General features: G+C 39.7%; 1 protein-coding gene across 1 annotated transcript; it reads right to left on the bottom strand.

Annotated features, from left to right (window-relative positions):
* Positions 1-49,787: 49,787 nt before the first annotated feature.
* LOC129775568 (serine protease 53-like) lies at positions 49,788-52,014 on the bottom strand. The gene is made up of 7 exons (XM_055780450.1): positions 51,809-52,014; positions 51,645-51,739; positions 51,475-51,584; positions 50,995-51,409; positions 50,749-50,932; positions 50,115-50,692; positions 49,788-50,054 (listed from the first exon to the last, which is right to left on the bottom strand). Exons 1-7 carry the CDS (start codon positions 51,936-51,938, stop codon positions 49,866-49,868), a joined length of 1,701 nt encoding a protein of 566 aa, XP_055636425.1. The 5' UTR covers positions 51,939-52,014; the 3' UTR covers positions 49,788-49,865.
* Between the last annotated feature and the right edge of the window lie 20,075 nt (positions 52,015-72,089).

Raw genomic sequence — 72,089 nt, 5'->3', positions numbered from 1 at the left:
TCACCGGCCCATTTCATCTTCGTTCCATTTGCGTTGCCAGTTAGCGATGGTATTTTTACGGACTAAAGAGTAAAATTCATTGAAGGCGATTTGACGCTGATAAATATCGCCTTCAATCGCACCTACCTTTGCTAATGAGTCAGCCCTGTCATTACCCGGAATTGAGCAATGAGAAGGGACCCACACAAAGGTAATGACATAACAGCGTCTGGATAAAGCACTCAAAATTTCTCGTATTCTCTCAAGGAAGTACGGCGAGTGCTTTTCCGGCCTCACTGAACGGATAGCTTCGACGGAGCTAAGACTATCCGTTACAATGTAATAGTGTTGTATTCAACAGGTCGTGAGGCGACGCTGTCCAGCGCCCAGTATATCGCTGCCAATTCAGCAATATACACTGAGCAAGGAAACTGAAGACAATGGGAGGTGCTGAAAATTTTGTTGAACACTCCAAATCCTGTGAACTCGTTTATAGTGGACCCATCAGTAAAGTACATATTATCACAATTGATACCCCCATACTTTTCATCGAAGATCGTTGGAGTGATCCTCGATCGTTGGTAATCTGAATATCCATGGATATCTTGCTTCATGGACAGATCAAAATGCACAGAGGAATTGATGTAGTCAGGAAAACAAACACGGTTGGGAATATACGAAGAAGGATGAACCTGCATGGAGATGAATTCATGATATGGGCTCATGAATCCAGAATGAGAATTTAGCTCGGTCAGCTGCTCAAAGTTTCCGATCACCAATGGGTTAATAACCTTACACCGGATGAGGAACCGAAGAGATAATAAATTGAAGCGATCTTTTAGTGGGAGTACACCTGTCAAAACCTCGAGGCTTATGGTATGCGTTGAGGGCATACATCCCAACGCAATACGGAGACAAAGATACTAAATTCGCTCGAGTTTAATGAGGTGTGTTTTGGCAGCTGATTGAAAACAGAAACTGCCATACTCCATCACTGAGAGAATAGTTGTTCTATACAACATTATAAGATCTTCGGGATGGGCTCCCCACCAGGTGCCGGTAATTGTACGGAGAAAGTTTATTCTTTGTTGACATTTTTTACTCAGATACCTAATATGGACCCCCCAAGTACATTTGGAGTCGAACCAGACCCCAAGATACTTGAATGACATAGCATGAGTGATCGGTTTACCCAAAAGTTGAAGCTTTGGTTTTACTGGTTTATGCTTCCTAGAAAAAACCACCATCTCTGTTTTCTCCGTGGAGAATTCGATCCCTAGCCCAATGGCCCAGGTTGAAAAATTGTTCAATGTATCTTGTAAGGGTTCTTGCAGGTCGGATTCGTTTGATCCTACGACAGACACCACTCCATCATCTGCAAGTTGTCTTAGGCTGCAATTTTGTGTAAGGCAATTGTCAATGTCGCTTACATAGAAGTTGTACAAAAGGGGGCTTAAACATGAGCCCTGGGGGAGGCCCATGTAAGAGACCCGACTTACTGCCGAATCTCCGTGAGAAAAGTTCAAATGTTTCTCACAAAGCAAGTTATATAACATATTATTCAATAGAGGCGGCAGACCCCGAGAGTGTAATTTGTCTCTCAACACCTCTATTGAAACAGAATCAAAGGCCCCCTTTATGTCCAAGAATACTGAAGCCATTTGTTTTTTTCCGGCGTAAGCCATTTGAATTTCTGAAGAAAGCAACGCAAGACAATCATTCGTCCCCTTGCCCCTGCGGAACCCATATTGTGTATCTGAGAGTATGCCATTCGTTTCAACCCATCGATCAAGGCGAAACAAGATCATTTTCTCCAACAATTTCCGTATACAAGACAGCATTGCTATTGGGCGGTACGAATTGAAGTCGGACGCGGGTTTTCCGGGTTTTTGAATAGCTATAACTCGTACTTGTCTCCAATCATCTGGAACAATATTATGCTCCAGAAACCGATTGTATAAATTCAACAAGCGATGTTTCGCCACATCAGGGAGGTTTTTTAACAAGTTGAACTTAATTCTATCCGTTCCTGACGCAGAATTGTTACAAGAAAGGAGAGCAAGAGAGAATTCTACCATCGAAAACTCGGAATCAAGATCGCACCTATCTTGTGGTATATCTCGAACAATTTTTTGCATAGGAGCGGAATCGGGACAAACCTTCCGTGCAAAATTAAAAATCCATCCATGTGAATATTCTTCGCTTTCATTCGATGAAGAGCGATTTCTCATGTTTCGAGCCACTTTCCATAATTTCTTCATTGACGTTTCTCGTGACAAACCTCCCACGAAATTTCGCCAATAAGCACGCTTTTTCCCTTTGATCAAGTTTTTAAATTGATTTTCAAGGTCCAAATACGTTTGAAAATTCTCAATGGTTCCACGTTTCCGAAAAGCTTTGAATGCGTTCGATTTATCCTGATAAAGCTTGGAACATTGCCTATCCCACCATGGATTGGGAGGCCTTCGACGAATAAAGGGTGTGTCACATCAGATTGCATCACGGAAAAAACGCTGTAGAAATTTAATTTTTAGGAATTATATCTTCAGCTTTCGCTTATAAATAGATAAGAGTGTAGAGATCACGTTGGCCATGCTTCACTGTCATTTTTTTTGTAAATTTGGAAAAATGTCGTCGAACGAAAAAGAGCGTCGTGAATTAATCCTGTGCACTCATTTCGAGAATCCGGAGTTGTCACATCGGGACATCGGTAAGATGCTGGGAATCGTCCAATCCACGGTCAGCAGAGTACTAAAACGATACTTCGAGAACCTAACCATCGACCGGAAGGTGAAGAACGGCAAAAATGGATGCTCCGTCAGTGAAAAAGATCACAAGCGCGTAGTTAAGCAGTTTAGACGTGATCCGAGAAGTTCGGTCCGGGATGTCGCCAATAAGCTGAATTTGTCAAGTTCATTCGTCCAGCGGACCAAGCAGCGGGAACCTTGTTGCGTACATACAAGGTTCAGAAGGCTCCTAACCGCGACGAAAGGCAAAACATGGTGGGGAAGACGCGAGCCCGGAAGCTGTACACCGAAATGCTGACGAAGCCGCATTGCCTGGTAATGGACGACGAAACCTACGTCAAAGCGGACTTTCGTCAGCTGCCGGGCCTGTTGTTCTTCTCCGCAGAGGACAAATTCAGCGTTCCGGAGGAGATTCGCAAGCAGAAACTATCCAAGTTTGCCAAAAAGTACATGGTGTGGCAAGCGATCTGCTCTTGCGGAAAGCGGAGCGCCCCCTTCGTGATGACCGGCACGGTAAACGGGCAGGTTTACCTTAAGGAGTGCCTAAAGAAGCGCTTACTACCACTATTGAAGCAGCACGAGGGCCCGACCATCTTCTGGCCGGATCTCGCTTCGTGCTACTATTCAAAGGACGTGTTGGAGTGGTACGGAGCCAAAGGGGTTACCTTTGTGCCAAAGGAAATGAACCCGCCCAACGCGCCGGAGCTTCGCCCAATAGAGAAATATTGGGCGATTACGAAGCAGGCCCTCCGGAAGAACCCAAAAGTTGTCAAATCGGAGGACTTCAAGAGAAAATGGATTTCTGTTCAAAAAAACTTCAACCTGACGTTGTACAGAACCTTATGGACGGGGTAAAGAGGAAGGTGCGAGCATACGGGCTTGGGCTCGAAGTATGAATAAAAAGAAAATGCCAAAAGTTGTTTAACAGATTTTATTTTACTGTCTAAAATTTTCAACAGGATCGGTCTACTGGGCGAATTTCTACAGCGTTTTTTCCGTGATGCAATTTGATGTGACACACCCTTTAGTGGAGCCTGGGATGGGTTTCGTTTGAGCGTGAACCGCGCTGTCATAGATCAAACGAGAAAGGAAGTTATACTCCTCCAATGGAGGTAAACCATCTCTGGAATTGATGGCTAGAGCATTCGCGTCCGCATATTTTTTCCAGTCAATGTGTCTTGTGAGGTCATATGTCATGTTTATAGATTCAGAAGAATTCGACCCAATGGTGATGGAAATTTTGATTGGCAAGTGATCACTACCGTTGGGGTCCTGGATTACATTCCACTTGCAATCTAACGATAGTAAATTCGAGCAAAGCGAGAGGTCAAGAGCACTTGGGTTAGCAGAAGGTTTAGGTACACGTGTTGTTTCCCCAGTGTTCAAAAGTGTCATTTTGAAGCTATTACAAAGATCATATATCAACAGTGAACGATTGTCGTCGTACTGTTCCCCCCAGGCAGTTCCGTGAGAGTTGAAGTCTCCCAAGATCAATCGTGGCTCAGGAAGGAGTGAGCACATGTCAACAAGTTGCTTGCGGCTAACCGCAGCTCTCGGAGGCCAATACAAGCTGACAATACAGAGGTCTTTCTGTTCGGAATTTGAGTCTGTTCGGAATATAAGTCAAAACGGTACAGCGTTCCGAAATCACTTCAAAATGTCGACCCTTCACTCCTCAATCCTTTGTTAAATGTAGATCTATAGATATCAGTGCATGCTTCCTACTTTATCTTTTCTTTCCTTGAGATAATTTTTTATCAATAAAAAATAATTTATGTATGAATAATTGTTCTGTTCGTTCGTGTGCGCTCGAAAAGTTCGGTACTGATGGGGCTCATATTATGACAAAATATACAACACACTACAAGGATTGTTTTGTGCTACTGCCAGCACCTCTGGAAGCTTTATGATTTACAGATGAAATAAGCACACTTCTGAAATAAAGCTGTGAACGTAAATGTACTTTCTAGTATTGAATATGTATTCTATGTGATAGCAACATATTTTTTTGAAAGTGTTTAAAAAATCGTGAACTAAAATTGTATCTGATGATGATTTTAAATCCATTTATTTTTATTCGATTGGCGTTACTCTAAACCTTGTTCAACTGTATTTTGCACGTTTCTGTGTTTGGCAACAAGATAGGCTTTATATCTTCGCAGATAATACAAAAACAAAGTATTTCAAGTATCGAAAATTCAACTCATACGAAACATACGCTTTTGCTAATCGTTTCTCTGCCATAAAACCTCAATGTGCCACAGCAAAGCGGGACAGGGTATAGCTAGTAAAATTTGAAACAAATAAACTTGAATAGAACTAAAACATAATTTATGCGCATTTCAGTTATTTCATCAATTATTCTAGTAAAATAAGGAAAAATGTCCACGTGGACAACAGGGGGAGGGGTATGAAAGTGTCCACGCTTGTCCACGGAGGGGGAGGGGGAGTCTAAAATCGTACTTTTTCTGTCCACGTGGTATGTGGACAGCCCCTAAACATGCTAGCAACATTTAAAACACAATTTCAACTTGCACACCTGGTAGACAACCATCATACATAAGCTGCTTTCAAATCAAATAAAACATGAATTATAAAATTAAAATTATTGCATTTTCTCTATTTGTAGTCCACAATTCACAGGAAGCCAATATACACACCTTCTAGTTCTGCCTGTCGTGTTCCTTCCGACAACAAACTGCTGCGGAACAACCTGTCGCTTGCTCCCGACAAAGCTCTTGTTTGCCGTCGTCCCATAAATGTACGTTTGGCAACTTTTTGAACTTCCAGTTTTCTCCTCCTCCCCCTGAACAGACACATACTTTCTTTTGCCCCAGAAAGGTCTTTTTTCTTGTTTTCTGCTGTCATACAGTTGATATACCAAGGGGAGAACACGTCTCTTTGGCCTGGTTTCAAATCTTTCCGCCGTCGAAAGGCAGCCAGCAGAAATCTCTTTATTTTCCTTTATCTTATATGTAAATAGAAAAGTTAAATATTTTCTCTTTTCCCCGACGAACGGAACTTAAAATTGTTGAAGGGGGCGGCGGCTGCTGAAACTTCATGTTTCCTGTGAGAAAAAAACGGAAAAACTCCCGTCTTCGTACCTTCAGGAGACGAGCGGTAAGTAATAGCAATCAAATTTATATATGTATATATCTTTTTCAGAAAGTCTCCGTTTCGCGTACTTCCGGAGGGGGAGGGCCGGGAAAAGTTTGTTCATTTTACTCGGAAAGTCTGTTTCTGCTTTGTTTATTTATTTATTAAGTCCACGAATTTTGCTTCCACCCCCCAACTCTCGGGAGGAAAGGTAAACAGGTGTCAAATTCCATATCGCATTCATAGTCCCGGGCGCCCCGGAGACCGACGCGGCGGCGATGATCGTATTTTGATATCCCGTCGAGATTTTACTTTCCGTTTGGTCTCCCCCACTCATACGGGAAGAGAGCGAATATTGAGGTTAGGAATATCGATTATGCCGCATTACGGCTCGACAATAAAATCAATGGCCAGGGGGGAAATAAAATCATCATATGGGTTCGGTTTCTCCGAGGCGAAAGTGCATTGATTTGGAATGAATATTTATTGGACGGTCGATTATTCGACCAGGTTAGGTCATCTTGTATTCTTGGCAAAAGGTGTCCGATCTGAATTTATGCCGAAAGCGTAAATAAATTATTCATGTAAGGCGAGCGGAAAAAAAGTTCTCCTTGGAAACGGAGCAAGACTCTGGTTCTCCACAGATCGAAACTGATCATGAATATTTTTGCCATATATTTTTGATTGGCTTCCCTCCGGTGGGTCTAGTCGTATTCGTATGAGGGTGTGTGTACAGAAGAACGTTGACATTTCGTGCTTCGGTGATTACCAATGGACGATAGGGTGATTCATTTATATGTCGATTTATATTAGGGTATTCAGACATGAGTCAACCGGATCGACAGTTGTCAACAAGTGCGTTTGTTGTTTGTCATCGTAAAATGCATTATTTAGTTAAGGTATTCTTTGTATTATTATGAATACCCTACAATATTCTTTGATCACTGATAGGAAGTTACTTACATGTTTGAACAATAATTATCCTAGCGGAAATTGCAGCAATATACGTTTCAATGCTGACGTTTCCACTTTAAATTAATGCATGATGAGGCGATTGAAGCAACCGAAGAAATTGTTTTACATTTCTTTTCATTGACCCGCATTACGTTATCATCCCACCATTACAGCATCGTATTAATATCTTCTTGGAGAGTTAAACTATCGATGAGAGAAAATTTTATACAGAATACAGTTGTCAAACTTCCAAATTAGTGAATTTAAGTAACATTTTAGAAGTGAAAAACTTAAAAATTAGCGATTTTTAAGGTGTTACTTTTGATTTTATCCAAAAAATACATAATGAACTTGAATGTTTCTATCAACCAAATTAAGGCTCCCTAACCGTTCTTCAAATTGTTCTTCGACAATCAACTTCTGTCTTTTTTAATCTCGCTGCAAAATCATTTTAAGCAATTCCTGGTGAATCTTCAATTAAAATCTACCAAAATCACGATTTTCACTTCACTGTACTCGTAATAGCCAATTACCATTCACTGTAATGTGGACACATTTTATTTTCGCTTGAAATAAATCATATTTGGAATGAAAAAAAAATTAACTGTATATAATCGAGTCTAAAACTGTATATTTATTTATTTACTATGACTCTACATCCCATTGAGATTAGATCTGATTCACTACTCTTCTCCAATAAACCCGGTCCATGGCTGCAGTTCTCCAACTCCCGGCTGCACCGATTCTTGCCAGAGATGCCAACCTTCCTGATTTATCAGGATTTCCCAGACTTTTGAGCACGCTCCCTGATAACCTGACGAACACTCAATTTATCCAGATTTTTCTGAAATGATCCTGATTTTTCCTGATTTTGTACTCTTTACATTATTCGTAATAAATATACTGGTTTCCATGCCAAAGTTTTCTGCCATGATAGTTCTCCGGTTCGCGCTTGTATATATCTTACATTAAGTTAAACTGTGTACTTAACTTTTTATCTCTGCCCTCAATTGTTTTGTGGCTTTCACAAACAGTGCTAGTAAATTTCACGAAACCAAATTGTTTGACGAATTTATGAAATTACAACGAGATTAAGTTTGAGGAACAACATTGCTTTTTTGAGGATAATGTGTATGTAGATGTATCCTCAGTGTTATTAACAGTGTTTGCCAAATGATCCACTCATTGAAAAAATCGCTTTCGTTCGTTCAAATATGATCTTTCAGGAAACATTTCCCCCAGCGGTACGCTATTGTTGTTATGTGCTGCAAATCACGACACAAAAGAGAACGAGACAACTCTGCATCGGCTCGCACTTCATTGCACACCAGCATGCAAGCAAAGCTATCATATACGCTTTCGGTGCAGAAAGCTTATTTTCTTCTTTGCCTCTAAAGGCGCGTCCACATTATGCCGAATGATACCGATCGGCCTGTACCAGGCGACATATTCGGTTCGTTATGTAATGTGGACGCCACATCGGGTGCACGAAGTCGAAGCCCCATCGGATGTACGAAGCAGTCACGAACACACGAAGCACAATGTCGTCAACGCTAATTTACTTCGTTTTGTTTTGGTTCGACTTTCTCGAACCGGAATTGTTTCGGGTTGGGTTCGGTTTGTTTCGGGTCGGTTTTCGGCACGTCGGCAAGCCCGGGCGGTACGTCCACATTTAGTCGGCTTTACCGGGCGGCCAAGGCCGCTCGGCGTAATGTGGACGCGTCTTAACATATGCATACCGACCTCTCCATGCATCATGAAACAGCAGGATCGTACGGACAACGCAAAGCGAAAGATTCAAATTCAGCTAATGTAGCAGATCCTGATTTTTAAGTCTCAGAGAGTGCAAACTATATGATTATTTAGCTCGATAGAGGCTAAGGGAAGGGTAGTCAGATTATATTTTCCATTTTTAACGCCTCTATCCCTTGAAATGTGTATATTCATATAGACCGCATAGTTTTACTAGCAACACCGCTCCAGTGAGAAGCAAAAACTCTCGCGTTTTATCTCTTTTCCCATTCGCTGCTCTCCGCAAATGGTGACGTAATGATGACGTAATTTTTCTTGTATCATTTATTGCTTTGCACTTTTCTGTGCAGTGGGTTTCGCTATAGTAAAATGGGACGATATATGCGGTTCAAACTTGTATGCAGGCTTCGAAAATGGTATGCAATGTTTGATACAGATCGGATATGCAATCAACAGTCTTCGTTCCTCTCTCAGTTTAATCACTAAATATTACACAAGTGATTACTGACATTCATACAAGTATCTGAATGATCCTCTCATATTTGGTTATATGTTCGTGAGAGTTTACTTGCATGACACATTGTGTATCATTCGATTTTGATCGAAATCCAAACACTGGTTATTAATGTAGGAATACGTTTCAGAGTATAAAATTACTCGAGAGAAAATTTTTGAATCCAATGTCAAAATAAAAAGATTTTATATGTAATTTGTTGGTCTGATTCAAAGTACAATAAATTTTAATGATGGGACTATGGTAAATATATATATAGCCGTATCATAAAAATTAGAAAAAAATCTACAAGGTTTCCAAGGTGCAGTGATATCAATATTCAAATTTTCACTGAATTCATCATCATTGCTTTGGAATTAATCATTACTTAACATGACAACAAAGCATAGTTGTTATGTTGAGTAATGATTAATTCTAAAACATTGATGATGAATTTCACTGAATTTGATTGAATATTGATTTCACTGCAATTGACTGTAGTGATGCTGTCGAGTTTTCAGAAAAAAATATAAACGATCAAAAAGTCAAGCGGAACACTAGCATTTCGCTTATGCGAGGATTTATCCCATACTCATTAATTCTTTTACATATCCGGTCTTCGCCCGAACGAAGATATATTCTGTTTCTGGTGGGATTTGGAATGGATTCTGTATTATGAGCAACCTGTCTCTCACATGTTTTCGACGAAAAAGCAAACATGTTCTTGAAGGACAGAATATTGAAGCTGTGTGAAAGATTGTGAAATAGAACCTTGGATATAAAATGAAATATTAACGACATTAACTTTTCGGACAACCCAATATGAGCTATCCTGATTTATCCTGATTTTTATTTTCATTCTTCCTGATTTTTAAAAATTATAGTTGGCAACCCTGCCTGCTCCACCTGGTCCAACCACCTCGCTCGTTGGGCTCCTCTCCTTCTTGTTCCTACCGGATTAGATGCGAACACCATCTTTGCAGGGCTGCTGTCCGGTAATCTTGCAACATGCCCTGCCCATCGCACTCGTCCAGCAACTTTCTGGATGCTGGGTTCGCCGTAGAGTTGCGCCAGTTCGTGGTTCATTCTCCTTCTCCATACTCCGTTTTGCTGTACACCACCCTATATTGTTCTGAGCACTCGGCGTTCGAAAACTCCGAGCGCTTGTGAGTCCTCTTGAAGCATCGTCCATGCTTCGTGGCCATAGAGAACAACCGGTCGAATTAGGGATTTGTACATGGTACACTTCTCACGGGGTCGGAGCTTGTTGGACCTCAAGGATTTGCGGAGCCCATAGTAGGCACGACTTCCATTAACAATGCGTCTTCGAATTTCACGGCTGTTGTTGTTGTCAGTTGTTATCAACGAGCCAAGGTAGACAAATTCCTCCACCACCTCGAGCTCGTCGCCGTCGATCACAATACTACTACCAAGAAGAACTCTGTTGCGATCAGTCGCTCCAGCTAGCATGTATTTAGTCTTAGACGCATTGATCCCAAGCCCAATCAGCCGTGCTTCGTGATTCAGTCGGGTATACAAGTCGGCTACCGTCGCATGTGTTCTTCCGATTATGTCCAGCTTTCGGGGAAAGCCGTGTTCGTCCATGATCCTCCATAGCTGTCGTCGGTCGATTGTATCCTATGCGGCCTTGAAGTCGACGAAGATGTGGTGTGTAGGGACCAGCTACTCGCGGCACTTTTGGAGGATCTGCCGCAGTGTAAAAATCTGGTCCGTCATCGAGCAACCGGGCATGAATCCGGCCTGATAACTTCCCACAAATCTACTTACTATTGGCGATAGACGGCGGAAGAGGATCTGAGATAAAATTTTGTAGGCATCATTCAGGATTGTGGCACGATAGTTCCCACAATCCAACTTGTCGCCTTTTTTATAGATGGGGCAGATTACTCCGTCCTTGCACTCCTCCGGTAGCTGTTCTGATTATCCTGACCATCAACCGGTGCATACACTCTACAAGTTTTCTCGGACCTCCCTTGAAGAGCTCCGCTACGAGGTCATCCTTACCAGCTGCTTTGTGATTCTTGAGCTGATTAATGGCCTCCTTAACTTCACCCATCGTCGGGGGTGGTACGTCGTCGTTGTTGTTTAAATTTTTTTCAAAAATAATCTTTCCGACATAACACTTTCAGCTGAACCGCAATCTATCTCCATAGTTAGCAAACTATTCTCAACGGCTGTATCGATATAACAGGGTTCATTAAACTTATCAATTGAAGATACCATCAAAAAAGCAATTAGCTCTGCTTTGAGGTGTTTGAAAAGACCAGAAGAGTCAGAAGCTGAGGGTTTAGCAGAAATCAACGAAATGTACATTAGATTTGGTTTTATATTCGCCTGTACGCGGGCTTCTATTTTTCAACCGATAGCAAAATCTTCTTTGATGCCCTTCTTTATGGCAATATGTACAAACAAAAGGGTTTGAAGGGCTACCATTATTGTCATACTTGTTATTTCTGTAACGGGATGAAAAATTTCTGCTATCACTCCTACTTCTTTTTCTAAAATCTGATTTAACCGGAGAACGAGTCGGCTTACGCCCAAGTCTCGCAATAACCCCTGATCTAGGCTCATCATCTCTTTTCAACAAACTTGTTCTGTCAGAAGCAATTTCTTTGTTCACAATAATCTTTTCTGCTTTACTATCCGTAAGATCTTCCTCATCAAATAAACGGTTTTGGAGATTGCGATCATAAGTTCCAATGACTAATACATCACGAATTGCTCTTTCCTTAAAGGCACCAAAATTGCGTGGTTCAGCTAAATGTTTCACATCGAGTACAAAATCTACAGCTTTTTCATGTTGAGCTTGTCGTCTAGTCCAAAATTTGAAACTATGAATTACATCGGAATCGGCCTTGTCATAATGTTTTTAAGCGTGTCAGTAATATCTTTATATGTAAGGTCAGCATCATTGAAATTGCGACCAGGAAATAAAAGCTTCAGTTGTGAGTAAACTTCCGTTCCACACACAGCAAGAAAGGAGATGAACAAAATGCTGATTTTACGGAAAAAAGGTAGCGAAACGCTCTGCCAAAAGGTATAGAAACTACCACCAGCAGAACAAAAGGAATTCACCACGCCACTTTTCTGCCGTGAAAAAAAACGGCTCCTGCACAGCGTGATGGTTCACCAATGGCCAGTTAAGCAATTCTTCTACAATAAGATTTTCACTAGAATTCACACGCGATCCGAATTCTTCACTGAATTTAAATATTTTTTCACCAACGTCGCCACTGAAATAAACGATGTTTATTTCTTACCCAAGGGTAGCTTACGGGGTTTCTCACGGGTACTGACGAAATAAAACTGTTTGGTTAGTAGTTCACACAAAAGTCATCATCGTATATATTAAAGCGTATTATATTTTTCAATTTGTTTTGGGATACATATACATTTTTAAGTGATACATTTCAATTTTCAACCTTCATTACAAAATTTACATATTTTTCAAATATGGAATTGATTTTTTTTTTTTTTTTCAATGATATTTTGATTTTGATATTCCTATATCAATGATATTTTAATTTTTTATCCTACTTAACCTAACTTTAAATTTTAATAAGCCTAATTTATCAACGCTCGGATGAGCGGATATTCCGAGTTTGTAGAGCTCATGACAAGTTTTTCAACTGAGGCTTCAATACGTTCCTCGATTGTTTTGCAGTTGGCAGCTTCATGCAGTTCTCTTATCCGGGTGTCATATGGGGCGTCGAGGATCATTCTTAGAAGACGATTCTGAATCACCTGCAGCTTTTTCTTGTGGGTGGAAGCACACGCACCCCACACAGGCATCGCGTAGCTAATCACTGGAACAATAATCGCCTTGAAGACTGCCAGTTTATTAAGTCTAGACAGTCGTGAACGTCGGGATATCAGCGGATAAAGCGCCTGAGTAAGCCTCGTGCATCTCACTACCAATTTGTCTGTGTGAGATCTATATAGCTGCTTGTCGTCAATGGTGACACCAAGGTAGAACACTTCCTTCGACCAATCAACTGGACGGTCATTTACTTTGACGAAGCAGTTAGCAGGCGGAAGCAGTTTCGGTGATTGCCGGTGTCGGAATACAATGGCTTGGCTTTTCGACTCATTGACTTTAATTTTCCAGTCATTTAAATATGACACGTACGCAGTTATGCTTCTCTGGAGTCTGGATCTGTAAACCATGGGAAGGCGACCATTTGCCATGATGACACTGTCGTCCGCATACAGTGCCAGGTGGCAGCCATCTGGAAGTGGCGGGACGTCCGAGGTGTATATTATATACAAGATTGGACCAAGGAGGCTGCCTTGTGGTACTCCAGCCGTGACCAATTTTAGCTCTGAAGAGGCTCCTGGAAGATTGACTCTAAAAGCTCTATTAGTGAGATATTCTCTTACCATTCTGACGAGATAGTCCGGAAAATTTGTTTGGACCAACTTGTGAATGAGCCCGTTGTGCCACACGTTGTCGAACGCTTTCTCTACGTCTAGAAGGACCATAGCGGTGTTGTTGGAGAGCGCTCTGTTTCGCCGAATGATGTTTTCAACACGAACCAACTGATGAACCGTTGAATGCCCCTTTCGAAAGCCAAATTGCTCAGGTACAATGATATTTCTTTCTTCGATGTGGAGCATCAGTCGCTGGAGAATTAGCCGCTCAAAAACCTTACTCACTGCCGATAGCAGTGTGATGGGCCTGTAGCTTCTGGAGTTGCATGGATCCTTACCAGGTTTCAGGATAGGGATTACTTTCCCCGTCTTCCACCTAGTCGGGAAATGTTTCAGCTGGAAACAACGCGTGAACGTTGTTGCGAGAAAGCAATAAGCTTTGTTGGAGAGTTTTTTTAACACCAGGTTGAATATACCATCTACTCCAGGTGCCTTCATATTTTTACCGCGTTTTACGGCATCACGTACTTCATTCTCTGTTACTCGACCCTCAAACGCAGCGTCGTCAATCTGCTCATTAAGTTGCAGAATGGTGTGCAGCACAGCAGGTTCATGGCAGCTAACCATGCCAGCGCCGATGTTATGTGCCTCGACCAGCCTATCTGCAATTTCATTCGCCTTCTCAGCAGGCGATACGAGAATGTGTCCGGTGTCATCCTTCAGTGGCGGGATGACAGAAGGCCGCTGCTTTAAAATTTTGGCCACTTTCCAGAACGGCTTCGAGTAGTCGCTTAGTTGTTGTACACTGCTGGTAAAGTGTTGATTTCTGATCATCAACATTCGATCTCTTATCACGCTGTTGAGATAGATGACAACCTGTTTTTTCTGAAGGCAGCCAGTGCGCTGGAATTGCCTCCTGACGGTGTTACGTTGCTGAATGAGTCGTCTTGTGTCAATGTCAATTCTGGTGAAATGTTTTCTCACTTGGACCCGGCGAATACATGTTTCTTCTGCAGCGTGTATGGCATCCTCGAAGATACCCAACTGGTGGTCTATGGCTTCAACGGATGAAAGGTCCGGTTCGTCGGATAAGCTTCTATCCACTAGACGACTGAAGGCTATCCAGTTGACATGATGTAAATCTCGTGTCATCGCTGGCGGACCTAGAGCAGGACAGAAATCAATTTCGCACGTAATCGGATAGTGGTCCGAACTCAGATCATTATGCGTGACCGGTTTGGATAGTTCCAGATCAGACAGATATATATCTAACGTGGAGGTTATTCCAGCTGGCGATAAGAATGTTGGTTCATCCGGGAAGTGTACAACGCTAGTTCCTGAGCTGAGATGGTCCGCAAGAATTTCCCCATTTTTATTGTTTCTGTGATTACGCCATAATATGTGGCGCGCGTTCAGATCACCGGCCACCACGAAGTTGGTTTGCATATCTGTGAGCTTGCGTAGGTCATCCACGAAGAATTGAGAAGTGCCGTTACTGTCCACACACTGCCTTGGAAGGTAGACGGCAAAGAGGGTGAAGTTTCCACTGGAAGTGTGTATTTTTACTCCGATCGCTTCAACAACGGTGGTTCTCAGATGCGGGACAATTTCATAGCGAATGCCCTGTCTGATGATGATCGCCACACCTCCACCGCTTGAGTTGGGGCGGTCCAACCGGATAACTATATGTGCTGGAAGAGAGAAACTCGTCGACGGGTTAAGCCGGGTTTCGGTGATTACTCCTACATCGACGTGGTGACGAGATAAAAAGCAATTTAGCTCAATCCTTTTCGCCCGAACAGAACGGGCGTTCCAATTTAAAATTTTGATGCGGGGCTCAATTGACCCCATATTTGCACGCCATGTATCCTAGGACCTTGAATTGTTCCGAACGAGATTTGCACTGATTTAATCTTCCACAGAGCTCATTGAAGATGGTCCACAGCTCGGATGAACTAAAGAGCGATTGTTCATTTTGCATCGAGGCGGTACTGGCTGCTTGCTCTTGCATCCTAGCTCGGATACGGGGATCGAGAACTCGTGCGTAGCTTACGGTATTGCTTGGAAATTGGAAACCAGCTGAATTGGTTGGTGTAGCTTGTTCTGAAACATTTGCTATCGGGGGGAACTCGTTGTTGTTTAATTCAGGAACTACTGGCCTTTTCGTTGGCCTCACGTTTGTTCTATTCATATTCGTTGCTTGCTGCCTAATGCGGATATAATCGGTACGTTTAGAGCAGTTGCGATCTGTGGCTGGGTGAGCCCCACCACAATTTGCACACCGTTTATTTGTATCGGTACTCGTGGGACATTTTTCAGTTGTATGGGCGGCCCCACAATTATTACATCTGCTTTTTAGGTGGCAATTTCGTGTGCCATGGCCGTGATGAAGACAGTTCAAGCACTGTGTTACGTCAGCACGCTTATTTCGATACGCTTGCCAACGGACAACAAGATTCGCAACGAATTTTACCTCTTGCAACTTCTTAAGGGTTGTATATCCTTTCGCAAATTGGATCAGGTATAGCGCATCGTCTTGATTCACTTCAGCTTTGCGATTTATCTGATGTACAGATAGAGTCTCGAGATTGCACTCGGTTTTCAAAATACCTTGCAGCTCCTTTGAGTCAACAAGTGGGAGACCGCGAATAACTACACGATAGGGCCTCTCCCCAGGTTTATCATGAGTATAGTATTCGAAATTGCATTTCTGCAAATAGTTTTCGATTATGTTGAAGTCTTCAGTAGAATCGCAAAGAAGTTTTATTCCAAAACGCGTGATCTTGAACTTGGGAGTTACTCCACTTTTCGGAATCGACTCCATTAGAGATGATATCTGTACATTTTTAACTACCAGCGGCGGAAGCTTCTTTTTCCTAGATGAGTTTTCCGGTTGTGCAATAGTTGGACTATCCGACTCCATATTGGAACAGTCCGATAGTGATGCATATGGATTCTCCTTGAGCATCTGTTTTTCCATGTTGTCAGCTGGGTGAGCCAGCTTTTTCCTTTTCAACGTTTTTAATGTGTGATCACATGAGCCATGAGCCGCATCCGAAGACGATTTCATTCCGAAATCACGCGGTTTATTGTATCGAAGAAAGACACCGATTTGCCTTGAGAAAGGCAGCTATAACAACACTTTTAGAAAATCGACAAAGCACTTGTTTACGCGACGACGGTTAAAACACGAATGATGAATGTTCGATCGTCGTATAGGAAGGAAGGTAGAAAGGTATTGAATTAGAGAGACTTTAAACTCTGAGAGTTCATTCGTCTCTATCATCGTATATTATTCCTGTTCCTTTTTATACATGTCTGTCTTCTATCTATCTCTTTTTCACTTCACTCTCGCTCAGATCGGACTCTGTCTGTTTAACCGAATGTCGGCGTTATTCACGTTACGACAGTTGTTCATTGCACCGGTGTAGTCCTCCTCAACGCCGTCTTGGTCTCTTGTCTGCGCTCTGTTCAGGCTCTAGCTGCGCGTAGAATTCTTCTTTATCGTCATCGGTGCTAGCTAGATGGGGGCTGTGGACGTTGATAATGCTGATATTGAAGAAGTGGCCTCTCATTCTCAATCTGCACATTCTTTCATTGATCGGCCACCAACCAATCACCCGTTTTTGCATCTCCCCCATCAAGATGAAAGCTGTACCCAGCTCGTGTGTGTTGCCGCAGCTCTGATAAATAGTATACCCACCATGGAACGATCGCACCATCGAACCTTTCCAGCACACCTCCTGCAGCGCTACGATGTTGAAATTGCGGGCTCTCAATATATCCGAAACAATTCGGGTACTCGCAAGAAAATTGTGAGACTTCCAGTTCCATGTTCTGAGTTTCCAATCTCTAGTCTTTGTATATAATTGTATATAATCGTATATAATCGAATCATATATAATCGAGTCAGTATATAATTGAGTCTGTGTATCTAGTGTATTGGTATTGGTGACTACCATCCCCCCAAACCCCCCATCTCGCCAGATCTAAAACGAACATGGACACTGGAACAAGCAAATAACCTGACCAAAATTTCAACAAAACAGATAGAGTTCCGATTCTCCCAAATAAACGCCCGGATTGGTCAACCAAACCTAATGCAGAACACTAAAGTTTTGCAAATAAACTTCCATCACGCTAAAGCAGCGTCGAGTGTGTTATCCAGGAGGTTTACAAAAGACGCTGTGGATCTAGCTCTTATCCTTGCCTTGGGTTCACAAAGGAAGAATACTAGGTATTCAAACAGGTTCATGTAAGTTGTTCTACGATGACAAGCATGACTCCCCAAGAGCTGCTGTCTTGCAAATGCAAACATTAAATACTCTCCTACTTCAGAGTTCATTCTCCCGTCAAACAACATAGATATTGCTAACAAAGGAAATGAACCAACATTCATAAACGCAATCAGACACGTAGTCTTAGACCTAAGGCTGTGTAGCCCGGTTATTCTTGACAAGATTCATAACTGGCACGTTTCCGAAGAGGCGTCTTTGTCTGATCATAGACACATTATTTTTGAATGGGATGGTGGCATGACAGTTCAGCGAGAATACCGAGATCCCAAAAAACCAACTGGGATCGGTGTTCCCTTGAACTCGAGTCAAAAACTCTAAACTCAAAAATACGGTCGATTCAGCAGCTTGAATCAGCTTCAAAAGTATTAAACACGATAGTCTCTGTCTACAACAGCAATTGCCCACAAAGAAGAGTTTCTTCAACAAGAAACGTTCCTTGGTGGAATAAAAGGCTTGAACAGCTTCGCAAAACAGCGCTAAACTGTTCAAAGAGCAAAAATTACTTCGGACTGGTCTCAATACAAAACGGCTCTAACTGAGTACAGCAGAGAACTGAGACGATCCGAACGAAAATCCTGGGTATATAACTGCGAAAGCATTGAAAATACTCCAATCGTTGCCAGACTCAATAAGATTCTGGCAAAAGACCATTTGAACGGGCTAGGTTCCCTTAAAAAAGACGACGGTTCGTTTACAAAAACTCCCTCAGAAGTACTAGACTTACTGATGAAGACTCACCTCCCGGGATCTACATCTGTCCACTCGAATACAAATCCTGACTATAATGGCAACACAAAATGTGCTCGAAGGTACCTCACAAGACCTGAAAGTGCAAAGGATGTCGCTAACATAGTTGCTGGGTTAGTCCTCACGAGGGCCAGAGTAGTAAACGCGGTGAGATCCTTACTACTTTACAAATCTGCAGGTGCAGATGGGATTTTTCCAGCCCTGATTCAAAATGGAGAATCAAAACTAATTCCACCTCTTATCGAGATTTTTAAGGCAAGTCTGATACAAGAGCACATTCCTTCGATATGGAGACTTGTTAAGGTAGTTTTCATTCCAAAAGCGGGGAAACGTGCCAAATCACTCCCAAAGGCATTCAGACCAATTAGTCTATCATCAATATTGCTGAAAACTATGGAAAAAGTATTATATGATACATAAAGACTGTATTCATGTCCAAATGCCCAATATCTAAATACCAGTTTCCCTACCAATAAGGCAAATCCACAGTAACAGCGCTACACACGCTTGTAACAAAAATTGAAAAATCTCTCTTGTCAAAAGAAACCGCTCTATGCGCGTTTCTTGACATCGAAGGTTCCTTTAATAATGCTTCTTATCTAACAATGACACAAGCTATGAGAAAAAGACACTTCGATAACTGCATAGTCCAATGGATCCAGGGTGTGCTCACACATAGACGAATAACCTCGGAGCTGGGCGGGTCGTCGAAATATGTGATTGCAACGAAAAGTTGCCCACAAGGAGGGGTTTTATCACCTCTCCTTTGGGGTTTACGACCTTGACATTTTACAGTTATTCAATTGTTCATTTCATGAAAAATAACGTTTTAACGTAGACGCGTAGAAATTATTCCTATCAATTGATGCAAACATCTTTCCGATCTGTTAGGAAATGTTCGTGTTATAAGCATTCGAAATAAGGGTAGGATTAGCACACAAATCGGTAGAACAATTGTGTGGGAAAAAAAGGAAGTTCTTCCAGTTTCAATGAATTTAAACCGTTTAGAGATTAGCGAATTGTAATGTATAGCATATCAAACAAATCTAAGAGAATTTCCGATTCGTTTGGTATGCAAATCATGAGAATTCGTTCACAGTTAAAATAGTTATTAACGTTAACTTTATTTCATAAAAACGTGACCTGTTTTCTGATTTGGCACCCTTCCGGAATGACGTAGTTCTACGTCAAAAATTTATTACGCCGAGTATTAAAATTACTCAAAAGCTGCTAAGCCTTAGTATGAAAAACTTCACCACATTCACTGGTCTTGTAACAGGACACTGCCCGAGTAAATAGCATCTTAAAAACATAGGTTTAGCACAAGATGTTATTTGTCGCTTTTGTAATGACGAAAGCGAAACCTCGGAACAGTTGCTCTGTAACTGCGGAGCTCTAACTAGACGCAGACTTCAACACCTTGATAATGTTATTTTGGAGCCCAAGGAAATTTGGTCTGCGTCCCCGATCAGGATTATAAATTTTATCAAACAGATTATTCATGATTGGCACCTATCTCGCTATAGCTTTCAGTCTACTCCTTCATCAATAAGTAGAAGACAAGCTTGAAGTGTAGTATAAAAAGGGGGTATACCACAATAGTTCAAAATAATGGACGCAGTGGTTCACACCCAACAGGGGAAAAATATACACTGCATGATTTTCATATGTGTGTGGGCAAGCGCTGAGGGTAAAAGGTTTTGCATTTTCCAAGTGTCCAGGTTCTATAAGACCAGTTACATTTTTCCGTTGTTTTAGTTGTTTTGATCAATAAATCTAGAAATTACCGAAGGGAAAAGTGCTCACGGAGAGAAAAGAAAGACAAATCGATGCATTTCACCAAGAAAATGTTGGTATCAGAGAAATTTCTCGTCAGATTGGACGATCCCATCAAGTAGGGTAACACAGGGTGATTTGGTCATATGGGGTGATTTGGACCACCCCTTTATCTCAAAAATTACGGCTTAACTTGGATTTTCTATAATGTAATTTCCTTCTATTGTTGGACCGTATGTACCTAAAGTAAAAAAACTTTGGTAAAACTTCACAAGTAGAGGGAAACGGTAGCATGAATACATCAAGTACTTTGAGCGTCAAAAAATGTGAGTTTTCCGATCGTGGTTTTAAGGTTTTTCCCGCTGATTAAACAAACTTTTCGTGTATTGTGCAGTAAAGTTCTGTTCGCCTACAGAAGAGGAACAATTTGATGTAGCGAAACTGTAAGTTTGATAACAATAAATGAAATTAATTCCATTTTAATTTTTGCGTGCTGTGTGGGGTGACATGGACACGTTTCTGTGGGGTGAATTGGTCCTACAGGTTTGAGACTTTTCTTTGGTCTAATTGATTCCAGACGCCGCTGAATTACAAGAAGAGGATGGACAGACAACGTTGGAAGAAGGGGGAGCTTGAAAGAGCAACGCAGGCTATCGAGAACGGATTTTCTTTGACCAAGCATCAAAAGTGTTTGAAAATGCTCGACCAACAGTGAAATGATTCATGCAGAATTCGAGATGGTGTGAATCCAATTTTTCTGGTCTGGAATCTGGCCGAGACACCTGGTATCGATCCCAAAACACTGTTACAGATTGTAACATTATGCCAAGATACTTTACATAAATATAAGTATGTGTTTTTCGATGAAACACACACTGGACCAAATCACCCCACAGATGGTTCAAATCACCCCGCATCAAATTTTAATGTCCAAAAATCATCTCTTTTATTTTATGATATATTTGGTAGATTGAAGCTTTATATAATGATTAAAAATTATTTATTGAGAGAAAACAAGTGTAGCTCAGTATACAATGTGACAATTTTTATTTAGACCGTATTGGTTTGGAAATATTATGTGATTTGCTTAAGTGGTCCAAATTCCCTCCTTTTCCCCTAGTGCTCAATTATTTGACGAATCTTCAAGGATACGGTAAAGAGGAGAGAGCTCCACGTAAACCATAAAGAAAAGTTCTTCAATGTATAGGTTATCTTCACTGACGAAAAAAAGTTCAATTAGGATGGTCTTGATGGTTTCAACGGGTATTGGCGTGATCTAAGGAAGAAGGAACAGTATTTTTCAACCATGAATTTTGGTGAAGGCTCGTGCATGGTTTGGGCGGGATTCTGTGCAACCGGAAAGCTCAAAACAGCTTTGATATCATTCAAGGATTACATACATGTTCTGAAATCCTCTTTCCTACCGTTTTTGCGTGGATTTCGTCACAAAAAATTCACATTCCAGTAAAACAATGCTACTATTCATATCAGCAAGGAAATTAACCAATGGATTAAGGACCGAAAACTTAATGTTTGGACTGGTCGGCTCACTCTCCAGGTTTGAATCCTGTTGAAAATCTTAGGGGGATCCTTGGACGCAGAATCTACACTGAGGGAAAACGGTACACCACGATTGAAGAGCTCAAGGTCGCAATTTCGGAAACATGGAAAAATATCGAGAAATTCGTTCAGCAGAATATGGTAAATAGTATTCCAACACGAATTTACCAGGTTATTAGCCGAAATGGCAAGGTTGCCAATTGCCAATTGCCAATTATTGACATGTAAATCAGCCGATCGTTTTGAATTTTTCATTGATAATCCATATGAATATTTAAATGATTTTATAGAAACAGGACAGCTGAAATTATCATATTTAAGCACAATAAATTAACAAACAACTCTTTTGAACGAAATTGACGTTAAATAAATACTGTTTGTGTTGCAACGAAATAGAATCAGGGCGATCTTATAGAAGTTGGACAGAGTGTATAAGTCTCGGCATGAATGGCAATATTTTCTCTTAATTTGTGTATTTGGAATCAAAATCCATCCATTAATTTAAGAGTTATTAACGTTAAAAATAATCCAAAGTTTCCACCCGAAACTCCATTACAATTTATTACAGCGAAGAAAATAATATAGTTTATGAAGCAAACCACCGAACAATTGAAAAATCTCAAGGATTATCCAAATAAAAATACCACGTTCTGATTGGTCGAAAAATATCGCGACTTTCGAATTTACGTGGGTTACGTATATTCGACAAGTACCGCTATGTTGAATGTTCAGTTAAATTTTGACAACTGCTTTTCTTACACGTGTTTTGGTTCATCATCGATTTTTGCCTATTGCCTATTTCTAAAAAAAAACCCTCCGTAGTGCTGAAGCAAAATCAGTTATGGCTATGGAAATGCTTAAGGGGGTATTCTAGTGTAAAGACATGAACTTCGGACGTTTTTTCGTGCTCCGTAAAAATAAAACTAAGACTAAGTTTACTATCCATTTTATCAGTATTTATGCATCTATCTTTAAACAATAAAACAAAATTGAACGGAGAAAAAATATTCATAACTAGCATAGTTAAGAGCTGATGAAGTGATGGGGTTCAAAACAAAGTTGTGCCATGGCATACACTATTCCAACTCTTCTGGTTATCTGAAACATAAAAATCGGACAGATTCTGAATCAGTAAAGATGCCGCTATCGCATGAACCTCGGATAAGTTAAAACACCTTTTTTGACACAATGGCGGCCGTTTGAAAAACAAAATGCGGTTCAAAACGGAGTAAAACCTGAAAAATATCATATTCTAGAAGTTCATGCGATAGCGAGATTCCTGCAGATTGTATCCATATAAATTCGACAAGAATCGGTTCAGTAGAACGTTATCGTGTACGCCAGTTAAAAAAAAAACTAGTTTCGAGAAAAATGCGTTTGAAGTTCATTGTTATGGCCGCACCAGGTTAGATACCGCATCACTAAAATGGCTCTAACTCAGTAAATAATAGGATTTTCGATAAGTCCATTCTAGGGTATATTCTTGAATGCCTAAACTACAGAAATATGAAGAAATATGATTTTTTTTTTCTCTTTCAAATTTCTAGACTAGAATACTGACTTAAAGGAATGGGATAGAGTGGACCACTTTATCTACAGTAGCTGTTCTAAAAGTATCACGATTTTTCTATACCCACGGATTACTTATATTCGAGGTCAGTTGTTGACGTGCTCGGGCTTCCGGTCCGCTTTGCGTCGTTTACATCTTTTCGACCCTCCGAGAACATATTTCCGAACTCCGATTAACTTTGGTTCGCTCCAAGGTAGGTTTCACCAGATGTCACAATCAACATTCGGAATATGTTCGCGCACTCAATTTTGGTTTTTCACACAAAATTTGATACAGATTCTTTGATCCATTTTTTGCAATAGGCTTCTGTTATTGTCGTGCTCTCTTTCTTCCACCGTTGTATTAGCGTTACTAGAACCTCCTCGGAATTGTACGATGGGAATTTACAAAATCTGTCCAACAAACAATCATTAGCTGTTATTAAACTAGACAGCCGAATAATAGTCGAACGATAAAACGATATGCTGAACTATACGTTATATAAAAGATTATTCAGACCAAATTGAAGGTTTTGTTCAACCATTAATATTTCCCTGGAGACCAGAGAGAAAAAATTCGGTTCAAATGAAAATCAGCCTGCGATCAATACTCGATTAGGGACGATGGTAAATTTAATCTCCATGAATGAACATCACGAAGTTACAGCTTCTCGGGTATCCATAAATATTTTTATGTCATACCTTGTTCTTTTATCTTTAAACATCTTAAATTTAAACTACTTATCAAGAGGTAAAATAAGTGGATATTGTCATTTGAGTAGCGATGAAGGTACACTCATCAAAATACTAATAATAATCGTTTGAAGGTTAATCGAATTCGACGATGAAATAATCAGCTCATTGAACTCGGTACCGAAATTTCATTTAAATGAACCGTGTTTCACCACTTCCTGTATCCCCTCCCGGACACAATTTTCTCGAACTGGTCAAACTCGCATGACCCTTTATCTGAAACTGATTAAATCCATCGTCTTTAGCTGTGTGCTCTTTCTTAGATCTTGGGAGGGAGGAAATTTTCGCTCTTATCGTTGGGTATGAATCTTATGTATAATCGTTCTTGTTTTTCGTATCTCTTTCCTCTCTGAACCCAACGGACAGTGCCCATCCATTGGTAAGCCAAAGTGCCGAATCAACATCAAATTAAATCACTGAATTTAATTAAAAGACATGCATCTTTTGCTTTCACTCCGTTGACCATTTACTTTCATCGAATGTTGGGACATTACTTTAAGCTCAAGTTGTCTGTAGTATTCGAGAGGGAAAGTTTTGTAAAAATTTCAAACACATGGTGATTGAAAGTGAGATAAATTTCTACATGGGATTGAAGTTATCTATCAGGAGTTTAACAGTGACTTACCACAGACGTACGCGATGAAGCAGTTTCAATTTCCCTCCGAGGAAAATTACTCCTCCTCGGCCAACGGAGGGGATAAAAGGATCAAAAATCGTTCTCAAGAAAGTCACTTCCTTCCCAACCAGTTAGTGTTGTGTATATCTTCACCCTGTAATCTGTATAATAAATATAAATTAATGTTTGTATTTGTTTTACACTTGACTTCTCCGTTTGCTGCGTGTCTACCAAGGTAAGGGTGTTATCTCATGCAGGGAAGTGACCATTCACTTTGATGATTTTCGGCTCTAGGCCAAAATCATGGAGTGAGCGAGGCGCCAACCAACCTTCGTAAACAGTTCGCTGAAGAACGGAATCCAGACCGGCTTATCTTAATGCAAAAACTTTCCCAGTTTAACCGGTGAAGTACACCGGTCCTGTCCTGGAGAGGGGTCGGGTTGAATGATACCAGCGTCGAGATGACTTTGTTGTGTTCCGCACCTTCCCAGCAGCTCCCGATCCAAGAAGTCACAAAACAACATCTCAAACTCCTTGGCAGATGCTCCATCGTCGGACGGTCGAGTGGATGAAGAAGCATCTTCGAGTAATCAAATTCAATTGAAAGTAACATATTCGCTATTTGTGGGGATGACTCGTTCCGGTGAAGCGTGAAATAAAGGACGATACACGTTTCCTTCTAATCCCTCGGTAATTACAGCTTTTCTTTGTATGCTCAACTTTGGCGTTCAAGCGGCTTCTCGGAATGTTTTGTTGTGGGAGTGGGTATTTCCTGCGAATACAAAGGATCGGTGACACGGACAATTTCGAAAGCTACACAAACGCATCTAGTCAGTGCTAATATTTTCTGTGAAGTGGATAATAATTTTCTTCGTGTTTTGATGCATCACTTCTTAATCGAATACACGGTCGATGTGTGCATATGATATTCTTTGAATCTACTTCGAATCAACAAGTATTTCTCTTTACTCTGATTATAGATTACCCTCCTGAATGATAAACATTATCATGAACATAATCCTTAACCCTCCTGTGCTCGCATGAAAAATCATAACTCGTATACTCGCGCACGATGTCACAGACCGAAAGTTAAACTTCTCTGTAATGTTGCTATTGTCTATTTTTTAGGCTCCATTGGTATTTATTTAAAGAAGAGAGTGTAACTGAATGAAAAAAAATCGAGGGTATCCGAGACACGACCACTTAGGACGTAGGACTACGCAATTTTTTTTAAATTTGTTGGTTTATCATTTCGGATATTATTTGCGTGGTTTTGTAGAAACATTTCGAGAAACAACGATTCTTTCTTGCCTTTGCGAAAACAATACACTAATTAGTCATATGTCGCAATTTGTTTCTTTATATCAATGTACGCATTGCACTGAGTAAAGGGTGTGTCACATCAAATTGCATCACGGAAAAAACGCTGTAGAAATTCACCCAGTAGACCGATCCTTTTGAAAATTTTAGACAGTAAAATAAAAAACTATTAAACAACTTTGGCATTTTCTTTTTATTCATACTTCGAGCCCAAGCCCGTATGCTCGCACCTTCTTCTTTACCCCGTCCATAAGGTTCTGTATAACGTCAGGTTGTAGTTTTTTTTTGAACAGAAATCCATTTTCTCTTGAAGTCCGCCTCCGATTTGACAACTTTTGGGTTCTTCCGGAGGGCCTGCTTCATAATCGCCCAATATTTCTCTATTGGGCGAAGCTCCGGCGCGTTGGGCGGGTTCATTTCCTTTGGCACGAAGGTGACCCCGTTGGCTTCGTACCACTCCAACACGTCCTTTGAATAGTGGCACGAAGCGAGATCCGGCCAGAAGATGGTCGGGCCCTCGTGCTGCTTCAATAGTGGTAGTAAGCGCTTCTGTAGGCACTCCTTAAGGTAAACCTGCCCGTTTACCGTGCCGGTCATCACGAAGGGGGCGCTCCGCTTTCCGCAACAGCAGATCGCTTGCCACACCATGTACTTTTTGGCAAACTTGGATAGTTTCTGCTTGCGAATCTCCTCCGGAACGCTGAATTTGTCCTCTGCGGAGAAGAACAACAGGCCCGGCAACTGACGAAAGTCCGCTTTGACGTAGGTTTCGTCGTCCATTACCAGGCAATGCGGCTTCGTCAGCATTTCGGTGTACAGCTTCCGGGCTCGCGTCTTCCCCACCATGTTTTGGCTTTCGTCGCGGTTAGGAGCCTTCTGAACCTTGTATGTACGCAGGCCCTCCCGCTGCTTGGTCCGCTGGACGAATGAACTTGAAAAATTCAGCTTATTAGCGACATCCCGGACCGAACTTCTCGGATCACGTCTAAACTGCTTAACTAAGCGCTTGTGATCTTTTTCACTGACGGAGCATCCATTTTTGCCGTTCTTCACCTTCCGGTCGATGGTTAGGTTCTCGAAGTATCGTTTTAGTACCCTGCTGACCGTGGATTGGACGATTCCCAGCATCTTACCGATGTCCCGATGTGACAACTCCGGATTCTCGAAATAAGTGCACAGGATTAATTCTCGATGCTCTTTTTCGTTCGACGACATTTTTCCAAATTTACGAAAAATTGACAGTGAAGCATGGCCAACGTGATCTATACACTCTTATCTGATTATAAGCGAAAGCTGAAGATATAATTCCTAAAAATTAAATTTCTACAGTGTTTTTTCCGTGATGCAATTTGATGTGACACACCCTTTATTTAACGAGATGCATATTCCGTGCATCGCCATTCAACAAGCATCAAACACGCGTCTAACAGATGCACACAGTTGCAGCGATAAAAATGAAACATCACGAGAATGACCGTTTATGAAAAATCGTTTCTCGACTATCGGTCAAAACCATCAACAAAGCTCAAAACCATCAACAGGAGCTTGTTGCATCAGAACAGAGCCGATGCGCACGAGAGCAAATACGAATGGCAACTAAAAGTATCGAAGGTGTGCTCTTCACATGTATAGGAGATGGACAAGTACTAAGTTTCGCGCAACGAAAACAAGCAACACACCCAAAGCCAAACACCCAAAGTTGGTTTGAAGCGACCTATAACCAGGGTTGCCACTAATATTTTTCAAAAAACTGGAAGATTGCTTTTAAAAAAAACTGGAAGAAAACTGGATCCTATAAAAAAGGTTCAATTAAAAAAGATCGGCTTTCATTGACCTATATAGAAATATTATTTCCTTCTATGCTTCGTGTAACATTTATATGTAGTTCATAAAATGGTGAAATAAACCATTCATTCGAACAGAACAAAATTATATTTCCCACCACTCGAACATTACTATGAAACTATCACCCCTATTCTGTATTTCGATCGATTCGAAATATTTCGAACGACTTGATAATAATCCATTCTGTATTCCGTTCGAGTTGTTTTTTTTCATTTCGTTCGATCTGTTTCTTTTAGGATATTAAATGGGCAAAACAATCGAAATAGGGAAAGCGAACGAAACAACGGTTTCGAACGAAATGGAAATCCATCGGAATGAAGAATAGGGCTGTATATGTAGGGCTGAAAAGATCCTCAATTTCCTTCTAGAACCCCTAAATAATATGGTTTTGTTTGGGTAAAACTTAAAAAATTTTGTATTTATTGCTTCATGTCCATAAAATCGCCGATAGGACGCAAAACTGCTCGACAAGGTAATTAATTGAGGTGTTGAGGAGACACGGTTTCATTATCTTCTAACGCGAATTTTGACGTTTCTGTACTGTATCTTTCGATCATCTTCGTTGCTATCATTTTCGCACTCACGAAGAATGTTAAATAAAAGAAATCAATAAATCATTGCACCAACCATACCTTCGATTTTACATTTTTGCGTGGAATGGAATCTGAATCAAAACACACAAAAATGTGAAGCTGACAGATTTATGTTGTGATTTATGTATCAAAATTCTGGAATAATTGTTGATCAGGTTATTCCAATACTAAAATGAGCACATTCAACACCAAAACAACAATGCTCAAGTATGACTTTGGTATTGAAATTATCAAAATTATGTATTAAAAAGCTATATTATTGTAACAAATACAAGCTTTATATGTTTGCCTTGATTTACTGTTCTTCTTCGTTCATCCTGGCACTTTTTTTTAACCTAATCGCACATTGTGTTTATTATATTTTAACTTTATATTCTCGATTATTTTTATCCCTCCCGATTGTTCCTCATGAAAAGAGGCGTAGTTTTTCGAAGCCAGTTGAGGTTATATTCAGAAAAAGTTCTTTCCACATAGATAGGAAGGGTGAGGGAGGGATATTATTTACACATTGTGAATTTACTTTTCTTAAAATGAGTAAAACTGAAGCAGATATATAAAAAAATGGGTGGGTTATATCTAGGGTAAATGATCTTGGTTTGTCCAATTTGGGGTGTTTTTACGCAACTAGTAAATACAAATCGATTTTTCTTCATGAAAATCACACATAATCGATAGAGTTTGGGTTTGTTGGAAAGCCCCAAGTCTCTAGTTGCTAATACTACCATAAGGTGTTCAAATTATTCAAATTTTTATGTTTTTTAACGATTTTCCTTGAAGTAGAATTATGATCATGGTTTGCCCAAAAAAATGATCATGGTTTGTCCGGTTTTAGAAATCTCCATTTTTGAATGAAAACATTCGACTTCACAATTATATGTTGCATTTATCAATGCTTGAGTTTACTGTCATCATATTGATTCATTCATAATTTAGGCTTTCTTCAGAATATTGCCTTTTCTTGGGCATTTTAGAAGTGTTCACCTCAACACAATCAACACAGAAAAACCATACTTCTGCTATGCGCGAAGCACACCATAAACAAACATAAACAAACTGCAGCGCGCCAAGCGGTTGCCATAGAAATTATGTGGACAAAACAACATTATTGAATTGGACAACTCATGATCAGAATTGAGTTCATCAAAATGCGTTAATTTAATGGTTTAGCTATGTAAATCCGATACAAATGGTGAGCAAGCATGATGTTTAAAGGGTGTGTCACATCAAATTGCATCACGGAAAAAACGCTGTAGAAATTCGCCCAGTAGACCGATCCTTTTGAAAATTTTAGACAGTAAAATAAAAACTATTAAACAACTTTTGGCATTTTCTTTTTATTCATACTTCGAGCCCAAGCCCGTATGCTCGCACCTTCCTCTTTACCTCGTCCATAAGGTTCTGTACAACTTCAGGTTGTAGTTTTTTTTTTGAACAGAAATCCATTTTCTCTTGAAGTCCGCCTCTGATTTGACAACTTTTGGGTTCTTCCGGAGGGCCTGCTTCATAATCGCCCAATATTTGGGCGGGTTCATTTCCTTTGGCATGAAGGTGACCCCGTTGGCTTCGTACCACTCCAACACGTCCTTTGAATAGTGGCACGAAGCGAGATCCGGCCAGAAGATGGTCGGGCCCTCGTGCTGCTTCAATAGTGGTAGTAAGCGCTTCTGTAGGCACTCCTTAAGGTAAACCTGCCCGTTTACCGTGCCGGTCATCACGAAGGGGGCGCTCCGCTTTCCGCAACAGCAGATCGCTTGCCACACCATGTACTTTTTGGCAAACTTGGATAGTTTCTGCTTGCGAATCTCCTCCGGAACGCTGAATTTGTCCTCTGCGGAGAAGAACAACAGGCCCGGCAACTGACGAAAGTCCGCTTTGACGTAGGTTTCGTCGTCCATTACCAGGCAATGCGGCTTCGTCAGCATTTCGGTGTACAGCTTCCGGGCTCGCGTCTTTCCCACCATGTTTTGCCTTTCGTCGCGGTTAGGAGCCTGAACCTTGTATGTACGCAGGCCCTCCCGCTGCTTGGTCCGCTGGACGAATGAACTTGACAAATTCAGCTTATTGGCGACATCCCGGACCGAACTTCTCGGATCACGTCTAAACTGCTTAACTACGCGCTTGTGATCTTTTTCACTGACGGAGCATCCATTTTTGCCGTTCTTCACCTTCCGGTCGATGGTTAGGTTCTCGAAGTATCGTTTTAGTACTCTGCTGACCGTGGATTGGACGATTCCCAGCATCTTACCGATGTCCCGATGTGACAACTCCGGATTCTCGAAATGAGTGCACAGGATTAATTCACGACGCTCTTTTTCGTTCGACGACATTTTTCCAAATTTACGAAAAATTGACAGTGAAGCATGGCCAACGTCAACGTGAAGATATAATTCCTAAAAATTAAATTTCTACAGTGTTTTTTCCGTGATGCAATTTGATGTGACACACCCTTTATTTAACGAGATGCATATTTCGTGCATCGCCATTCAACAAGCATCAAACACGCGTCTAACAGATGCACACAGTTGCAGCGATAAAAATTAAACATCACGAGAATGATCGTTTATGAAAAATCGTTTCTCGACTATCGGTCAAAACCATCAACAAAGCTAGGAGCTTGTTGCATCAGAACAGAGCCGATGCGCACGAGAGCAAATACGAATGGCAACTAAAAGTATCGAAGGTGTGCTCTTCACATGTATAGGAGATGGACAAGTACTAAGTCTCGCGCAACGAAAACAAGCAACACACCCAAAGCCAAACACCCAAAGTTGGTTTGAAGCGACCTATAACCAGGGTTGCCACTAATATTTTTCAAAAAACTGGAAGATTGCTTTTAAAAAAAACTGGAAGAAAACTGGATCCTATAAAAAAGGTTCAATTAAAAAAGATCGGCTTTCATTGACCTATATAGAAATATTATTTCCTTCTATGCTTCGTGTAACATTTATATGTAGTTCATAAAATGGCGAAATAAACCATATCATTCGAACAGAACAAAATGATATTTCCCACCACTCGAACATTACTATGAAACTATCACCCCTATTCTGTATTTCGATCGATTCGAAATATTTCGAACGACTTGATAATAATCCATTCTGTATCCCGTTCGAGTTGTTTTTTTTTTCATTTCGTTCGATCTGTTTCTTTTAGGATATTAAATGGGCAAAACAATCGAAATAGGGAAAGCGAACGAAACAACGGTTTCGAACGAAATGGAAATCCATCGGAATGAAGAATAAGGCTGTATATGTAGGGCTGAAAAGATCCTCAATTTCCTTCTAGAACCTCTAAATAATATGGTTTTGTTTGGGTAAAACTTAAAAAATTTTGTATTTATTGCTTCATGTCCATAAAATCGCCGATAGGACGCAAAACTGCTCGACAAGGTAATTAATTGAGGTGTTGAGGAGACACGGTTTCATTATCTTCTAACGCGAATTTTGACGTTTCTGTAGTGTATCTTTCGATCATCTTCGTTGCTATCATTTTCGCACTCACGAAGAATGTTAAATAAAAGAAATTAATAAATCATTGCACCAACCATACCTTCGATTTTACATTTTTGCGTGGAATGGAATCTGAATCAAAACACACAAAAATGTGAAGCTGACAGATTTATGTTGTGATTTATGTATCAAAATTCTGGAATAATTGTTGATCAGGTTATTCCAATACTAAAATGAGCACATTCAACACCAAAACAACAATGCTCAAGTATGACTTTGGTATTGAAATTATCAAAATTATGTATTAAAAAGACGGGTGGGTAATGTCGGGGACATAACCGGAGTGACGTAGGACTATACAAAGGGGACAGCTTTTGTTAAATATATATTTTTAATATATTGTTTTATTTTCTTCTCCTACGTGAATACCTACCTATCTACCTAAAAAATGGATTAGTTTACTGTTTACTCTTTATGAATATGTTGATGGTTCTGAAAAGAACCTTTGGTGTTGTGTTTTTGTTATCACTCGATATTCCAATCTTGTTCGGTTAAACCTTCCTGTTTAGTTATTGCGTTTGCCACTCGCCACAGCTTTCACAGTTGGAAAATTTCTTCTCATCCAGCTTTGTGACATGTTGTACAGTAAATTACATTCAATGCGACGTGCCGAAGCGCCACTCAGTGTCGCATTGGAGGCGATTTTAACCTGTAATTGAACATTTGCGATGACAGTGGTACAGTGTCGACTTTCAATGTGGGGTCATAATTTGGATCTCTATGTTTACAAAAATGTCCAACTAAATAAGTCGCATTACATGTCCGTCCAATTAGCTAAATGTCGAACTAATTGTAAATTACTGTACTTTCAATCTGGAAACAATTTAAGAATTGGTGAAAATTGAATAATCAGGAAAGTCCCCAACCATCAATAAGCTCAGAGCAACTGCCAAATTCACATACTCATCATATCCTGGCAAACAAATTATGAAAAAATCAATTTGTGTTTTATTATTATTTTGGATATTGTTTTAGAAAGCATTGAACTGTATTTCCTAAACTCTTTTTTGGAAGGTTTAATGGCCCTGAAAAGCGCCTTGTTTTATGGAATGGTTCCAATTTAGAAAACTTAGTACTCGTGGTTTTGAAAAAAACCATTTCGAACGCCCTCGATGCCGCCTTGTTCTAGATTTGCCACCAAAGCAGTGTGTATAAAGAACAAACTTTTTTCTTCTGCTACCTGATGCCGTTTTGCGATTGCGTTTGCCACTCGCCAGTCGCTGCAACTGCGGTTCGCATCACAACACATCAACAAACCAACCCAAGCAGCCATGTCTGGACATGGTAAAGGAGGAAAAGTGAAGGGAAAGGCAAAATCCCGCTCGAACCGTGTTGATCTGGAGTTCCCCGCAAGGGTAGCTAGGCCGAGCGCGTTAGTACCAGTGCACCAGTCCACCTAGCCGGCGTTATATAGTTTCGGCCGCCGAAGTGATCGAGTTAACTGGTAAAGCTGCTCGCGACGATAAGAAAACCCGCATTCGGAACAGAACACATTCGGTTCTATGGACATTAAGACAACCATAGTCCATAGAACCGAATGTGTTCTGTTCCGAATGCGGGTTTTCTTATCGTCGCGAGCAGCTTTACCAGTTAACTCGATCACTTCGGCGGCCGAAACTATATAACGCCGGCTAGGTGGACTGGTGCACTGGTACTAACGCGCTCGGCCTAGCTACCCTTGCGGGGAACTCCAGATCAACACGGTTCGAGCGGGATTTTGCCTTTCCCTTCACTTTTCCTCCTTTACCATGTCCAGACATGGCTGCTTGGGTTGGTTTGTTGATGTGTTGTGATGCGAACCGATGTGGTGTACGGTTTGAATCAGAATGATCGGTACGGTGGTGGTGGTGGTATTGTATTATAGAGACTTTAAACTTTTTCAGTTCATTCGTCTCTAGCCTTGAGAAAGGCCCTTCGAAAACACTACTCTATTTTACTCCAGCGCTACCACCTCCGCCCTCTTGCCTTGAGAAAGGCACTCGATCCCTCGCCGTCCAGCCCGTCCAGCAACGATGTTGTCCAGTCGGTGTCCACACAAAGAATGATCGGTACGGCAGCGGAGCGGGGATTTTTAAGCTGACTGGCTGGCTCGAGAATTACGCATGTGTGAGACTGCGACCAATGTTTCGTTCATTTTTTTCTTTTTCCTTTCCAATCGTGCTTCATTCTATTTCGCTGCTGCTCTGGTTGCCCGTTTTGGTCGGTACGATTTGAGGAGCACAAAATGGACCAATCAAAAATGGGCACATAGTGAATTTTGAGAATGCTTGATATTTCACAATTATTCAATTATTTATCTCAAGAAAAATGAAATGTTATTCGTTATGATAGATGCGTAGATATATTTCCTATTAATTGATGCAAAAACCTTTGCGATCTATTGAGAAATGCTCGAGTTATAAGCGTTCCAAATCTTGCATTTTTTCCTACTTGTTCAGTGCCTAGATTTCCATTTCACCCCCTATATCTTCCGGTTAGACGTAGTCCTACGTCAAAAGCTATATTATTGTAACAAATACAAGCTTTATATGTTTGCCTTGATTTACTGTTCTTCTTCGTTCATCCTGGCACTTTTTTTTAACCTAATCGCACATTGTGTTTATTATATTTTAACTTTATATTCTCGATTATTTTCATCCCTCCCGATTGCTCCTCATGAAAAGGGGCGTAGTTTTTCGAAGCCAGTACACATTGAAAAATTGGAAGATTTTAGGATTTAACTGTTTGACTGGATCGATAAAAAAAACTGGAAAAATCCAGTTTAAACTGGAACATTGGGAACGCTGCCTATAACCATTTACCCTCTTCTCTTTTTCGCCTGCTTTGCCATGGCTCGCAACGTTGTGTTAATTGCAAACCAGCACTTCAAGCGAAATATTCGCTAGCGTTCACAGCTCGAGGGAAAACACAAAACCTGTAGAATAAGCGACCTTTGTTGTTTCGGGCACTGGAAGATTCTTGGGATTTTCCTCAGAGGAGATGCAATACTTATACGCTAACGACAACTTACTTACTATGCAAGGGTGGAGGTTACTTCCTAATATTCTCTTTTCGCTATCCCCCTTCGTTGTTCCTGTTCTAGCGGCTGCATAAGTTGCCCGTTATTGACAGCTCTGTTCGGGAAAGCACACAACTGGACAGAACAAATGTATGGGGAAATGGGAATGCTTCCAATTTTCATCAATTTAAACCATATACAGACTATGGAATTGTAATCTTTAGCATATCAAACAAATCTTAGAAAATTTCTGATTCAATTGGTATGCAAATCGTTAGAATCCGTTCGCAGCAAAAATAGTTATTAATGTTAACTTTCTATTTGATAAAAACGTGACCTGTTTTCTGATTTGACACCTTTAGTGTAAGACGTAGTCCTACGTCAAAACTCCAGAGATTATGTTTTTATGTTTTCTCCGTTTGCATTCAGTTTTAATAATCATCTAATTCCTCCTCCCCAAAATAGAGTATTTTTTGATACTCCATCACAAATAACGAGATTCGACTTTTTTCTTGTTATTAATTGAAGAAAAGCAACTGAATATAGTTCATGAAAGTATAAAGAGCTAGAAAATAACATAGAAAAGTGTTTATCGATTGTGGTTCCATTGGTGTCAGAATCAGAACATACCATAACTGCATGCTCGACAATAACATATTTTTTACCTTTCATGCAGTTGTAGCGTATTTTATCGAAGAGAAGAATGTACAGGGTTTTCCAACTTTAAATTCCGAAAGTAAATTGAAATAAAACACACTTAGAATTCGAATTTCGATGAAACTTTTATTTCAAATTAAAGTTTGGTTTATGCCATTATGTGTGAAACACGACATCATTCAAATGTCCACCTAGGGCTTCCTCGCACACCTAGATCGGAACAGGTAATTTTCGATGACTTTTCGGCACATATGGGGCGGAATCTCGGTCATAACTTCACGAATGTTGTCTTTCAAATGTTCAAGAGTTTGCGGAGAGTTGGCATAGACACGGTCTTTCGCATAACCCCACAAAAAAGTCTAGCGGGTTCAAATCGCATGATCTGGACGGCCAATTGGCATCACCAAAACGCGAAATTATGCGTCCCTCAAATTTCGTTCGCAATATGGCCATGTTCGGTCGTGTTGTACGGCACGTGGCGCCGTCCTGCTGAAACCACATGTCATCCGTATCCATATCTTCAATTTGTGGCAAAAAAAATCGGTTAACATGCGGCCATAGCGCTCACCATTCACAGTTACCGTCTCGCCGTCCTCATTTTCAAAGAAATACGGCCCGATGACTCCACCAGACCATAATGCGCACCAAACAGTGACTTTTGGCGGATGCAATGGCCTCTCAACAATCACGTGTGGATTTTCTGAGCCCCATATACGGAAATTTTGGGTGTTCACAAAGCCACCGAGCTCGAAATGTGCCTCTTCGCTGAAGAAAATTTGATGCGAAATTTGATTCAGCATTTTGCTGCTGTGGTTCGTTCACCCAATCGACGTATGCCCGACGCATTCCATGGTCACCACGCTCTAATTTTTGTACCAGTTGGACTTTATATGGATGTAGGTGCAAGTCCAAATGCAAAATTCGCCACAATGATGTGTTTGACAAGCCCAATTGCTGAGCACGCCGTGGAATCGAAACATTCGGGTCATCCTCCACACTGGCAGCAACAGCAGCAATATTTTCGGCCGAACGCACATTACGATGATGCACAGGTTTCACAATATCCGCTACGGATCCAGTTTGTTCGAATTTACGCACTACATTAGCGATTGTGTGCTCTGTAGGCCGTCCATGACGACCAAAATCCGTCCGTAATGCACGAAAAACAGTTGCCAGTTTTTCATCATTTTTATAGTATAATTTAACAAAATTAACACGTTGTGCGATGCTAAAACCAAGGCGTTGTACTATAGGTGTACCGCAATGTCAAAATTGCTGTTCGGCCATTGCTCGTGAAAAAACAAATTTGTTTACAAAACAAGTTGTATCTTTTGGTGACAAATGCATTCGTTGGCAAAATAGCTGCTCGCGCTTTATTGTCGAATCATAACTGTGCAGAAGGATGTTTTAGTATATCTTTTCGCCTATCTTTCCAAGCAAAATGTACTTCTGTTTGGCTCCCATCGGCGGGGAAAAGAGTGCTATCAGCTTACGGCGATGGTGACAAAAAATAACGCTGATTGTGGCTCCACTGATTTCGCTCAGGGAGGAGGAGAATGCTGTGCATATACCGGGAAGGAGATCCGGAAAGAGCCGTTACAAGTAATTGGCTAGAGCAAAAGGATGTTGTGCACTATATTCCACGAATATATATTTGCTTATTTTTTCCTTCAATTATTTTCCTTAGCGAGTTGACATTGAAATCATAACCACACACCCAAACAAAAAGTAAATAATTTCGAAAGTTACGTCTCGCTACTCGTCTCACGTCATGTCCTGAAAGTGTCAAGAACGAAACACCTATAGTTCAGCATCTTGGCTAAAACGATCCATATTGTAAAATGGCAGACATTCAACTAACGATATGACGCTTTGGTTGACAGCTATGTCAAACGGTTGTCAGCGCAGGGCTGTATACTTTGGGAAGCCCGAAATGGAAAACCCTGTATAACGACCTTCTAGATAATTATCAGATAATAGAGGCTCTGGAATATAAAGTTTGCATATTTCTAAAATTCTTTGTCTATGTATTCTTGGTAAACTAAGAACTAACGCCTTTTTTAGATGGGACATAAAAAATGATATAAAATGATTTCTAGGAACTTCCTTTTCTTTTTTTTGTTTTCTTGTCGATATTGTTCATCATAAAAAAACCGAAACTGTAAAAAATAACTAGAAGCCACCGATTAGTTTATAGTTGACTGTTTACAATTTGTCCACAAGTGCAATTCTTTCACAAGTGTGTATATGTGTGATTATTGTGTTTGGCGTATATTTATATGAAAGTCAAACATTTGTATTTTGGTTTTGTACGTATGAATCTAGTTAATATGTATATAGTTAATATATGAATCCGTTCAATCCGGTGACAAAAAGGAGACTAAAATCGAATGAGAATAGTCCGGTAATGATCTCATGCATTATATTCATCAAAAATTCACGTCACTAACATTAATTTATACATTTCATTCAACAATATTGTAGAATATGAAAAAGTCACTTGTCCAAAAAAGTTACTCCTATACTCGCGTCGGTGTCTCAGACCGAAAGTGCTAAAAAAGTGACACACGTCCCCTTTGTACCAACAAATGCGATACACTAAACGATAACGGACGACGAATAACGAAGTTAGAGAGAATCGCAAAGTCGTAGTGTTTATATTTTCTGAGAAATGAACGGATTATTGATTTCTCGGTCTCTCAGACCTATGCGCGAGTATAGGAGTGTTAATTTCACCTTTTTTAAGATAAAAACCCTATATTTCATGTTCCAGCTAGTTGACAATTATGAAACATGTTATTCATTTAATTTGATTCTTCGAAACTAGGTTGAATCAGGCTCATTGATTCGAACTACATACAATGCATCGGCTGGAAACTGCAACCCTCCAATCGAACCATCGGAATATAAGGGTAATAAAGACACTTTCTCCGATTGTGCGGCAGAGCGCAATAAAGCTTGATTGAAAGCAAAATTAGTTTTCTTTTATTTGGATGCTGTTCATCGACGCTGTTTCGTCCTGCAGCGCTGTGCAGCAGATGCCACTCTTCGACCCAACCCCAATCACAGGTTTGGCAGCAAGGTGGTTTGCACAGAAAGCAGAACGTGCCCTTCATTTATACTCTGGTTCACCTTCGCCCAATGGCTTCGTCCTCCTGTCGAACCGAATCCTACGACGAGACCGATGGAAGAAATAGAAACCCAGAGAGACAGGGAGCAGTTAACGAAATTGAATTGGAATGGAAGAAATTACCCGGCGCAGAACAACTGCCAGTTTCCTTGAGCTTCACGGTAGATTAATTTTTTCAACCGTCGGAAATAGCATCGTTGGGAGGTCAGAGATAAGAAGGAGCTCCCGATTAGTGGCACCTGTTCACCGATGGGCAGAAAGCGATTTTCTTCCCCCCGCAGCTGCTGTTTTCGGAAATCGATACAGTTCGGGAAACAATCGCAGCCGAGGCCACGTTTAAAAATCAATAAATCCTTCTTTTGTTGCAATTTTTCACTTGTCTTCACTCCCCGCCGAAGAATGTGCTTCCGCTCAATTTAATACTGATAAACTCTCCTATAAATCATCGTCTTATTTTCCAGCTCCGTTGCTGACTTGAATGAACTGCTGCACCTTCACCAGAAGCCCGAAGAGGAGAAAATTGATTTCTTTTCTTGTTTCTGAACGTTTGGTGGGTCACATCAATGCATTGCGATGAGAAGGATGGGATGTGTCCTCAGCGTGGCAACAAACACTATCCGGTAAACCTCAGACAACCGGAGTTCCATAAAGTAGCGAAAGATGATTTATGGTAAAATGTGTAATTCTTTTTCTCTAGTTTACATCCTTCCTCGGTTTGATGTATGAAAGATTCTAATTGAAAACTTTAAAGGACGATTTTCCTTGTGTACGGGTGAGGGTGCCAATGGAGACCATTTGATAGTGTACTTTTTCACATTTCATTTTACTGCCAGGAGTGTTTCAAGTGTGGTTAAAATTTATCCTTTACGAATTATTCTAACTATTTTGAGCCTGATCATAGAATACATAAAACAAATAAATTTCGGCAGAACTGTTGCATATGCCACATTTTGGCTTGATACATTTTTACGGGTGTTCATGGGTTTTCGGAGGATCTTCTGAATCATCTAAGCAATTCGACGCTAAATTAACCGGCTGCTGCCCCAACCCTTTCCGATTTTTTCAAATTTTGTACATGAAATGGCCACTTAAACCCACCATAGATCCAGCTTCACCCAGTTGAAAAAAATTAAACCAGTTTAAATCCATTTCATGGCACTGAGGTGGATTTATACTTTTGATTCCACATCCTACTGACTTGCTTGAGGACACAGAACGCTTTCATCTTGGCAGCCATCAACATTAGATACCAGACCACCGGTGAAAAAGTTCCAAAGAAGAAGGAAGAAGGAAAAAATTACCCGTTGATATGAATAAATAAATGAAATGATGGTATCGAGTGTACAGAGGACGAAAAAGTATGTGAAGTTCAAAACGAATATTTTTCAAGCATCGGAATACAACTATCTCATGAAATTCCTTAGCGAAATAATGATAATCTTTTGATTTACTCCCAAACTCCATTTTTTATTTCCGGCAAATCAAGCTGAGGTGCTTACGATCATACAAGATATGAACAGCAAAAAAGTTGCGGATCAGCTAATAGTCCAGTGAATGTCACAAAAACAGGAAGTGGGTTATATCTATGGTATAACCGCAAGGGTGACGTAGGACTATCGTTGATTTAGAGATCATTTGTATGAAGTTGCATCTGAATTCATTCTGAATGAATGAATATTTGGAGAACTTCGAAAACGAGAGCGTTACGTTGGAGGCACAAGGTTTTATGCATCCAATATTGGATACGGAAATATCCTACTGATGGGGAAGAATAATCTTCAGAAGCTATCCTGTTGATTGCGATTGATTGAAAAATCACAAAACCTAATGTATTTGGTCACAGTGTTACATGGATAGAAAACATTAAAATAAACTCTTTCACATGAATGTAATTGTAAATTCCCAGAGGAACTGGCAGATTATTTTCAGTAACGATTAGATATTTCCACATTTTCCTCGATACTGGAAGCCCACCAGTGGTTAATACCAACTCGATAACCACCTGTTAATAGCACTTGATTGAAACATATTTGGTCACAGTGTTACATGGATAGAAAACATTCAATTAAACTCTTTCACATGAATATATTTTGAAAATTCCCAGAGGAACTGGCAGATTATTTTCCAGCAATGATTGGATCTTTCCGGAACTTTCTCGATGCTGAATGGCATCCTAACGGAAAGAGTTCTGCGCGTGTATGTGTCGATCCTTCGCCGTCCAACTCCTCCAGCACGTTAGGCAACGATGTTGTCTTGTCGATGTCCTCACGAAAAATGAATGTGTCTCACCACCAGAATATCGCTTAAGTATGCTTTTTGTGGGTGATTGAATCGAGTGAAGGTGTGGTTTACGATGGCAATTTGGAAGAGAAACTAGAGGGGAATGAACTCTCTGAGCTCGGAACTTTCGGCGACTGAGCAATAATCGATTGCGGGCGCATACAATATTGGATACGAAAATATCCTACTGATGGGGAAGAATAATCTTCTGAAGCTATCCTGATAATTGCGATTGATTGAAAAACCACAAAACCAAATGTATTTGATCAGAGTGTTACATGGAAAGAAAACATTCAAATAAACTCTTTAACATGAATATATTTTGAAAATTCCCAAAGGAACTGGCAGATTATTTTCAGTAACGATTAGATATTTCCACATTTTCCTCGATACTGGAAGCCCACCAGTGGTTAATGCCAACTCGATAACCACCTGTTAATAGCCGCGCGTGTATGTGTGTGTAGCGATGTCTTCCCAGGGAACCGTTTGTGGCATCACTCTCCTCCTGATAGATTCCCTTCTGGCCTAGGGTGCACAAACAGGCTCTTGGTGACACCGTTCATCCGCGCTTTCATGATAAATAAAGAGCTTCACCGCAACAGCGACAACATGCTCCAATCGCTGTTCAATTAGAACTGAGTGGATTTCCGAGCGCCACTCGCTTATATACCGATTGGTGATTTCAATAGCCTGTTTTGAAAGCAATTTTAAGACTATTGAAACAAGTTTTTGGATCAAAAAGTAACAAGTATATAACGCGTAGACATTTTATCTTTCGAATGAAGTGTTTATCATACCATTTCGTTCAGTTGTTTAGGAGCTATTAACACTCAAAATCTCGGTCTCCGGCGTAACGCTTTCGTTTTCGAAACTTTGATTTTACACCCCGGTATAGAAATGAAAGACGTAGTCCTACGTCAAAACGAACGCAGTTGCCTTTTCTCTCATACTGCCGTTAACAGCGGGGCTGTCGCTTTGGCGTGTTTAACTTTTGTCGAAGGTGTAGCGGCGCACCCCTCGTGCGATTGAAGAGAGTTTGGTAGACAGGCAATGGGAGAGAAAGTCTGACGAGTGGCTCTGAACAATGAGAGATAAAAGCGAAAAGGGGGATCATTCGCTTATCGCCATTGCAGCTGCAAGCACGGGAAAGGAACAAATACAAAAGAAAAATGTGAAAATAAAAATGTATTTAAATCAAAATATAGTTTATTTGTGAGCCCATCGTTATCCGAAACCATTACAGAGTGGTACGACAAAACAGGATCCATACATCATTGCTCTTCATATTGTTGTCCGCTCACCTCGTACCTCAATATCTTATGGCGTCCTGTGGAATTGTTAATTTGTTTTTCTTTTAATAAAAAATAATTGATGCCCAACCCTAGGATTCACAAAATATAGTTTCTTAGAGATGGGGATGAGTGAAGGGCAAAAAAAAAGAAAAAGAAATACGGATTAATGAACAATCTGTGTTCATGATTCATTCTGTGCTGTCTGAGCTTCCCTTAAAGTTCGAGTCATGAGAATTCATTCACATTTATTCAATGCCATTGAATTGTCAGGAATGTTGTGACTGTTCATTTTCAATATCCCGATAAGTGTGCGATTTTCTCATTGAGGCAGTGCCTTGCTTATTCAGTTATTTTTAAAGTTATTCCGAAATGGCCATTCAGCCATTTTTTGCGGCGGCCAAATTGAATTTTTCAAGATCATGGAATACGCAGTTTTGTAATGACAGTAGAATTAAATGTATGTTCCAAATTTCAGATCAATACTTCAACAGGAACGGGGTCACTTTTCTATTAATGTGGGACAAACCAACAAACATTCGAACATACATAGAAACAGGTCAAGCTGAATGAAGCCATTCAAAAGGTAATTAGTTGTTTGGGGACTGCGGCCATCTAGAAATTGGATTTTTCATTATCTGCTATGTTCTACTAGTCGAGAACTCCCTTTTGATACATTTTTGAGCTTTTTCATAAATAACTGTGTTCTACTAGTCAAGCCTTTTCATTTGATACCCATATTGATGGGATTTTGAGAAAACCGGTAATCCGCCATTTTGTAGTGGCCGCTATCTTAGATTTGCATTTTTCATAAATAATTGCATTCTACTAGTCAAGCCTTTTCATTTGATACTCATATTGATGGGGTTGTGAAAAAAATATATATGGCGCCATCTTGCGGTGGCGGCCATTTTGGATTTTCATTTTTCATAAATAACTGTGTTCTACTAGTCATGCCCTTTCGTTTGATACCCATATTTATGGGGTTTCAAAAAATATATATATGGCGCCATCTTACGGTGGCGACCATTTTGAATTTTAATTTTTCATAAATAACTGTGTTCTACTAGCCAAGCCCTTTCATTTGATACCCATACTGGTAGGGTTATGAGAAAATATGAAATCCGCCATTTTGTAGTGGCCGCCATCTTGGATTTGCATTTTTATAAATAACTGCGTTCTACTAGTCAAGCTCTTTCATTTAATTCCCATACTGATGGAGTTCTGAGAAAATATGCAATCCGCCTTTTTGCAGTGGCGGCCATTTTGGATTTTCATTTTTCATAAATAACTGTGTTCTACTAGTCAAGCCCTTTCATTTGATATTTGATATTGGTAGGGTTCTGAGAAAATATGAAATCCGCCATTTTGTAGTGGCTGCCATCTTGGATTTGAATTTTTCATAAATAACTGTGTTCTACAAGTCAAGCCCTTTCGTTTGATACCCATATTGATGGGGTTCTGAGAAAATATGTAATCCGCCATTTTGTAGTGGCCGCCATCTTGGATTTGCATTATTCATAAATGACTGCATTCTACTAGTCAAGCCCTTATTACCTATTCAATATAGAATTATTATACAAATTACTCAAAATTTCCGAAAATCAAAAATAAAATTCTCAGGAGAATCGAGTATAAAATCCCGGATAATCGAGTCCGACCTGTATTAATATCAATGAATAACAAAACTATGGATATTTCTTTTTGCTCATATTCCGTGAACACAGAGCAGAACGAAAGAGAGTAAAGGAAACGGAGTGAATCAACCGTGAGTGACTTGCTGTGATTATGAGGTTTGGCGTTGGTTCGTTTTCGGTATCCCGAATGCAATGGTGTCATGATCGAATGTGGTCTGAAATTCATCTGAAAAGATTGATGTGAAAAAGATATTTCCAAGCACTGACCAACAGTGCGACAGTGTTCGGAAGACTGTCGTCTTCTTTTTGAGAATTGTTTAATGCCTGGACCACTTCGATAGCTCCGAATTTGAATATCAGGCACTCAGCACTGCGGGGAATTCTTCTCCCCTAAAACACTTTCGTTGCATCAGGTAAAAAATACATCACACCAATAGCTCAGTGTCGGCGACAATTTACACCACAAACAAATAACGAGCAGTTTCCTCGTTTGAATAATAACATAAAGTGTTTTGATATAGACTACATATTTATTTCCGTCTAACAGATACATTCGCAATATGAAATTAATTTAAAATTTGGTTATGGAACTTTACTCCTCTCTCCTGTTATAATACACTAGCTGACCCGGCAAACGTTGTTCTGCCATATAAAGTCTGCTTCATTTAATATTGGAACACAAACAATTGCGTGTAGTTCAGTCATTTATTAACGAATTCATAATTTGTTTTTCATACAAATGTAGCATTTTCTTTACTCTTTCATAAAAAAAAATTAAAAAAATTATTCATTGCTGTTTCGAAGAAATTCTCGTACTTTTCCCGTAATACGGCACATTAGGCGGCGCACACCCTTTTCGTCCACCGTTTTGGCGATTTGATTCCACCAGTTCTTCATTTGAGTCATGTTCCTAACAAGTTTTCCCTTTGCCTTAAGCCTCCGCTTCGTGATTGCCCAGTATTTCTCTATCGGCCGGAACTGGGGGCAGTTTGGGGGGTTGAGGTCCTTCGGTATTACGCTGACCCCGTTCGTTGCGTACCATTCCATAACCGTTTTGCTGTAATGGCAGCTTGCGAGGTCCGGCCAAAACATTACTGTACGGTCGTGGGCACAAATAAACGGCAGAATCCGTTTCTGTAGGCACTCTTTTTTGTAGACTTCTGATGTCATTGTCTTGTCAGTGAGAAAGACTTTGGTTGTCAGACACGAACTTAAATTTTGCAGGTACATACCCCCGAGCCGTCGCCAAAAAAAAATTTTGACCTGGGATTTGCCCAAAGTCCGCCTTCACGTAGGTCTCATCGTCCATCAGAATACATCCGTCGAACTTGGTCAGCACTTGGTCGTACAGCTTTCGAGCACGGATTCTGGCCACATTGTTCTGCTTCAGCGTCCGATTTGGCTGTTTGCTGGCTCGGAATGACCTTATTCCTTCCCGGAGACGAATTCGTCGCACGTCGCACGTCGCAATAAGTTCCAGGCCGCTCACAGTACGGAGCGGCCTGGAACTTATTGGCCAAATCGCGGTCTGAAAGATTGGGATTCCTCTTGACGGCCTTGATGACTTTCCCACGCAGTTTCCGGTCGACCGTTCCACTCCGACGCTTCGAATGCGGCTTCCGAGCCGTCGTCAATGTTACCTTGTACTGCTTGATAACACGCCATACGGTATTTCTGGGCATTTTAAGCTGTTTAGCTAGCTTAGATGCCGATAACAATGGATTTTCAAGAAAACTGTGCACAATTTTATCTCTCCGTTCGGCTTCCATGGCGGTTGTTTACAAAATGCTATCGTTTGGTGTTATGACATAAATACATGGTGAAAGGTAATGAATTTCCCGACACGTGGGTGAAAAAAGTTTCCAAATCCGTCCACTAGGAGCGCCACAATGAGCAAAAGAATTTGTTCCAATATTAAATGAAGCAGACTTTAATTTATTTCTGGAGAATATTTTGGTTAGCAAAAAATAACGAATAGATTTGAAATTTGTATGTAATCGTTCAGATCTGTAAAATTGATGATTTTCAGTTCGAAACACACATATGCGTAACTCTTATTTCCGAATTTTCCCTTTTTATTTTAAATATCATTTTTTATATATAAAGAAATGCATAGTCATTTTTTTCTAATCGTCTTAAATATTTTCCAAAGTAGTCTATTGTTCTAATTTGATATTTTACACGTACGTGGAAAAATCCTTCTTTTATATATAAATATATTCATAGTCAATTTTTTCGAATTTTTCTAATCATCCCAAATATTTTCCAAAGTAATCTATCATTGTATTTTGGGTGAAGATAAATTCGCAAAATATATGGATGGCGTGGATCTGATCAGCCGTTCTCCCGTGATGATATTTTACACATACGTGGGAAAATCCTTCTTTTATATATAAAGACTAGCTCACCCGGCAAACTTCGTCCCGCCAAAAAATTGTTTTTTGTTATCAATACCTTCAAACATTCACGTTTTCTTACTAAGCGCAAATTCATGAGTCCAATCGCTGAACTGTTCTTTGATTGATCTTCTGATCGACTCCGTTGAATTTACCTTTTACTAAAAAAATCTTAGTACTTTTACCAGAACTCATCAATATAACATCAGATTATTTTCAGACACAATTCTCGTTCAAGATTTTGGAACTAAGTTTTTACGTAAGGAGCGCGGATCCAAAATTTAAAACGCGTTTTTCTTAAAACTAAGTATTGCAAACTGGTAAAAGTTCTACCTTCGGAACGGTCCATCCGATTTTGATGAAATAGGTTTTCCCAGATTCTCCACTAAATTTCCTGTCATCGTGTGTAGGATTTTTATGATATTTTGGAAAATACAATTTTGGTGAATATATTTGTTTCGATTTTTGAGGCAAAAACGCAATTATTTTACAAAAAATGTCACCATTTCGTCAAAAATCAATATTTTGAAAAAATCCTACGTGGAATAACAGGAAATATATCGAAGATTAGGAAAAAAAATCATCGCTTGAAATCCATCCACTAGAAAAACTTGTAGAACTCCCACCAGTTTGAAAGGTTTTGGTTGCAACGGTTTAACAAACCGGTTGCGGCTATTCAGGGGACAGTCCAATTGACACCAATGTATTTTTTGTTTGTTAAGTAATAAAACTATAATAAAATAAAACTGTGATATCAGATTAATCATAATAATTTATTTTCTCGTTAGAAAACATCGCGAAAATCACATACTTTTCATGATGTTCATAGTGTACTACCCCCTAAAGGACTTTGGGCCCTCTGCTATGATTCTCAATAGTTTTAAGTTATTTTCAGGACATGTTCGTATAGAGATCCGTCATTTGCCGGCGTTTTTTTGATGTAGAACTACGTCTTACATTAAGGATGCCAAATCAGAAAACAGGTCACGTTTTTATGAAATAAAGTTAACGTTAATAACTATTTTTGCCGCGAACGGATTTTGGCGATTTACATACTAAACGAATCGGAAGTTCCCTAAGATTTGTTTAATATGCTATACATTAGAATCCCCTGGTTTGTAAATGGTTAAAATTCATGAAACTTTAGGCGTTTCCATTTTTCCATACATTTGTTCTGTCCATTTGTGTGCTTTCCCGACCAGAGCTGTCAATGACGAGCAACTTATCGACGAGCAACGAAGGGGAAATCGTAAGGTGTAAAGTCTCCGTGAACAAAGGAAAAGTAGAAGAATGAAGGGGAATACTTGCCTAGAGTATAAACAGTGGATCTCGCTGAGGCAAACTTTCATTCGGCATCGGACTGTTGAGCAATCCAGTTCACTTTGCTTTCGCTGCGCTTCTACCATACGAGGGCGGTCCGATAATTACTTAGCCTACAAAAAACAATTTTTTTTGAAAAATGGTCATTTATTTCTCAACGTTGTCTCCTTTTAGCTCGATACACTTGACCTCGAGGCTCCAACTTCTTTAATCCATCTGGAAAATACGTTTTCTCGAAGTCTGCAAAGTAGGCCTCCTTAGCGGCGATACCTCCTCATCCGACTCGAATTTCTGCCCGGCAAGTGACTTTTACATGTTTGGAAACAAAAAAAGTCACACGGGGTCAAATCTTGAGAATACGGTGGCCGTGGCGACGGCGGAATTTTCAAAAACAAATCTACGAGTCCGATTCGGCTGAAATTTTGACAGTAGCCGTTTACGAGAATGTACTACACGATAAGTAATCCATCGGGTGATATGGACGCTTATCGGACCGACCTCGTGCGTGGAAAAAGGTCACTTTGCGCAGTATACATTCTTCCCGACCGCAGTCGTAACGTGAAAGTTTATAATCCTCATTTGGTTTCCGTGCGAGAGTGGTGTGACCATGTGTCCTCTGATAACACAGTTTCAATATGTGGTCAGCCTCATATTGCGTGGAACCGCATGCCGATTCAGTTATTGACCTGATTCCCTCTTTGACATCCGTTGCGAGTGCTGCTCTATTGGATGGAGTCACCTTTCTCGATTTCCAACAGCGCAACTTTATTCACAATTTTCGTGGCCGCAAATTGAATCTGGTATTCTGCGCTCCCAACAATAACGTAGCTATCTACGAATCCGTATCGCCACTGTTAGCGGTAAATCTATCCTCCATTAGTACTGTCGTTATCGAAAGGATCGAAACGAAGCTGAACAACCGTTAAATTACTCTAAAATTGTTTTCGCTGCATTCAATAAGTTTCTGTGTAGCTACAATTGGAGTTTCCTCGGTCAGGACATTAATGACATGGCGAGGCGGGTTTAAGAAATTATATGTAGCTGGCTCATAAAAAATACTCCACGAAAAAACCTCCGATGTCTTCATCTTGAAGCACTCCATTCCTTCACATCCTACTGCGCGACAAAAATTCTTGCCAACGCAAATTGCGTCGTCTGTGATCTGCTGAAACTAAACACAAGCTTCAACTCGCTAGCAATGCATGACGCAACCTGAGCGCCACTCTCTACAAATCATACGTGCTTCGTGTCCAGACAAACTTGCGTAAAAATCCAAGAAGTTTCTGGAGTTTTATCAACTTCAAGCGAAAAACTGCAGATATCCCGTCTAAGGTATTCTCGGGATTGGGAGTCATCCTCTGATCCTGAGACGTGTGGTTTGTTTTCAAAACACTGTACTTCAGTGTTTGTAGCTGATGCTGCCACCCCTTCTGAAGCCGAGAGCGCTGCAACTAACGTTCCGGGGACTTTAATAGACTTCGCTTTTACTCCACCGACGATTGAAAAAGCGTAAAAAATTGAAACGTTCAACAGTTCCTAGTCCTGGCCGCTCTGCTACAGCTTTGATTTCACCACTCTACCGTATCTACATCGATTCGCCGGATAAAGGAATTCTTCCTGACGTGTGAAAGCACTCCTTTATGTTTCCCGTCATCGAAAAAGGAGATAAGTGTATCTTGACTCTCGTTCCACTCTCGAGTGGCATGAGCAGCTTATCTGCTGCATCTAAGCTATTTGAGCTAATCGTAAATGATGGTGTCTTCTTCGAAGTTAAGAACTATATCTCTCCAGTCCGACATGGCTTTATGCCAGGACAGTCGGTTAGTATCAATATAACTGCTTGCTTGACCAGTTCGTATGTTGGTGCCGTCTGAACAAACATACCATCAGTATCACTAAGTGTGTGGTCATGAGTTTCTGTCGAAAAAGACAGCCAATTATATTCGACTACACGATCGATGATTTCATTTTGGAGAAAGTCAGTCAAATCAACGATTTGGGCGCAGTTCTCGATCCTAAATTCACCTAGACGCACACCGTTCTGCGCTGATTACTAAAGCCAACCTTCAGCTTGGGTTTATTTCAAGAATTTCTAAAAAAAATAAAATTTTCCAAATTTTCCCTTTTTATTCGAAAATTTCGATTTTCATACGAACATAATATATGCGTTTGTAAGATTCTTATGATGTAAAATAAAAGCGTTCGTTCTCATGATCCAATACAATGCTTTCGATCCATTCCAAATAGGGATACACTCTTGTCCCCACCAAATCTTCACCGCAGCCGCTGCTGAGCGTCGAAACCACTCCATATAAGTAAGGCAGATAGTCATGGTAAGACAGGTTCATGACCGGACCTCCGTAATCCATCTGGAAAGAAAATTTTGGTGACTACAATTTTGTTTTGTTCAACCACACCGGGTATCTTACTTCGCATATGTTTGGAATTAAATTTATTTGGTTATGTCCGCAAAGGAGGTTATTTTCGTTATGTTCTGGATTGGCGCATTTTCCATTTTCAATAATGCTCGATTCAATGACGTAACGTTGGTGATTGTTCTTAGTATAGGAACTCAAATCAGAGAAAGCGTTGCTGTATGCGGAGAAATGCATCATACCAAACTGGTCTCGCACTTCCTGCTCTCGCCAAAGACATACCGGTAGCAATGCCCCCGAACTCGGTTCTAAATATTTCGTTAGTTTGAGTAGCGCGATGTCATTCTCCGAATCTTCGGGGTCATACCTGGGGTGAACGTAAACACTTTCGACAAGGACTATTTCATCAGTTCCCTGAACGATTATATAAAGCGGCGAGCCTTGTTTCGTTCTGGCACAAAATGCCGATGTTAAAACAAAACGATAGTCTATCAATGTGGCTCCACAGCGGAATTTGTTCCGGTCTTCTATATCCCAGAGAAGACCAACTCGGTGTTGGGGCGGATCAAGCGGGTATGTTATACCGATTTGTTGTTTTCTTCTGAAGTAACAGTTTGATGTTCGGGCACAGGCTGTAAGATGAATTGAATTAACAGATAGCTTGTATACAGAATTGGATATTAATTACTCATATAATCAATTGGTCGTTGAATCTCTTGTTCAATCCATTCTTTGTATGAAGATACTCTTGTATAAACCCCGGTTGATCCCTCAACGCAAGGTGTTCCAAAAGAAACAATGCCGACCACCAATGGAACCAACGCCTTGTTGACATCAATTCGATCGACTTGAATCGGTCCTCCTGAATCACCCTGAGTTCATTTCCATTCCCAATTAGTTAGACGTTGTATTATTTCTATCACTACAGTTATACCTCACATGTGTCCATGGTTGCACTGTTCGCACAGAACTGTTCCTTGACCAAACCATAAGGTAGTGTTCGGTTACTAATTGGTAGTTGTATCGAACATTCAATGGTGTCTGTTTCATTTAGTCGCACCTTTTGCAGGGTGGGACTGGGACTTTCAGCAAAACCGGTAACTCCAAAGCCGATTGCAGTCAACTCTTGCCGAGGGACATCACTCTCCAACCATAAACAGGCCGGGCAAATGCCGTCGTTAAATTTAGCCTCCGATTCCAGTTCAATCAGGGCAATATCGTAGTACTTTCTGGTAAATCGATATTCTGGATGTCTTTTCAATGATTTGATCTTGATTTGTTGTGCATATTGATCGTCCTCTGGACTCCCCAAATTGGTGTCACCTAACCGGACCGTATCTGGGGCATTGCTGAAACAAAACGAAACAATAATTGCGTTTTCGGACGATTTGGACCGTATTATTTGTTTCATTACTTGTTCTCGTCATAGGCACAATGAGCCGCGGTAAGAATGAATGTGGGACCGATGAGCGTTCCGCCACACTTATACTTTATTTCGTCATCTTTTGTCCATCCGATAGCTGCCTAAAATTTTGCACTTTACTCATATATATTTTTTAATTTAAAACACTGCCAAACATTTACCATATGCTGGAATTCGCCTATTTTAGCCCGTTCCCCACCGTATGCAGATTCCTCATCATATCTCTGACGATCGCTGTAGAAACGATCTGGGCAATCTATGTGAGAAAAAAATCACGAATTTTCACATGAACTGCGCGGAAGCAGGTGTACCTTTTTCCACTTACCTGTCATCGTTTTGCGCTGGAAGTAGTCATCCGGTGGTTGGTCGGTGAAAAATTCGGCTGTAGCAAATCGCACGCACGAATCACAAACGCTTCCGACGACTACCAGGTAAACAAGCAGTTGGAAATCCATGATCTATTTCAACGACATCCCCGATCTGTTGAGCTTCGTTGAGCAGCTGAATCTGTTATGCTGATACTGAACACTTTCAGCTGCATCATATTGGGTGTTTCCCCGCGAGCGAACTTATGACGAAAGCAAACACTGATTTTACCGTAATCTTCGCTCGTCGAACAGATTTACTGATTAAGTTCAAGAACATCTCATGGAATAGATGTTTATGTTTACGTCGGGAATTGAACATTCGCTATGAACTCTAGGGAAGATTGGAACACTCGGTAAATTGATAAAATTGACCTACTTCAATACACAGAAATATGTAAGTGAGGGGGTGATAATATCGATCATTTCAGAGTTATTATTTTGACGTAGGATTACGTCTTTGATTTCTATATAGGAAGGTCACTCCAAGATAAATGTAACGTCTATTAAGAGTTTTCAAATGCATTCTACGCAGAATTGTTCTTACGATATATGTTATAATATATACCATTAGACGGCTCATTTATCCAGCATTTTTTCGCTTGAGAAATCAACAGTGGAAATAATAGAACAAGTGAGCAATTAAACAAATAAAATTGGTATGTTTTGCGAGCCGATGCGGATGTAAATCATGTATCATGCATTCTTTCTTTCAACTTCGTCCCTATGAATGTTGTATGCAACACAAAATTGTGTGCAATCATTCGTTCTATCAAACAAATGAGTAAGACCTTTTTCGAATGTGAACATGTTGATGTTATCAGATGCAAGACTTCTTGCATCACCCAAATTTCATGCAAGATTTCATCAAAGCAACGAGGAAAGTATGACCCATACAGTGATCATTCATTAACTGGGCCGGAAAATCAATAAAATTATCGAATTTTACTCGCTAACTGGACTGCAAAACAGTAAAAGCAATTCTTCAAATTGAAGATGACATCTGTTATTGATGCATAACTGCTTTGCAGCCCAGTTAACGTACGCCCTGTTATAGAGAAATCCAGTTGAAGATAGTCCAGTTAGTGAATGACTTCTGTATATGACGGGGTGCGAACATCTTAAGCGAATGTCTTCCGGCCAATTGTACAGCGAAAAATGATATCAATACTAGAAGGATGGCAGCGATTATCATGCGAGGACTTATTGAGATCGGCATTACATCGCATCACAAAAATGAAACGAAATGAAATATTAAAAATCTTCATGACTCATATTCATAACTTTCAATGACTCAATTCCTTCTATGATAGATTGAGCAGTAGAACCAATACGACCTAATTGTGATAGTCTGCAAACGAACATTATTTCGCCGAAAAAGCTTCTGCTCCAGATGCTCATTAAGGGTGCCAAATCGGAAAACAGGTCACGTTTTTTATGAAATAAAGTTAACGTTATTAACATTTTTGCTGTGAACGGATTTTAACGATTTGCATACCAATTGAATCGGAAATTTTCTAAGATTTGTGTGATATGCTATACATTACAATGCCATAGTCTGTATATGATTTAAATTGATGAAAATTGAAAGCATTCCCATTTCCCCATACATTTGTTCTGTACATTTATGTGTTTTCCCGAACAGACCTGTCAATCACGGGAAACTAATGCAGCCGCTAGAATAGAAAAAACGAAGGGGGATAGCGAAAACAGAATATTTGTCAAATTCAACTGTCGGTGCGCTAGATAAATAAGCGGGCAACGATAATAATGAATCCGGGTTCGATTCAGGACTACTTTTCTGTTGAATCCGAATTAAATCAACCGACTGCTGATTAGAAAACTTATAAAAATAAGTTTTCGGTCAATTATACAGTGTTGGAAATGATAATAAAAATGAAATTTAACCGAACGTACTTGCTTTATGTACTATATTTGATCGCGATGAATAATTACAATTTTATTGGAGAATATGGAATATTCTGCTCAATCAATTGCGAAGAATTGCGAAGAACAATCGCCATAAACTATATCACATTTGACAACTCCGATTTTTCACGTAATTCGTTTTCATCGTTCTTTGCGCTTGGTAGTTATAAATCTGAAAGAAGAAGCAAGTTGTTAGTTTTTTTCTGAGAATGAGAATAATAATTGCGCAATGCGGAGAAGCCCCTGTTTATTCCAAAAAACAATATGTTAATTATGTTTTTTAGACACACGTGTTTTTTTCATTCTTAAAACGTTCACCGGACGGCGTAATAGTAAATTTGAAAGCGAGGATATTAGTAACGACGAAATAGTGCGAAGCGTTAGAAGAAAAGTTTCGAGTATAATCTCATCGAGTCCCGATATGGATATTGAGGAACTATACGCAAGTGAAGACCTGGACGATATGTTAGAAGAACTTACTAAAGACGACATAAAGATATTGATTTTTCAACAGTACATTTAAAAATGTGATTTTTCACAAATAAGTATGCTCTACTAGTCAAGCCATTTCGTTTGATAGCCATATTGATGAAATGAAAAAAATGTCTTATTTTGGGATGGCGGTCAATTTGGATTTACATTTTTTATAAATAACTGTGTTCTACTAGTCAAGACCTTTCATTTGATACCCATATTGATGGGCTTTTGATAAAATATGTAGTCCGTCATTTTGTTGCGGCCGCCATCTTGGATTTTCAAGATTTTAGTATACGCAGTTTTATAACGACAGCAAAGATAAAGGCGTGCTTCATATTTCCGATCAATTGGTCAACAGGAAGGAGGTTAAATTTCTGTTTATGTGGGACAACCCTGCAGATAAACATACAAACATATTTACAGTAGGTAATGCTAAATAAAACCGTTTAATAGTATAGCTTGAGCTTGGGTAGACTGTACAATTCGTAGTTACTCTCCGTGATTAACCTGAACCAACCAAATTTCACAAAGAACATACAGAATGACATGCTCTTCTTCGTTATCCCTGGATTGCTTCCCGACTTGGCGAAACAGCGTTTGCTGAGCTTGTTCAACAAGTTTCTGGAGCTGAATATTGTCCCACATGACTGGAGGCAAGTGAGAGTGATAGCCATACGAAAACCCAACAAGCCGGCTTGCGATCACAATTCGTATAGGCCGATTGCAATGTTATCCTGTATTCGTAAATTGTTAGAGAAAATGATTCTACTTCGTTTGGACAAGTGGGTTGAAGCGAACAATTTTCTGTCAAATACGCAGTTTGGCTTCCGCCGAGGTAAAGGGACGAACGATTGTCTCGCGCTGCTATCTTCTGAAATCCAAATCGCATTTGCTCGCAAAGAACAAATGGCTTCCATTTTCCTCGATATCAAAGGGGCATTTGATTCAGTTTCCATGGAAATTCTCTCAGAGAAACTTCATAATCGTGGATTTTCACCAATTCTGAATAATTTCCTGTACAATTTACTGTCAGAAAAGCACATGTTTTTCAATCATGGCAGCTTGAAATCTTCTCGATACAGTTTTATGGGCCTACCGCAAGGCTCCTGCCTAAGCCCCCTCTTGTACAGTTTTTACGTCAATGATATAGATGATTGTCTAACTAGAGATTGCACGTTGAGACAACTGGCAGACGATGGAGTTATTTCCATCACGGGTACTAATCCCGCCGTTCTGCAAAAATCCTTGCAAGATACCCTGAACAACCTGTTCACGTGGGCTCTCAAGCTGGGTATCGAATTCTCTACGGAGAAAACCGAAATGGTCGTTTTTTCTAGGAAGCACGAACCCGCCCAATTCCAGCTTCACCTATCCGGCAAAACGATCAGGCACTCGATGTTTTTCAAATACATTGGAATATATTTTGACTCTAAATATACCTGGGGAATACACATTGCGTATTTGAAACAGAAATGCCAGCAAAGAATCAATTTTCTCCAAACAATAACCGGAACATGGTGGGGTGCCCATCCAGGAGACCTCATTCAGTTATACAAAACAACGATATTATCAGTGTGAGAATATGGCAGTTTTTGCTTCCGATCAGCTGCCAGGATTCATATTCTCAAGCTGGAGAGGATACAATATCGTTGCTTGCGTATAGCCATGGGGTGTTTGCATTCGACACATACGAAGAGTCTCAAAGTTTTGGCAGGAGTACCCCCGCTTACTCTTCGGTTCACAGAATTATCCTACAGATTTCTCATCCGTTGCAAGATCATGAATCCATTGGTGATTGATAACTTCGAAAATCTACTCATGCTGACTCCTCAGTCAAGTTTTATGTCTTCATACCATGAGTACCTTACCCACGACGCGCACCCTTCACCAGGCATCTCCAACCAAGTTTGCTTCCCATACTTCTGCAATTCCTCTGTTATTCTTGATCTGTCCATGCGACAAAAAATCCATGGAATCCCAGATCATCTACGCTCAGATTCTATTCCGCCGATATTTTCGGCAGAATATGGGGGTAAAGTTAGATCTGATAAAATGTTCTTTACTGACGGTTCATTCATAAACGGGTCCACTGGCTTCGGCATCTTCAATGAAAATTCCAGTGCCTCTTTCAAACTCAAAGATCCTTGTTCCGTGTATGTCGCTGAACTGGGTGCGATATACTATGCTCTAGGGATCATTGAAACACTGCCCATCGACCATTATTTTATTTTTTCAGACAGTCTCAGCTCAATAGAGGCAATCCGCTCAATGAAAGTTGATAAACGCTCATCTTATTTCCTAACAAGAATAAGACAACTATTGAGTGTTTTGGTCGAAAAATTATTCAAGATTACCTTAGCATGGGTTCCCTCTCATTGCTCGATTCCGGGGAATGAGAAGGCGGACTCGCTAGCTAAGGTGGGTGCTTCAGAAGGCACACTTTTTGAAAGGCAAATTGCTTATAACGAATTTTTTCACATTCCTCGTCAGCACACGCTCGTAAGTTAGCAGCGCATGTGGAGTGAAGATGAGTTCGGTCGTTGGTTACACACGATTATCCCTAAGGTCTCGACGAGTGCATGGTTCAAGGGATTGAATGTAGGTCGTGATTTCATTCGCGTGATATCTCGGCTCATGTCCAATCACTACAACCTAAACGCGCATCTCTATCGCATTGGGCTCGCAGCAAACAATCTTTGTGATTGTGGCGATGGCTACCACGACATCGAGCATATTGTCTGGTCGTGTATCCGGTTCCATGCTGCTCGCTCTCAGCTCTCTAGAGCACTGAGAGCACAAGGCATACAATCGGATATCCCCGTCCGGGATATCTTAGGTAGCCGTGATCCTGATCTTCTGCTTCATCTATACCTGTTCCTCAGAAACGCCGATGTCAACGTTTAATGATGTTTCCTTCGTTGTGTCCCCGTTTCATATCCCTCCTATCCGATCGATAAACTTTTACTTAGTCGCGACAATACATACACACACTCTTTACAGACACACGGGCCAAAGGTTGTGCAGTCCACTGAACATTCAACAAGAGCCAAAGGTTGTACCGCTCATGACAACTCTACACGAACTGATGATTGCGCCGGCTAGTGACCATTCTATCCTGGATTTCTCGAGTCGAGAAAGATGCACCACGCTAGATATGGATTACAGACTAGGGGGCGTTGCTGATTAATGGTCAGCTGCATCCCAATAGGAAGTATCCCGTGTCGGGCACACGTACAGAGCATTGGAGACAACAACATCCCAATTACGAAAACACTTGTAATACTAACCTCGAGCCAACCGCGAGTAATCGGTTACATATTACTAACATAGATAATAAGAAATATTGTCAAAGTATTGGACTCCCGGCCCCGTGAGGCTAACGCCATATGAGCCTTGATAAAAATATATATTTTGGGAAAAAAAATACAGAATGACGCTTGGGACTAGCAAATCATTCTCGTTGTGTAATTTTCGATGATTCGAACTTTAAATGGTCAATAACGACGCCGGCCACGTCCTTACAGTCACCAGGGGAAGGGAAGGAATGTTAGTATGATCTTCGCCGCCCGAAGGCCAGAAGAGTCGCCTCTATAGCGTGGTTCCCTAGCGTTTATCATGGAATGGACAGTTGTTAGTGGGAATGGTTAAGAAAAATCAGGATTCACTGTGGTAAGTGATGTGATTATTTTAACGAACTTTACTCGTCGAAACAAATTCCGAAAATGTCTTCTATAGGTATCCTGAGAAGGAAAACCTGTTGAATTGATTGGACCGACTAAATATTCATAAATACAGGTTCTTTTTTCAGTCGCCAATCCAATCACGACAGCTGACAGTTACATGTCGGAAACCTGAGAAGGTAACCGAGAGAACTCTTCTAAACAAAAAAGTAACTGAGAACTCCTATAAAATCCTATAAAAATATCGACCCGATGGTATATTCAATCACACATCACGGGTTCGTTTCATAGAACTCCAATCGAGACGGCGGAATGAAAGAATGAAAGAGTGAAAGAATAAAAAGTGGAAGAATGAATGAATGAAAAAAATGGAACAATGAAAGAATGAAAAAGTAAACGAATGAAACAAATTTATAATTAAACATTTAAAGTAGTAAAAACCTAAAGAACTGAAGAATTAATAAAAAAATATATATACATTTTAAAGAATTTAAGAATTGAAAAATTAGAATTTTAAAGATTCAAAGAGGATAGGAGTTAAGGTGTTAACAAATTGAATAATTCAAAAATTAAAAGTTAAACAAATCAAGAAATAATTTAAATAATGTATGTATGAAAAAAATAATCTGGCACCACAGCACACTCTGCCGCTCTATTTATACACTGTGAATTTAATTTTAAAAAAATGGGTGAAACTGAAGCACACATGTAAAAAAACTGATAAAACTGGATAATATTTAAGAAAACTGAAAGATTTAACACTCCTATACTCGCGCATTGGTCTGTCAGACCGAGAAATCAATAATTCGTTCATTCCTCAGAAAATATCAACACTACGACTTTGCGTTTCTCTCTAGCCTCGTTATTCGTCGTTCGTCATCGTTTAGCGTATCGCATTGGTTGGTACAAAGGGGACGTATGTCACTTTATTAACACTTTCGGTCTGACACACCGACGCGAGTATAGGAGTAACTTTTTTTTTTTTTTTTTTTTTTTTTATCTTCGCTTATTTTTCGTCGGCCTATTTCCGCCACTTTAGTGCCAATCACCGACATCAGGGAGGCGACTCCAGACTCAACAACTCATGAGCCGGGCCAACTTCTTTTACTTCCGCTCCGAAGGAAGACGTAACCAGAGATTTTTCGCCTCAGAAAATCCCAACGACGCCAGCTGGGATTGAACCCAGGCCGATCGGATTGTGAGGCTGTTACGCTAACCATACAACCACTGGCGCCGTCACAGTAACTTTTTTGGACAAGTGACTTTTTTCATATTCTAGAATATTGCTGAATGAAATGTTTAAACTAATGTTAGTGGCGTGGAATATTTATTAAATATAATGCATCAGATCATTGCCGGACTATTCTTATTTGATTTCACTCCCTTTTGTAACAGGATTGATCCATATATTAACTATTCGTCGAAATATTCGTCGCTAGACTCACGTTCAAAAGCAAAATATAAATGTTTGACTTTCGTATAGTTATTCGCTAAATATAAAAGGCATACATATACACACTTATGAAAGAATTTCACTTGTGGAAGAATTGTAAACAGTAAACTAAAAACTAATCGGTAGCTTATGGTAATTTTTAACAGTTACAGTTTCGGGGATATTTTTTTTATAATGTACAATATCTACAAGAAAACAAGAAAAAGAAAAGGAAGTTCCTAGAAATCCTTTTATATCATCTTTTTATGCCCAATCTAAAAAAAAAGCATTAATTCTTAGTTTACCAAGAAAACAGAGACAAAGAATATTAGAAATATGCAAATTTTATATTCCAGAACCTTTATCATCTGTTAATTACCTAGAAGGTCGTTATACATTCTTCTCTTCGATAAAAGATCCGAAAAACACGCAACAACTGCATGAAATGTAAAAAATATGTTCGTTTCGAGCATGCAGTTATGCTATGTTCTGATTCTTACTCCAATGAAACCTCAATCGATTAATACGTTTTTATGTTATTTTATAGCTCTTTATTGAATGAATTATATTCAGTTACTTATTTTTAATTGATAACAGTGAAAAATTCGAATTTCGTTATTTGTGTTGGAGTGTCAAAAATTACTCTATATTGATGAGGCTGAGTTAGATGACTATTAAAACATAATAAAGACAAAGAAAACATATGTTTTGGAGTTTTGTTCATTCCATCATACCCTCTTCTTCAAATAAATGCCATTAAAGCCTGAAAAATGCACGATGGCAACATTACAGAGAAGTTCAATTTTTGGTCTGTGACACCGTGCGCGAGTATACGTGTTACGATTTTGCACGCGAGTACAGGAGGGTTAAGGATTTAAATTTATGACTTGATTGAGGAAAAAGACTGCAAGAATTCCGTTCAAACTGGAACATTGGCAATGCTGGATGTGACATACTTTGAGACATAATATATGCGAGACAAAACTACCTTTAGTACCTCTCAAATTTTTTCAACTACAACATGAAGCCGTGCATTATCATGATGCAATACATTTTTTGGTTTTGGCGGATTTAACTATTTATCTCTCAGTCAATGAATAGTGGTTTTAGTTGAAAAAAGATGAAAGTTCTCCTGCAGCACCTCAATGTTATGCCAGAAGTATTTATTTTGTTTTGGAAAATCAATGTTTTTGTGTGCAATATTATTGATTAATTTTATTTCACGGAATCGAAGCATGCAAGTTGGATAACGAAACATACACATCCTCGATAGTATAGTGGTCAGTATCCCCGCCTGTCTGCGGGAGACCGCGGTTCAATTCCCCGTCGGGGAGAAACATATTTTTATAGCGAATTCGTTTTTAAAACTGAGTCAGTGCCAAACTGACTCTGTAATAAAAAAACGTTTTCAGTTTCACGAATGCGGTGTTTTGTTGGTGTGCGTTATATAGTCTGATTTGTTTATATTCGCGACGATAAATGTACAGTGTCGACGTCTAATGGCGATATTAATGCTTGGGAGGTAAATTATTCTCTATCAGATCAGCAGGGCCAAGTGCAGTGTGAAAATATAAAAGTTTGAATGAATGATTTCACTTCATATTGTTTTATTACTTAAAACATGTAGTTCTGACACTTACTTAACCATTTGTCGATGCATTTCCTGGTTTTTCCACAAATAATTACTATTATAATATAAAATCATCATTAGCCACAGTTTTCGTTCAATATGTTTCTGTGATATCGAAAAAAAAACTCTTATTTCATCACATGAAATAAATATTCGATACGTTAAAAATTTTCATTCATAATTTTGATTTTGAAAGCAGGTTTATTCCACCTGAATATCCATCATTATTTTCGCCTCCCAATGAAAGCACACGTAGCTTAATGCCGTCTGCTCGAATATACTTTCAAAATCAGAATCCGAATTGGATTACGATTCCAATAATACAAAAGCAAAAGCAGCAGGTTTTTCATCTTCATAGTTTTTATTTTTAGATTTTCCAAAATATACTCGGAACTTGACAGTTCGGTATAGTTGTATTGGTGAACCCGAGTGCCAACCCGTGAAACATCTCAGTGCGAAACTAACAGCTTTCGGGGCGAACCAGTGCGACACTGAGTGCGAAACTGACTGAATAAAAAAACGTTTTGACAGCAGTTAGTGCGGCACTGAGGTTGAAACTGAACAAAAACGAATTCGCTATTGGCGATCTAACGCAAAACGTAAACGATCGGTGAGACATCTGGATTTTGTTTTTGAACTAAGAAAATGATGCTAATGTAACCTAAAACTCAAAAACAAATCACGTATATTTTACTTCCGGGCTTTCCAAGGTAGTTCTCACATGCAGGAATCGTGCATTTTTCTACTTGTGTTTGATTGTGCTCTCGAATTTCCTTCTTTAATTCAACCATTGTCAACATTTTTATAGTTTTCACTACTGAATAAATAACATGTTATATAAAAAATTGCGCAGAATTAAATTTCTAACAAACTCATCGCAATCATATAATCTTTAATGATTATAACATTGTAATTTATGGAAAGAACTACAAACCTTCCATAAGCTCACATGGCAAAATTTAAAACCATCATCACTTTCACCGCAGCGCCGCCTAGGTGTAGATTTGTACGTTAGATCGCCAATTAGTCATCCCAGTCAATGAACCGATAAGTTCAAAGATTTACAACCAGATGGCGCAGCGAGTAAAATGAGGATGTTTTTTTTTGGTATGAAATTCGATCAAATTTTCTAGAAAAATCAGAATTTATCTTCAAATTTCCCGGTTTCATGTATTCTTTCCATGCTGAAAAGGTTAGAGAATCATCATTTTACAATGTGCTATGTACATTACGAGGAATGGCTTGTTATAAGTATTGTAACCTTATTTTTTTTCAACTAAGTAAACGATGAATAAGGTGTTTTGCGCTAAAAATACTGCAAATTTTTCTCGTACCGGCCCCTACATAATCAATGATATCACCCAATTTGATATGATATCGATTTCATCGCTATTATCCATAGTATCAATAACCGGTATGCATTGTCAAACCTAAAATTTACGAATATTATCTATGACTTTGGTCAAATCGCGTGTTGAAACCATCGTAAATATACAAAACTCCAACTTTCTTACCATATACTGACGACATTCAATGGCTGAAACGAATCTAAATTGAAATAAAATGAATAATCACCACAGAATATTGCTTTTCAGTGCGTAAAATAAACAAACACCCTCACTTTTGTGGTTCTGAGCTCTAATGTAGATGTCGCATGAGCTGATTCAGCTTTGCGTAAATTCGTCAATAGTGGTTCTCAGATTTTCGTCAAAAGTGGTCATTTTGTTCTTCATCGCAAAACATTCTTTTTCGTTTTTGAGTTATCATTTTTCAAAGTTAGCCGATGGTTAAAAAAACAATGTTTTCCCTTTGTTTCATTACAGAAATTCATAACTTTTGAACTACTGGACCGATTCAGATGCGTGCTCCCGTGGCCGAGTGGTTAGCGTCATAACTAACATGCCGGGTGTTCGGGTTCGATTCCCGTTCTGGTCGGGAGAATTTTTCGTCAAAGAAATTTCCTCCGACTTGCACTGTGATCACGCGTATTCTCTAGAGCTTGCCACTCAGAATGCATTCAAGGCGTGTTATTTGGCATAGAAATCTCAACTAAGTACTAATAAAAATGACGCAAGTAATACTACGTTGAGACTGCGAAGTTCCTCTAGGTGCCGTTAGTGCCATTGAAGAAGAAGAAGAAGACTGATTCAGATGATCAAAATATCAAATTGAAGCTTATGAAATAGTTCTCTTTTACAAAATATTACTTTTGCGAAAAATATGGATTTTAATTTTTGTAATTATTCATTGAGTTAGTTTTTCATAGTTTCGCTATGTTTTTTTTATATTTTTTCTGGAAAGCTGAGGTGGTTTTTTACATAATACAGTCAACTCTCCCTAACTCGATATCCAAAGGGACCATCGAGCTAGGGAGGTATCGAGATACAGAACATTTTTTCCTAATTTTTTTTTATGTCTCAAATTGTCATATATTAGGGTAAGTGTCCCAATTATGGTATGAATTTGAATTTTTGATTCATTCCCTTAATGTGAAAAAACACCTTTCTCATATAAAAAAAATATTTTTTCCAGAATCTTTCAGGAGGTGATAGACGGTTATATTTCACGAAAAAAATCCTTCTACGCATATGTTAGAATTTCAACGATGACAGACTTATAGAACTTTTTCTTTGTTTCGGATTCTGTTGGCTCAAACTGACTCTACATTGAAAAGTATGCTACGTAATCCGATTTTGTTGTTTTCATTTGAAAGATGAGAAAATTTAGTACAGGATATAGTAGTGGAACATCTAAATTAGTGGATTAAACATTTTTGAAGTGGAAAATTTAAAAGTTTTTTTTATTTGTAATTATTAATTTTATCCTAAAAATTCATACTAAATTTGATTGTTTCTATCAATTAAATTAAAGCTCTCTAACCTCTCTACAATTTGTTCTTTGACACCCAACTTCTATCTCTCTTAATTTCGCTGCAATATCGATATAAACAATTCCTGATGAAGATTCAATCGAAATCTTCAAAAATCGCGATTTTTAACCCACTGTACTTATAAAAGCCACTTAAATTTCACCTTAATACTGAAAGGTTAATTTTTTTCCTTGAAATTATTCATATTTGAATTATAAAAAAAAACTTTTGTTTTCAAACTGTATACAATCGAGTCCTAAATTTTACGTAATCGAATCATATATAATCGAGTTTGTATATCATCGAGTTTGTATATAATCGAGTCCGATTTGCACGAGGCACTAGGTTAACGAAGAAAATATTGATTAAGTATGTTACTCAAACTGAATTGTAACGATCACGCAGGAACTGTTCAATCACAAAGAAATGTTCGAATAGTTTCACAGGAACATTTTCAGTTGATTTCAATATTCCGGACATATTCTTCAGGTTTGATTTAACGTTCGAATTAACATCTCAATAGAACTACTATCTTCAGCGTTTTTCTCAGGTTTTTCAACACTTTCTAGTATATCGGTATCTGGCATCAGATCACAACAAATCACGTTTTGGTCCTTTTTGCACTAAGTATTAAAAGACATTGAGCAATCGAACGGTATTGTACCGTCGACATCGCTCACGACACATTAATTATGCCAGCGGAATATCACTCCCGTCCATGTTGGTTGTGCTTTGAAGTTAGGATTTCCCAGTTTCTGGCCATATCCCGAAGAATAGAAGAGGGGTAAATTATTTTGTCTAGCTTGACAAGACAAAAATTCATTGACCGCTCCAGCTTCTCGATTCTGACCAACCTTATATGCTTTTGGTCTAGATACAATTTTCCATTCCGATTCCATTTTTACTTTAGTTTGAGTAGTGTTGATACCGCACTTTGTGCAATACTAAAATTATTTACAGCTTCAGACCCCTTCCGTCCATATTTTTCGACCTGCTCGATGATGCTCAAACCTTGCGCAATGGTTAGCGTTTTGATTGTTCGCTTGAAAGGTTTCTCGTGGTTTTCCATACTTGAAAAGAAATTGTTTGATGACACGAACACTCCGTCTTCACTTTCAAGGTCAATTGAAATCTGAGGTAATAACGCACAAAAACATACGTACGCGAAAATCAATCGAGTTAGGGAGGTGAAAATCCATGGAAAAATGAATCAAAACACATCGAGTAAGAGAGGCATCGAGTTAGGGAGGTATCGTGTTATGGAGAGAAGAATGCTTGTAAAATCGAAGGTGCCATGAAATCCATCGAGTTAGGGAAAATATCGAGATACAGAACATCGAGTTAGGGAGAGTTGACTGTATATCCGAAAATCAGAGATGTATTATTTTTCGTTTTTGAGTCATTATTTTGCAAATTTAACATGTTTTAAGTCTTCGTTCAATATTCCTGTGTGACTAGACTAGACCCATGCGACTAGATTCCAATCTTCCCACAAGTGTGATATTTTTTCAAATAAGGTTAGCATATTGGCTTCAATTTAATATGTTGATCATCTGAATCAGTTCAGTAGTTCAAATGTTATGATTTTTTGCAGAAAGTTGTTTTTGGATAAAAGGGCAAAAATCATTTTTTGGACCACCGTTTAACTATGAAAAATCATATCTCAAAAACGAAAACAGTAGCATCTCTGATATCGAGATATGTTATGTAAAAAATCCTCAGCTTTCCAGAAAAAATATGAAAAATATGGCGCCCTCTAGTCCAAAGCCATGAAAACAATAAAAAACGACTACAATCAATAATTACGAAAATGAAATCCATTTTCTTGCAAGTTTACATTCTTTGATAAATAGGCTAGCTCATTGTCTTCAATTTGATATGTCAATTATCTAAATCGGTTCAGTGGTTCAAAAGTTATGAAGTTTTGAAAAAAGCCATTTTTGAAAAAAAGAGGAAAAACATGATTTTTATGACCACCCTAAAATGGAAATGGGCACCCTAATGAAAAAATAAAAAATACGGGTCCAATGTTTTACGATAAAGAACAAAATGACCACTTTTGACGAAAACTATATCGGTTTGGCATGGAATGGTCGTATATGATTGGGCTATATACTGAATATGTGTAACTGGATCTTTCCCGATATATTACTAACATTTTTATCTTAAAAATGCACGAAACATGAAAAATGTTGTTCTTTGTTCTAGATATCGATACAAATTGTCAAATATGTTCGACAGATTCTTCTGTCGTTATTTAGGTGGTATTGAATACGCATCCTCAATAGTCTCATCCACCTGTTCTGATCCTATTCATGATTCCAATGTAATTCATTTCCCATAAACGTGACCTAAAAGAATGAACTATTTTAAAGTTGATTGAATCACTGTTCGATGTTTTCTCATGGATCCACACGTATTTTAATAGACGTAGCGTTTATGGGTTTGTTTTTCCTTCATTTCACTCCGAAAAATTCTATGACAAAAAGGTGTCTTTAGATAAGAAAAACGTAGCACTGTACTATCGTTTTTTTCGTGGAACCCATCCTCTGTCCACCACATAAATCGATCAATTTCCGGCTGATTTGATTTGTCCATCCTGATTGTTCGCCACCGATCCACAGCGAATATCGGATGTGCAAGGTGAAAAATCACTTTTATTACATCAACCGTGTAAATTGCTTCGATTTATCCCGGCCACTTTGTTGATCGCCTCACCAACACACCCGACGATTGCCTTCCCATTGTATCCTGATTGTCCTTTTTTCTCTCTGTGTCCGACTAAAGCACCAACCAAGCGTTTGTTAAAGCGTAGTCTACTATGTATGTTATCATCCCATAACCACGCCACCGTTTACCGTTTTGAGGTTATGTCCAGTTACGTTCCGGTCCACACGTGTATGATATAGCGGCATGCTTCGGTCTTATTCCGGCCCCGGCTGCCCCAAGTTGCGTTGACTACAATGAGGAGGAAAATTTATTGTTCGCCCGATAATCCCCTGAAAATGGTATCGCTTTTGGCACCCTTCGAATACCTTGACGGAACGGATCGACGTCGGAAAAAAAGGAGAAAGGGATAAAGGCTATCCAGATACGCACACACGTTGTGATACGTCAGCCGAAACAAGGTGATTGGATTGTGATTTTTATTCTTCCTCGAGGGGGTTTCTCGGGATATATAAAGAGCCAATAATTGACCATCTCCGAGGGAGTCTCCTTTATGACAGGGTCTATTCTGTTCTCGCTTGATTGACTTTATTACCGAGCTTATTTATCATGGCGAGACTGGACCACACCGACCGTGTGTAAGATAGTCGATATAAAGGGAGTGAATTTATAAAAAAAAATAAGATTGCCTCACATTTACTTTCTTATTAACATTCCTTTCCATCAATATGTTCGATTAAAATTCAAAATTCTCTCTGCACCCTCTTTGTTTTTCAAATTAGATTTCCTCCTCGTGCGTGACTTACTGCTCAATAATTTCAAGTGAAAAGTGTATTAAAGCACTTCGCCCCTACCACCGACAAATTTCACCTTTCTCTTCTCCGAAAAAAACATTGATGAAATTCTCATTTACACACCCCGCGTCACCATTCCGCTCCTCCGCGAACACTAAATCTAGTAAAGTGGTACAAATCTTCTCGCATTCGCTCCGGATTCTCATCCCGTATTACGGTAAAGAGGCTGCCAGAAAACATCGCGTCGCACGCGTTTCTTATCGGTTAAACGGAATTAAATGAAACTTTATTGCATTATAAAAAATGAAATATTCAAATTTTCGCTGGCTCCCATCACCCTCCCCTCATGCTAACACTAATGCTGATGTTGAGCATGAACAGGCATGAGCGGGAGAGCAATCGGTGCAGGGTGTCATCTTTAATCATAATCATAGTCTGCTCCGACACCCAGAACCGAACCTCAATTTCTTTGCCCTCTAAATATTCGCCGAGTTTTGAGTGTTCCATTTAAAACGCTTCATTGGCGAGTCCGTCATTTGAGGTGCTGAAGGAGAGAGAGAGAGAGAGAGAGAGAGAGAGAGAAAAAGATCATCTCCCGGTGAAAAGCAGGACCTGACACATGAAAAAATGTTCAAACAAAGGACTGTTTCCAAGGGTGTGCAGCATCCGAAGCGAGGGGATTCCACAGCGCGCCACCACCGACGACTACAGGTCGTAAACATCTCAATGTACATCCGTTCTCGTTCGGTGAGGGTATTTCGGCTGCATTTCATTTTCTCCCATCCTTAATCTGTTTTTTTTTTTTGAAGAATGGGCGAAAATATGGCGATGCTGTGGGGTGTAGGTGTAGAATGTGGGCTGCAATGATTAACAGATTATCGTTCCGTGTTTCTGGAGGAAAACAAGCAGCGAAAGAAGGTGCTCGACTCGTCTTAAGCCTGTGTAATTGCGCGAGCAGGGAGAAGATAAAAAAAATATGAGGAATATGAAATTATGGTGATTACATTATGGTGATGATCGTGATAAAGTAATTCTTCAGTCAGTTGCAAATTGTGGTGGAGACTGCGGAGATGTCGATGGTATATGGAAAATCTTTTTTGGGATGAATAGTTCCTCAGTTTGTCAATACAATGTCAACATTTTAGGAACCGCATTTTTGTGATAGCTTTTGAGTAATCATTCCGTTTTCGCGTTGTGATTTTATTTCATTTGAACAATTTTGTTCAATTTTTAAATTAAACTTCTCCGTTAATTCTATTGATGTTCCAAAAAGCTGCAACAGGTGCCATCGCTTGATCTCCTCGAAGTTCATATTTCCCCCCAGTAGATTTTATTCTTATATTCGAAATACAATGTGTTCAGCAACAATAAATAGTCAATCGAGTGCAGCGGACAAGCAAAATCAGGTTCCTCCTGGCTTCCGTGGGAATAGTTCACCTTCGAACGACCCAGCACTTAAGGGGGCATCAAAAACCCCAACTGTCCCTATTTTTCTGTTCAGCTCAACTTCCCAATCGGGATTTATAAAGTTGACTAACCTTGTGGCTCAAATCTTCACACGCTTTAATGTCTCCGACTCCTTCAGAACCATTGTCATCTCAATGCTTCCAGTATTAAAGACAATTTTGCAACAATTGATGCAAACATGGCCCCTCCTTGCAATGATTATCTCTCTTGATGTCTAATTCAAATAGAGAGGTCGGAGATATCACTGTTTTACAGTGGAATTGTCGTAGTCTTATCCCTAAATTGGATACATTCAAATTTTTAATTCATAAATTCAACTGTGATGTTTTTGCTCTGTCCGAAACTTGGCTTTCTTCGCGAGATGATCTCTCTTTCCGCGATTTTAATATTATACGCTTGGACCATGATAACAGATATGTAGGGGTGCTATTGGGGATCGATAAGTGCCATTAATTTTTTAGAATTGATCTTCCATCTATTGGAGGGATCGAAGCTGTTGCTTATCATGCAAACATCAGAGACAAAGACCTCTGTATTGTCAGCTTGTATTGGCCTCCGAGAGCTGCGGTTAATCGCAAGCAACTTGTTGACATGCGCTCACTCCTTCCTGAGCCACGATTAATCTTGGGAGACTTCAACTCTCACGGAACTGCCTGGGGGGAACAGTACGACGACAATCGTTCACTGTTGATATATGATCTTTGTAACAGCTTCAAAATGACACTTTTGAACACTGGGGAAACAACACGTGTTCCTAAACCTCCTGCTAACCCAAGTGCTCTTGACCTCTCGCTTTGCTCGAATTCACTATCGTTAGATTGCAAGTGGAATGTAATCCAGAACCCCAACGGTAGTGATCACTTGCCAATCAAAATTTCCATCACCATTGGGTCGAATTCGTCTGAATCTATAAACATGGCATATGACCTCACAAGACACATTGACTGGAAAAAATATGCGGACGCGATTGCTCAATTCCAGAGATGGTTTATTTCCATTGGAGGAGAATAACTTTCTTTCTCGTTTGATCTATGAGAGCGCGGTTCGCGCTCAAACGAAACCCATCCCAGGTTTCACTATTCGCCGAAGGCCTCCCAATCCATGGTGGGATAGCCAATGTTCCAAGTTCCAATGTTTTTTGCATTTAAAGCTTTTCGGAAACGTGGGACCCTAGAAAATTTTCAAACGTATTTAGACCTTGAAAATCAATTTAAAAACTTGATCAAAAGGAAAAAAAACGTGCTTATTGGTGAAATTTCATGGGAGGTTTGTCACGAGAAACGTGAATGGAAAAATTATGGAAAGTGGTTCGAAACATGAGAAATCGCTCTTCAACGAATGAAAGCGAGCAATATTCACATTCCCGTGCAAAAAAAAGTTCGAGATATACCACCAGATAGGTGCGATCTTGATTCCGAGTTTTCGATGATAGAATTCTCTCTTGCTCTCCTTTCATGTAACAATTCTGCTCCGGGATCGGATAGAATTAAGTTCAACTTGCTGAAAAACCCCCCTGATGAGGCAAAGCATCGCTTGTTGAATTTATTCAATCGGTTTCTCGAGCATAATATTGTTCCAGATGATTGGAGACAAGTGCGAATTAAAGCTATTCAAAAACCCGGAAAACCCGCGTCCGACTTCAATTCGTACCGCCCAATAGCAATGCTGTCTTGTATACGGAAATTGTTGGAGAAAATGATCTTGTTTCGCCTTGATCGATGGGTTGAAACAAATGGCTTACTCTCAGATACACAATATGGGTTCCGCAGGGGCAAGGGGACAAATGATTGTCTTGCGTTGCATTCTTCAGAAATTCAAATGGCTTACGCCAAAAAACAAAACAAATGGCTTCAGTATTCTTGGACATGAAGGGGACCTTTGATCCTGTTTCAATAGAGGTTTTGTCAGACAAGTTACACTCTCGGGGTATGCCGCCTCTATTGAATAATACGTTATATAACTTGCTTTTTGAGAAACATTTGAACTTTTCTCACGGAGATTCGGCAGTAAGTCGGTTCTCTTACATGGGCCTTCCCCAGGGCTCATGTTTAAGCCCCCTTTTGTACAACTTCTATGTAAGCGACATTGACAATTGCCTTACACAAAATTGCAGCCTAAGACAACTTGCAGATGATGGAGTGGTGTCTGTCGTAGGATCAAACGAATCCGACCTGCAAGGACCCTTACAAGATACTTTGAACAATTTTCCAACCTGGGCCATTGAGCTAGGGATCGAATTCTCCACGGAGAAAACAGAGATGGTGGTTTTTTTTCTAGGAAGCATAGACCAGCAAAACCAAAGCTTCAACTTTTGGGTAAACCGATCACTCATGCTATGTCATTCAAGTATCTTGGGGTCTGGTTCGACTCCAAATGTACTTGGGGGCCCATATTAGGTATCTGAGTAAAAAATGTCAACAAAGAATAAACTTCCTCCGTACAATTACCGGCACCTGGTGGGGAGTCCATCCCGAAGATCTTATAATGTTGTATCGAACAACTATTCTCTCAGTGATGGAGTATGGCAGCTTCTGTTTATCAGCTGCCAAAACACACCTCATTAAACTCGAGCGAATTCAGTATCTTCGTCCCCGTATTGGATGAATGCCTTCAACGCATACCATGAGTCTCGAGGTTTTGGCAGGCATATTCTCACTAAAAGATCGCTTCAATTTATTATCTCTTCGGTTCCTCATCCGGTGTAAAGTTATGAACCCATTGGTGATCGGAAATTTTGAGCAGCTAATCGGGCTAAATTTTCATTCTGGATTCATGACTTCATATCATAAATTCATCTCCATGCAGGTTGTTCCTTCATCGTATACTCCCAACCGTGTTTGTTTTCCTGAGTACATCAATTCTTCTGTACATTTTGATCTGTCCATGAAGCAGGATATCCATGGAATATCAGATTATCTTCGATCGAGGATCGTTCCAACGTCGAAGATCGTATGCAAAGTATGCAAAGTATGGGGATATCAATTGTGATAATATGTACTTTACTGATGGGTCCTCTATGAATGAGTCCACAGGATTTGGAGTGTTCAACGAATTTTTTAGCACCTTCCATAGTCTTCAGAATCCTTGCCCAGTGTATATTGCTGAATTGGCAGCAATACACTGGGCGCTGGACAGCGTCGCCTCACGACCTGTTGAACACTATTACATTGTAACGGATAGTCTTAGCTCTGTCGAAGCTATCCGTTCAGTGAGGCCGGAAAAGCACGGATATTCGGCTTTTTATTTGCGAATACGAAACTGGATGACACTGCATGAAGCACATGAAGCGAATAAAG

The sequence above is a fragment of the Toxorhynchites rutilus genome, chromosome 1 (assembly GCF_029784135.1).
Source record: "Toxorhynchites rutilus septentrionalis strain SRP chromosome 1, ASM2978413v1, whole genome shotgun sequence".
NCBI lineage: Eukaryota > Metazoa > Arthropoda > Insecta > Diptera > Culicidae > Toxorhynchites > Toxorhynchites rutilus.
The sequence above is the reverse complement of the archived record's forward strand: the minus strand, read 5'-3'. Positions and strand labels throughout refer to the sequence as shown.

Excerpts from the sequence above, each read along its gene's own strand:
- LOC129775568 (XM_055780450.1), bottom strand. The coding sequence starts at position 51,938 with ATGGATTTCCAACTGCTTGTTTACCTGGTAGTCGTCGGAAGCGTTTGT. Across the intron at positions 50,933-50,994 it reads CAACCATGGACACATGTGAG|GGTGATTCAGGAGGACCGAT; the intron begins GTATAACTGTAG and ends AAATGAACTCAG. Across the intron at positions 50,693-50,748 it reads ACGACCAATTGATTATATGA|CCTGTGCCCGAACATCAAAC; the intron begins GTAATTAATATC and ends TTCATCTTACAG.